At 43.8% G+C, this 72089-nt stretch overlaps 2 protein-coding genes across 2 annotated transcripts; one reads left to right on the top strand and one right to left on the bottom strand.

Annotated features, from left to right (window-relative positions):
• Positions 1-21682: 21682 nt before the first annotated feature.
• Positions 21683-23411, top strand: CAVIN3 (caveolae associated protein 3). Its single transcript, XM_045557349.1, has 2 exons — positions 21683-22219; positions 22777-23411. The coding sequence occupies exons 1-2, from the start codon at positions 21836-21838 to the stop codon at positions 23188-23190; spliced, it is 798 nt and encodes a 265-aa protein (XP_045413305.1). The 5' UTR covers positions 21683-21835; the 3' UTR covers positions 23191-23411.
• A 36114-nt stretch (positions 23412-59525) lies between these two features.
• CCKBR (cholecystokinin B receptor) lies at positions 59526-70662 on the bottom strand. Its single transcript, XM_045557348.1, is given in 5 exon segments — positions 59526-60239; positions 60241-60445; positions 60744-60993; positions 61170-61421; positions 70512-70662. Coding segments are annotated over 5 exon segments (1572 nt in total).
• Between the last annotated feature and the right edge of the window lie 1427 nt (positions 70663-72089).

Below are 72089 nucleotides of genomic sequence, written 5' to 3'. Positions count from 1 at the left end.
ACCAGCTATTTGTACCAGCTAGATTTTTTTTATTTTTTCAGATATGCTCTATATTACACAAGTGGCAGAGATTTGTCTTCATAGGGATAGACAGTTATTCTGGATTTGGCTACTTTTTCTCTGTTTCTTTTTTAAATAAAATTTTTTTTTCATAAATGTCTTCTTTACACTGTCTCAGAGTAGAACTTAAAAGACCTTTTTATTTAGAGAGAGGGTCTTGCTCTGTCGCCCAGGCTGGAGTACAGTGGCATGATCGCAGCTCACTATAGCCTTGAACTTCTGGGCTCAAATGATCCTCCTGCATCAGCCTCCGTATAGTCATGTGCCACCATGCCTGGCTAATTTTTTAAAAATATATTTTGTAGAGATAGGGTCTGGCTATGTTGCCCAGGCTGGTCTTGAACTCCTGGCCTCTGGTGATCCTCCCACCTCAGCCTTTCAGAGTGCTGGGATTACAGATGTGAGCCACTGTGTCTGGCCTTTCTTCTGTATTTGTCTTGCTTCTGACAGCAGATATCTGTGAACTTACTAAAAGCCTTATGTATTGTCATGAATCACATACACTGTTACCTCTTGTTATCAATTATCTAATGCTATGTAACAAACCATCCCAACACTTAGTGGCTTAAAACAGCAACCGTATGTTTTTTGCCCATGAATCTATGGGTCAACTGGTTGGTCAGCTGGAGATTGACTGGTTTATGTTGGTCTCATTCACACGTGTCTCGAAGTTGGCTGGCTGATAGCTGGGGTGACATGGGAGACTGGGCCACATGTCACACATGTGTCATGCTTGCCTGGCAGTTGGCTGGCTGATAGCTGGGGTGATATGGGAGACTGGGTCATGTGTCTCTAATCAAGCATCAGACTAGCCTGGCCTTGTTTACATGGCAGGGTCAGGGTCCCAAAAGAGAGACCAGAATGTTGAAGCTTAGGTTCAGAACTGGCACAATGCCATTTCTGCTGCATTCTATTGGCCAAAGCAAGCCTTATTCATCAGGTGAGGAAATAGACTCTACTTCTTGATGGGAAGGACTGAAAAGTCATATTTCAAAGGGTATGAATATGGGAAGGGGGGAAATATAGGGTCCACTTTTGTAACTAATATATCACAGCTCTATCAAGAAATTTATTTCATAGAAAAAGACGTAAGACAATGGACCAGTGTCCATGCCATTCACTGATTTCATTATGGGACCTACAGTGGGTTAAACTGTGTCTCTCAAAAAGATACATTGAAATCCTAACCCTGGTAACTGTGAAGGTGCCCTTATTTAGAAATAGGGTCTTTGCAGATGCAGTCAGGTTAAGATAAAAGGTCATACTGGATTAGGGAGGACCCTAAAATCCAATGATTAGTGTCTTTATAAGGAGACAGGAATGTGGAGACACACATACTGAGGGAAGAAGGGCATGTGATGATGGAGGCAGAAGATGGAGTGATACAGCTATAAGGCAAGGAATTCCAAGGATTGCTGGAAGCCACCAGAGGCAAAGAGGAATCTTTTCCAGAGCTTCCAGAGAGAGTACCCTGCTGAGACCTTAATTTTGGGCTTCTAGCCTCCAGACCTATGAGAGGATAAATGAATAAACTTCTGTTTTTTTAAGCCATCAACTTTGTGGCACTTTGTTACTACAGCCCTACGAAGCTAATATAGACCCCATGCAGCACAAGTTGCTAGCATTGTAGAGAAATGGGTGTTCAGCTTTGACACTAGCTGGGGGACAATTTCTCCTGAGTTTGACACTTTGTCTTGCTGCTGATGATTTATTTTCTCTGCTAGATTAATATATCTGTGTCTCCAGTGTTCTTTCCTATCGGGGGTTCGTGACGCCCCCATTATATCCGGGTCCCCAGGGAGTGTGTGCTGCAAGAGATGGGAGAGACAAAGACACGAGCACAAAAAGTAAGGTGACAGGGTGCAGGGAAGATCAGGGGACCACCAGCATTTCCGTGAGCCAGGTGGCACTGACTGAAATCTAACACCCGTTTTTTAATCTCTTTTTCATGCTATAGATTACAATGATTTCACGTGAAAAGCTCGTGGGTTACAATGTGTAGAAGTTTCAAGTCTCCCCTAATAGTCACAAGATGTCTTAGCTAGTTACTCTTTTATCTATAGAAGCAGGAACACATAGCTCATTACTAAGCACAACTACGCCTATACAGATAGTATCTCTGAACTCAGCAGCTGTGGCCCATTCGATTGAGGAACAAAGAGATTAGTACTTCTTATTGGGAGGTTAGCTCCCCATTAACTGAGGCATTCTACTGAGAAAGGGGAAGGAAGGAACTCAACCTGGTGTTTTTAAGAATTGGAGCCTGGGTCCCTTCTCCCTGGATGACATTTTGCAATCTTCCTTTACAGCCATAGGTGGCTTTCATGTCAAGCCGCTGGGCAGGCTTTTTAGGCATGAGGCCCCTCAGGCTTTAAGGTGGGAGTCTGCTTTGCTGTACTCCCAGATCACTGGAATGTCCCCCAAGTAGGCAGTTAACTTCTGCCCTTGTCTCTGGCTCCTGCTCAGGCATTCCTTCACCTCCTCTCCTCCCACGGCCTCGGAAATGGGGTCCCTAAGCCCAGTGGTCTTATTCCCATCACTTTCCCAAAGTCGGAATACTTAGGCCCACAGATAAAGAGGTGGAGATGGGAGTATCACCACTCATAATTATACTTGAGTAATCATTCTTAAAATGTTGGCTTTCTGACACCAAGACTCTTTTACTTCCCCACTCAAGAACATTTCCACTAGAGGACTGTAATAATGATTTCACTATATTGGAATCTGGAAACTGGTCATTTCACATTTCCCGTGATGCACAGCAGAAACGGAAAAAATGTGTCCTAATGTTGTCTAGAATGATTTAATTATCAATTGATAAATACAAATTGTATAGATTTTCAGTGTACAACATGATATTTTGATACATGACTACACTGTGGAATGGTTAAATCAAGCTAATTAACATATTCATTACCTCACATACTTATACTTTTTTTGTGGTGAGAAAATTTATAATCTACTCTTTTAGCAATTTTCAAGTATACATTGTTATTAACTATAGTTACTATATTGCACAAGAAATCTCCTGAACTTATTCCTCTTGTCTAATTGGAGGAAATTTTATATCTTTTGACCATCATCTCCCCAATCTCCTGGCTCTGCTGGCTGCCCCCACCCTGACCCCAGCCCCTGGTAAGCTCCATTCTACTCTATGCTTCTATGAGTTTGCCTTTTAAAAATTCTATATATAAGTGAAATCATGTGGTATTTGCCTTTTCTGTGCCTGGCTTTTTTTTACTAGACATAATTTCCTCCATGTTGTCACAAAAGACAGGATTTCCTTCTTTACAAAGGCTGAATATATATCACATTTTCTTTATCCATTAGAGTGATTAATCTTGACTACTATTGGAGAAAAGTGCTTTTCTCCCACTCTAAATGGTTTATTTCGTGTTGAGGGAGCTCCTCTAGTGTACCAATACTGGCCTCTCTCCCCAGAAGAGAAGTCGATGACTTAGTTGAATGATGAATTTGGGAAGAACAAACTGAGCATATTGGTTCAGCTTCTCCAATTATCTCTTTGGGAGCCAAGCTGACCAGAGAGGCATGCATTACGTGGGATGCTGTAAAGGGTTTGCCCCAGTGGGGAGACTTCAGTTTTCTAGGATGATCTATGACTGGGTAGTTTACCTCTCTCTATTTCTGGAATTCACTATGAGAAAGTTCACTTATCCAATAATATAAGCCACCTTTTCCAATATTAACTTTATTAGTAATAAAAGTACTATATTGGTTTCTAACTTTTAATTGGTTTTGAACTCAGGAGAGGGAAAGATGTGCTATTTATTGAGGTCCACAGAACTTAAAACCTCTGAGTCATTGGACCAGGAGCCATAAGAAATAAATAGGGAGTAGAATTTGGGGACCCAATTAACATGGGAAGAGGTTTTTGGTGAGGTCAAGGTCCAAGGCTTTTGGTTTGAACTTTAGTAAGCATGCGTTTGAGATTGCAGTGGCTTTGTGAAAGCTTGCATTAAGCCATGAGGCTGGCTTCTTTAACGGATGTAGTTGGTTTTTATCAGTTGTAACTGAACAGGAAGCTTTTTCATTGTCAGTCATGTGGGATTTTCACCTTGGTGAGTCCCCCCAACTCTCAGACTGTACCACAGGTGCAGATCTGTTTTATAGAGGCAGGGTTGTGGGTTGACCTTAGGGAAACCATAGGTGGGTCTTGCCTGCTTTTAGCCAAAATGCCTCTGTCAAGATGCTTGTGGGTGGCCTTATTATTCATAAGGGCAGGTCTTAGCCAGACACCACCCTGGGAGGAAGGGTAGGGGGATCACTCAGCTGACACTCGCCTCAGCAGATGTCTGCTACACAGGGTCTAGCAAGCATTGCCAGCCATACTAGTCTCAGCAAAGAGCACTGGGTGTAATGTGCTGCAGATTATCTTTGAACTGCACAGGCATGAGAGTTAGCATATGTGCACGGGCCACATGAGGGCCTTGGAAATGCTGGTGAGCTGCAGTACCTTAGTACAGGGGCAGGTGAAACAGGGCTTTTGTCAGAGAAAAGAGAGTCCTTTTGTGTTTGAGTCTTTTAGACATTGGGGGTACAGAACAACTGTTTATTAGTTGTAGTATTCAGCAGTGTAGATAGGCTGCTCCAAATCTGATCCGCTAAAATGTTTTGAAATGACTTAATCCGAGAAACCACAGAGAGACTAACCTTGAATTATTGACCTCATCTCAGGCTCAAGTGCTATCTCTTATTACAAGTTGAGAACACAAAGATGAGAATACAAGAATTAAAACAGAAAAAGGAGATGCAACTAGATTTAATTGCTCTCAAAGAGGATATCAGAAAAAGATGAGCTGCCTGAGTTATTATTAGCTCAGAAACAGTGATTAGGTCTTAAATAAATCTAAGGAGATGAAAAAGCCTAGATTTCAGAGCTGGCTGGAATGACTCCTTCAAAAGGCATCCAGATCTAGAAATCTATTAAGATGCAGCATCGCAAAATGAAAGAGAGACAGGGAGAGAGAGAGAATAGTTGGAGCAAATAGGGACTCACCCCTTCAAGATGGGGACAGAGACACCCACTGATTATAGAAAAACTAAATGGAGTTGAGAGGAAGACCAGGAAGATCATAGTAAAGTACTCAAAGCATCATTAGGAGTTTCCAGATAATATACTTTATTGTATGTGGAGGTTTTCTCCCTGTATCCTGAGAGAACACACCTGAAATATTTATGAATTGGGGCTCTAAGAGACAGCATAGCAGAGATGTGACATGTTAATATGGAAGTAGGGGCCGGGCGCGGTGGCTCACGCTTGTAATCCTAGCACTCTGGGAGGCCAAGGCGGGTGGATTGCTCGAGGTCAGGAGTTCGAGACCAGCCTGAGCAAGAGCGACACCCCGTCTCTACTAAAAATAGAAAGAAATTATCTGGCCAACTAAAAATATATATAGAAAAAATTAGCCAGGTGTGGTGGCACATGCCTGTAGTCACAGCTACTCGGGAGGCTGAGGCAGTAGGATCGCTTAAGCTGAGGAGTCTGAGGTTGCTGTGAGCTAGGCTGACGCCACGGCACTCACTCTAGCCCGGGCAACAAAGTGAGACTCTGTCTCAAAAAAAAAAAAAAAAAAAAAATATGGAAGTAGAAGGAAAAATGATGAATTAGGTCTAGGTTTGGGTTGGCTGCTGGTCTGTTGTGAGAATACCTCCTGGATGGGATTACCCAACTCTGGATGGGAACTTCTGAAGAGTGAGTCCTGGTTTTGGCAAAACTAGAATTTATTGATTTCATATCTTAATTATTAGCCACAAAATAAAACCTAGAGGAATAGGTTAGAAAAACAAATTTCCATGTGGTGGGAAGAGCTGCCATTCAAGGCCTAGACTGTTCAAAAGTCAAGAAAAGACAGTGTCTTAAGGGAGCCCATGGCTGAGTTATTGATTGGTGTTTATTAGGCCTGAGTGTGCCAATTTGAATTAGGGTTCTCAGGACTTTAGTCCTGATGATGCCTATTGCCACCCAAGTCTTGCAGAATTGTGTGTGAAGGGGTGGGGTGAGGGTGGAAAAGGAAGAAGAGACTCTAGGTTTGCAATTAGTTGTGGATTTAGATCTCCCTGGTCATATTTCCTTTTCAATATTCCTACATGTGTGAACAGGAATCATGTCAGTTCATTTGATTAATAGAATTGTTATATTAGTGCATGCACTCCTCTCAGGAACAGACATTAATTTTTAGAGAGTACAATCTAAACTTATATTGAAAAAGGATATATTTCCTCAATTAGAAGAGTGTCTTGCCTTTTCCCCAGAGTAAGTGGGCCGTATTATTATGTAGAAAAGAGGTCTGGTTTATTTCCTGCTCTGCCTGGGAAGCTATTGAAATAATAAATAAGCCATATTATCCTTTAATGGCTTCTCCTTTTTGTTATTCAGGAAGGGCTCCAGACTCAATAAATTGTTTCAACAGTCTACATTGGGGGCTGGGGTGGCCACCAATTATTTTACAATAAACCTACCTTCACTTGAATTACCCAAGATAGTTTCTGTTTCATGCAATTGACCTGATCTCTGTCTAGAAGACAAATGGGTTCTGACAAGTAGGTTTGCAAGCAATAGAGCCTCAAAAGAATGTGGTTACTGTCCCCAGCATCTTGGCATGGTCCCGAGTGGTAAAGATTCTCTCATCCTGGGAAGAGTAGTTTGATGAGGCTGGAACTATGGGAACAGCCCAAACTGGGACTACTCTCTTGATAACAAAATGTCAAGTTACCTTGGTATAACAGAGCCCCAAACTGCAAGTCATGTAGCCCACGCATGTGCAATAGAAAAAGCTTTGATCTCTAACAACACCCAGAATCAATAAATCCTCCCCCGGGAACCAAGAAGACTGGACATGACCAGAACCTGAACACTGGAACTCTTTTAGAAGCGTGATCCGTTGGCCCAGAAGATCTGGGGCAAAAATCCACCTCAACATATCTTTCCCTAAATGGTCCAATTTAAAGCCCTCCAATCAGACCCTGGCAAATCAACATCCCTAAATCTTCTCCCTTGCTCTCCCAGCCCAAAAATTTACCCCAGACCCCAAACTGGGGAGACAGATTTGAGACCGTTCCTGTCTCCTGGCTGACCAGTTGTGCCATAAAAGCCTTTCTTTTCTCAAAAGCTGGTGCCACATAGTATTGGTTCCTAGATGCATCAGGCAGTGAGTGCATTTGCTTAATAATAAGGCCTCACTGGCTTAAGTAGACTTCTGTTCATTGCAAAAAAGTGATGCCTGACTAGGATCTGTGATGATGGAAGCCTGGAGGAATATGAGCAGAATGTGAGAGAGTCCCTGGTATGACTTTTTATACTGCCATGTCTGGTGGTAAACATTAATTAAAACACTAAAGTAATTCTAGGCTAATTCACCAAGGATTCAGTCTCCTCAGGTATGAAGATTTGAGTCAGTTCACCCACCCAGTAAAGAAACACTAGCCAGTGTAGATACTGGTTAAAAGCATGAGAAACGTGAAACAGATTAAGGAGGACAGACAAAATAAAGACCAGTCGGCTGGGCGGGGTGGCTCACGCCTGTAATCCTAGCACTCTGGGAAGACAAGGGAGGAGGATTGCTTGAGCTCACTTAGGAGTTCAAGACCAGCCTGAGCAAGAGTGAGACCGCATCTATACTAAAAATAGAAAAAAATTAGCTGGACGTAATGGTGCACACCTGTAGTCCCAGCTACTCAGGAGGCTGAGGCAGGAGGATGGCTTGAGCCCAGGAGTTTGAGGTTGCTGTGAGCTAGGCTGATGCCACAGCACTCTACCCATGGCAACAGAGCAAGACTCTGTCTCAAAAAGAAAAGAAAAAAAAAATAAAGACCAGCTTTACTTCTTAGATACATCTACTTCTTATCTAATTGGTATCAGACTTTTACTTGACTTTAAATTTAGCTTATTTTTACTGTGTTATTTTATATATGTGTTGTTATACAAGGGCTGTCCAGAAAGTATCCAGCCATCTAATATGAAAAATAGAGACGTTTATTGAAGAAGTTACAAGTTACAAGAAACATTGTACATAGGGCAATGATGTCTCACTCCACTTCAAAGTAGGCACCTTGGGACCTCATACAGCTCTCCCAAAGTCTGTTAACCTAACCCATACACATTCAACACTCTCAGGTGTTCTGCTTGTGTCAGGCCTTCTAGAATGTGGATCACTTTCAAAAGATTCTCGACCATCTTTGAAGTGTTTGTGCTACACTTTTATTTGCACTGCATTCATTGCATAGTCCCTGAAAGCCTTCTGAATCATCTGAATAGTTTCCAGGGAGGATTGTTCAAGCTTAACACAAAATTTGGTGCAGATTTGTTGTTCTACTGACTCAGTCATTTTGAATGCAGTGGCCACACAGTCCACATGCTCACTGAATGGCGTCTAGCGGCCCACTGACTAGTACAGTGAAGCCATCACTGTTCATGCATTTGCATTACAATCCACTCTCCTTGGCTGCCAGTTTACATCAATGCTGAGCAAACTGTTCTCGTTATATTAACAATGGCTTGATATTTTCCAGACAGCCCTTTTGTGTGTATGTTTGTGTGTGTGTGTGTGTGTGTGTGTGTGTGTGTGTGTGTATTTAACCCAATCTGTTTTCTGAGATTTTAATTCATCTTAACCTACTTCTTTCCCTCTCTTTCTCTCTTTTCTCTTTTAACAATATCTGGCATTTAAAATCTTGTTTCTTCCCCCGCCCCCATTCTAATGGCCCTAGATTGATTAAAAGAATGAGAGAGGGAGTCCTTGACTCGGAGAACACAAAATTCAGTCAAGGACTAAGCAGCACAGGTTATTTCCTGAGAGGACGACCACATGAAAGAGTCCGGAGTTCTTTCTGCTCAGCCCCTCCACAAATCCTGGTCCAGCAAGGTTCGTGTATGATATAGGGAAGTGCAGTCTCTCCTGTCGTATTTGCTTTCAGTTTCAACCAAGAAACTAATGCTTTGGCTTCTTGGGGGAACCCTACAGAGGCTTCAGTCTCAGGACTAGCCTGGGATTGAAGCAGGGATAAATATTTCAGCTGTAGAAAAGCTTATTGTTGCCTCCTCCCTAACTTATTTGAATAAATAAAACAAATTAAGATCTCTGAGGAGCCTAGAGCAGACGGCTGGTTATTTCCAGAAGATGAAATAGACACACACCAAAGCAGTGCATTAATTCTTCTCATTTCTCAACCTTTGTTGCCAGAATATCCCCATGGTGTGAAGACTCTTGTTCGGGCGAGGGAGGGGTATGTCTGCAATGAATGTGACTGAAGACTTTCCTTGGACTGGTTGTTGCTTGTGTCCTTTCAAGGGTGATAGTTTCAGTAAAAGCCAAGGAACAGCAATTAAACAAGCAGAATCTATTCCAAACACTGCAGCCCTGCCCTGTGACCAGGCTCAGTATGTTTACTGTGTTTTCCTCACTCCAGTCATGGATGCTCACTGGTCTAGCTCTCTCAATGTTGTTACATCACAAGCAGAGGCTTAACTCTTATTAACATGTTTATGCTAAGGATCGTTGCAAGCAGGATTCACTTCTTATTAGTGATTTACCTTGCCTAGCAAAGTAAACGTTATTTTTTTCAATCAATAAATTTATATCGGCCCTTTTACAGTCTAGGATCTTTTGTGCTGGTCACTTGTTATCAAAACAAAGAATTAAAATATCTGTGGCAACCAGCTGCAGATAAGTGCAAGGTTACATTCACTTTTTTTCATGCAAAATTGCATGCTCCAAACTAAACATACTCGTTTTTTTTCATTACCCTCACGTCCCTTTTCCAGGGTGAGGCAGGATTACAGTGAACATTCTGAGCATTTTTACTATATAGACAGGAATCTTGTTACTTTGCCAGACACAGTTTTTGTTATACTTCTTCAAAAGGATAAAATCAATAACAATAATACCTCCATAATCAAGGTAATCCACATTGGAGGGTATATATATTTGAGAGTGCTGATCTAGGTTCTAAAGCCTGGGACCATTTCAGAAATTGCTGTCCTATATCATTTTCTACCAATTTTTAAATGGTCCCAAATGCTGATGGAAAAAAAAATCACTTCTCCATTAATTGTTCTGTAATTTCATTCTTATTGATCATCTCTGGTCAAGACATGGGTTTTAGGCTAAATGGAAGATTTCTTTGTTTCTTTATCTCAGAAACAGAAGCCCATGGTGTTATTATTGGAAACTTGGAAGTATGGGGCCGCATACTCACCCCATGGGGTTGTATTAATGAGAGGGATGAAGTCCAATATGGTAGCCACTTGCCACATGTGGCTGTTAAGCACTTGAAGTGTGGGTAGCATGACTGAGAACTGAGTTTTACATTTTATTTAATTTTAATTAATTAAAATTTAAAATGAAACAGCCACATGCGGCTAGTAGCTATCATACTAGACAGTGCAGGGCTTGAGAAACCCTTGGATGAATTTAGGAAAATGGGTTTTGGGTCACACTGCTTGTTTCAGGCAGCTGGATTGTGTTTGTCAATGTGCTTATGAAATATCTGCAAGCTTGTCTGAGGGGCTGTGGATGAACCCTGGGCAGGGAGCTCATCCCTCTCAAGCTTATACTCTCCTCTTGCTCTTTCTGAATCTCAGAAAGGTACTGCAGCTGAGCTGAGGCTAGAAGAAGACATCATCTCAGTAAAAGGCTGTGGGGCATCCTGACCAGATAGGGACAGTTTTGAGAAATATTTTCAGCTGCTACTCAGAGAATTCCAGTGATCCCCCACCTTTCAGGTTTCTCTCCTCTTTGAAGTTCCATTTCTCCACTACCTAGTCATGACACCTGCTCATCCTTTGGCAGCATTTTGCAAAGTTCTCTCTCACCCATCATCTCTTTGGGGTGGGGGGATATGAGGAATGGTCTGAAGAGCAGAGAGGGTAAGTGATATGGCTTGTTGAATCCATCTAGTTCCTCCTTGCTGTCAATCATGTACAATCACTGAAAATACCCAGCATTCAGAAAACATTAAAAAATTATTTAAAAAAATTCATGCCATTCTTGCAAGGGTATAATGCTTACTCTAGATCAGTATCAAAAAGAACAGAATTCAACAGAGAGAGAACATACAGATGGGAAGCAGAAATGTATTGAAAATTCATTATGTGCTATCAGTGTGATCAGTATCACTATCAACTCAGTTTTATAAATGTAGCAAGATTTAGATTAAGTGACCGATCCAGGGTACACTACCAGGTAGTGCACAGCTAAGATTTGAACCCAGGTTTCCTGACGGAAGCCCTCACATTCTGCAGAACAGGGTGGGGGCCGTTTTGCCCCTTCCCCAAGGTTATTGTGGGTATCAGGACTTACCAAGTACCCACAGGTCAGCCTCTGCTGGATCCTCAAATTCACAGAGCACTCTTCCCAGCTCACCTTGTGTTTCACTCATCTCCTTAATTCTCCTTTTGCTTTTCTACAGTGTCTGCCTAGGTCATGGGTTGGGTTGACAGAATATAAGATGCCCAGCTAAAACTGAATTTCACATAAACAATGAACAACTTTTTAAAGTTTATTGCATGGGATTTACTACTACAAAAAAAATTCATTGTTTATTTGAAACTCAAATATTCTTTGCTAGATCTGGCAGCCCGAACCACCTGCAAATCCTCTGTCATCAGCATTAATGCAGTCAAGGTTCCGGGCTCCCTCTAGTCATCTGAGGAGTTGAGTAGCATCTAATCATTCAGTACAGAGGCAGGACATACATGTTTAACATCAACTTCATGCAGAGCACTGTGCTGGACCCTCTGGAGGGACTGTAACTTGCTTAGCTCTTCCTGGCCTGGGTTTCTTCCTATGGGAAATGGAGAGGAAATTTAATCTGGACTGGGCCCAAACCCTGACGCTGCCACTTACAGCTGTGGCCTTTGGGCATGTCCCTTCGCCTCTCTGATCCTTATGACTCCCTCACTGGGCGGCAAGTGAGAAGAGAGAAACTGAGAGTGTACATGAAGCTATATGCAGAGTCATGTGGTGGTTAGTATTTCTTTTTCAACAAATCTAATTTTATTGGACTTTAGACTGCTTCTCTAGCTGCTGTGATATTTTTGGTAGCAAGTTTATTTGTCTAAGGAGCAGATGTCTGGGACGGATCCCAGCTCCGCTATTTATCAGTAGTGTGATCTTGGCAAGTAATCTAACCTCTGTGTTTCCCCATCTCCTCACTGTGAAATGGCACAGTAATATTGTGTATCTCAGAGGGTTATTGTGAAGATTAATTGAATTAATACACACAAAAGGCTTAAAACTGTGCCTAACAAAAATCAATTGTTAGAAGTCGCTAGAGTAGCTACCTTCCAGGGCTGGGGTGGGAAGGAGGTAGAAGGCAGTTGATTTTTCATTTAAATAGAGCTTGGGAATTAGCAAATATTTCTGAGAGAACTTTAAGCTTTCAAAGACTGTGGAATGGGTAGGGTCCAAGCTGAGATTTCCAAGGGACAATGGGGGCCCCAGCTAATACCTGGGTTATAAGTGGACTATCCAGAAAAGAGCACTAATATTTGATACATATATAATATATATTAATATATAGTTATATGGTTATATACACACATATATAACTCTCTCTCTATACATATATATAACTATATGTGTATATATAGCCAATTCTCATTATTTGCTGCAGTTATGACCTGTGAAGTTTCTGTGAACACTGAATTAGTGAGTATTGAACCATTGCTTCTAGGGGAAATACAGAGTTAGGTTCCTGCAAGCCTTTGATCATAATATTTTCATTAACTGATCAATACATGAATCTTATTTTATGTGTATTTCTGCTTAAAAACACCTTATTTAATAAATATTGTTCATTCTTTAACATTGAACTCATGGCTGACAGCACCATAACTCATGCCTGAACAAAGCTTATGTAACCCATGGCATTTTCTCTGTAAGGCACAGCACAGCCAGATAGTATTTCAGCACTATGCTTGGGGGCCACTGTAAACAGTGAAATCACTAATAAAAAGCACAAAAATGTGAAAAATGTGGCACTAAACAGACCATGAGAAGGACACTTGTTTACAGTACTAGAGCTGAAACAAGAAGGCAAAGCTTGCCTTGTTGGATCTCAGTTGGGAACATGCCCTATTAGGCAACTCAAATTTTTGGCCACTTTGTGTGTGTCTGCAAGTGACTACGAAAGCACTTGAGTATTGATTTTGGGATTAAAAATAAATTTTAGCAAGTAGATGAATTTGCACATACTGAATCCACAAATAATGAGGAGGGACTGTATGTATAAAAGGATAGAATCAGCAAATAGGAGGCCCATAGGAGGGTGGAAGGATCTAGAAGCATGGAGCAATCGGTCAGCTGGGTTGGGGAGGACCTGGGGTTCACCTTTTGTCTCCCCTGCAACCTTCAAGAACTAGTGACTGGTCCAAAGCTCTGTAGTGTGAGCCTGTAACTCTAGACTAGAGAGCATATTCTTGGTGCCCAGTTGCCTGAGTCAGCAGTGTGCTCAACTGATGAAGCACTGTTTTTTTCTAAGGAAATTTAGAACCTTGGGACATCGATTCCATCATTTATTTCCTGTGTAGGATTGGGCTCCTCATTTGTCACTCTACAGTCTATAATATATAGGAGTCAATTTTTACCAAAATTGAGAAAAATAAGAACATCAATCATATAAGGGAACCTTAGGCCCAGTCCCCTGCAGAGATTGACTCTTGATTTTCCTTTCTCTTCCCATGTAATTTAATTTTAATTAATTTAAATTTAAAAACAAATACTTGATTCAGTTATTGAAAACTTTTCAGTATATTTGGAACAACTTGGGTATGTAAATCTACTTTTTCAACTACAAATTTTATGAAGTCTAAATATAGACCAATTCTTTCCAATGAAAATTTAGTATCCAAATAGAGATGTTCTGTGAGTATAAGTATACACCAGATATCAAAGACTGAAAAGAATGTAAAATATCAAATTAATGCTTTTAAAATATGATTACATGTTGAAATGGCAGTATGTTGGATACATTGAGTTAAATAACATATTTTATTAAAATTAATTTTACTTGTTTCTTTTTATTTTTTTAATGTGATTGGAAATTTTAAATTATATACATTATATTTATATTGGATAGTACTGAACTGAAATCCTTATTTTCTCCTTCTCACATTTTTTTTGTGATTACGGCACCAGTAGAAACACAGAATGACTCCTCACAAGTTACATACCTGACCTATCAAGAATCCACAGGCCTTCTCTGGTGGTCTTGGCCATAGAACACGGCCCATCTTTTTCCTGGATCCCAATTCATCCTTCTAACCTTGCAGGGATTCAAGTTTGCTTTTCTTGGTAGGTCTTCCAGGCTTCACCAAATGGCACTCTAATCTGATTTCCCAAGGAAACTCCAAATCCTAACACGTGCAAAGAGCAGTTTTCATTTTTCCTTTGAGGAATCACATTTCAATTTCACAACTTTCATAAGTACAATACCATTGGAACATTACATTTTTCTGTCTCCATAAATGTCCCTATTCTAGATGGAGCCTTGTAGGTATAAAGCCTTCTCCGTATCTTTTACAAATTTTAGTGTGGAAGTATATATGAGTAAACAGGCAAGTTGAACAGCAGGCAGTACATTGATTTTGCACAGTGTATTACCTCCTGGACTCAGTGGGTTACTGTGATGCCATTATACTTAACTAGATGAGGTCTTGATGCCAAGAAGCTGAGGTATCATTCTCAAGGACCATTCTACCAGTCTCAAGGATCATTATTGCTTTTGGATTAAATGAGTAAGCTTTTAGGTCTAGTAAAACATTTTAACTCTTTTCAAAGCCTCTCAACTGCCATCTGTGGCTGGCTTACTGGATACATTATTGTACTTCTGGTCTGGTTCTGAGCAGCTTTCTGTCCCACTTCTCTTAATAAAATCCACTGAATCCTAATAAGATAAGAAATACTCAGTTGGGTACTTTGTGTTGTGCAATATTGCTAAACCATGTCAACTGCCCTAAAGTGGGATGGAGTGGAAGAGTCAATGTTGTTCTTTGCCCTGGGTGGGATCATTTCTCCCACTTCCTTCATTGAATTGATTAGCAACTATCTCTTCTTTAGACACCAAACAAATGATAGTTATTTTTCAAACAAAATATCATAACTATACACCATCCAACTACTGTAGTGCTAAATCTTAAGTCAGATTATTTCCCAGTTATGGAAGATACTGGGTGGCTCATAATGACTTCTCCTTCCTTGGGCCCAGCCTCAGATACTCAGGGGCATGTTTGTGCTAAGATAAAAGTAGTTGTAAGACTACAGCTGTATACAATCTTCTATAAGTCACCACTCATCTGGAATTTCTGCCCATGGCATGGGTAGGCCCCTCTTCAGTGGTCCATTCTATCTCTCAGTCTAGAAGGCTGCCTATGCAAAGTAGGGCACAACATTCCCCAGTGACCTGCCCCACCCTTTACCATGAGGGTAGTAAAATATATTCCTGGATGAGAGGCTGTAGTTGAGAAATGCCATATTAGCTCAAAGTGGAGGGCTGTAGTCCCTTGGGGCTGATGGCAGCTTCTCAGTGATTTGTCTAAGAATGCAAGCTCAAACCCAGGTGAGCCCTCCCTGTTGTCAGAGCCCACTGAATTCCTCAGATTTCTGAAAGAGGTTCAATAGAGTCTATTAGTAACTGCTTCCAGGCTTTTTGCCTTTTGGAATGTGCCAGGGCATTTTTGTGGGAGGAGCCCTGACAATTGGCTCTAAGCAACAATTATAGCCTCACAATTCTGGGCTTCTGCCAACCTTGGTTTCATCTCAGGTACATGGTGCTCTGCTGCATCCAGTGTGCCTTGGCCAAAACATACCACCACAACATATTGATTGATTTACTTGTTGTTAAATTGTTTTTTCTGCTCTTAATCTGTTTGGTAGGTGTCTATATGTGTACTAGTTTCCTAGGTCTGCCGTAACAAATTGCCACAAATTTAGCAGTTTAAAAAAACAGAAATGTATTCCTTCAAGGTTCAGGAGCGTGGAAATACAACATCAGTGCCGGCAGAGCCAAGCAACTTTAGAATGCTCTCAGGGAGAGTCCACTCTATACCTCTTTCAGCTTCTGGTGGATATTAATTCTTGCATTCCTTGGCTTGTGGCTGCCTTCTAACCTCTGCCTTTATCACTGTCTTTTCTGTGTTTCTGTAGCTTCTCCTCTACTTATAAGGGTACCAGTCATTGGATTTAGGGTATACGCTAAATTTAGAATGATCTCATTTCATGATTCCTAAACTAATTATATCTGCAAAGACCCTATTTTCAAATAAGATTACATTCACAGGACTAGAGGTTAAAACTTAACATATCTTTTGGGTGGATACTATTTGCTATGGTTTTAATGTGTTCCCCAAATTTCATGTGTTAGAAACCTAATCATATGTTAATGGGAGGTGGGCCTTTGGGAGGTACTTAAGATTAGATAAGGTCATCAGGGTGGGGTTCCCATGATAGGATTGGTGGCTTTATAAGAAGAGGAAGAGAAATCTCTGACACACATGCTCTTGCCCTCTCACCATGTGATGTCCTTCGCCACATGAAGATGCAACAGAAAGGCCCTCACCAGATGCTGGCACCATGCTCTTGGATTTCCCACTTTCCAGAACCATGAGCTAAACAAACCTCTATTAATTATAAACTCCCCAGTCTGTGGTATTCAGGTATAGCAACAGAAAATGGACTAAGACACTGTTCAACCCACTAAAATATGAAATATAAAAATAGTCATTTGAGTGAATAATATGCCTGATTCTTGCCATAAAAAATATCCCCAAACCTATTGGTTATAATATACCTTTCCAGATCTTCCATCCATTATGGATATTTTGATTTCTGGAGTCAATACAAATTCACTTCCTGCTGCCTCAAACTTATAGCTTTGTTAATTGCCAGTGACACAGAGCTCCCTCATTGTGTGGAACGGCTTACCCCTTCCGTAGGCAGGATGTCTATGACAAAGGGTGGAAGGTGATGCGTGTCTACTGAGGCTCATTCCCTGTTAAATGGGTGGCTCTGTTTGTGCCTCACATTGTTATTTATTTATTTTTATTAGACAGGGTCATGTTGCCTGGGCTAGAGAGTACTAGCATCATCATAGCTCCCTGAAACCTCAAACTCTCAGGCTCGTGCAATCCTCCTGCCTCAGCCTCCTGAGTAGATGGTACTATAGGTACACACCATCATGTCCAGCTAATTTTTCTATTTTTTGTAGAAACAGGGTCTCACAATTTTGCTCAGACTGGTCTCAAACTCCTGGCCTCAAGTGATTCTCCTGCCTTGGCCTTCCAAAGTGCTGGGATTATAGGTGTGAGTCATTGCTCCCCACCAACAGTGTTACTTTTGAGTCAAAGGTTAAGTCCCTGGAGGATGTCCAGTTTGTCTCAGCAGCTAAAAGTAGGCTCAGGGTCAGGGATATTTCTTGTATAATGAACTCACATAGATATCTCTCATCCCTTCTTAGATTTCAGTTTTTCTCTTTAATAATCAAAGACTGTTAGAATATATTGCTTTGTGAGACATAGGGTTCCAATACATAAAACCATCCAGCAACCTCTGGTGAATCTCTCCACTAGCATCCAGTAATAAGGCAGCAATTGTTTTTCAAAAGCTGTTAAAGCATTACCTTAGTCCGAAATCCTAAATACTTCTGCTAAATTTCCCCTTATAGGATCTGCTCTCCTTTTCTACTCCCAAACCATCTTGGTGGGAGAGGCAGAAATCACAGAGCCTCAGGTCTCATCTTTCTGACTTATTGGGTCCAAAGGGTAGAACTGACCGGACTGTAACTTGTAACTTGCCAGGGTCAGCCACTGAGGCTCGTCTTGATCCTACTGAAAGTATATACCCTTTTGGATGACTTGAGATATATAGTGTGTAAAAATTCCAAGGTTGACCATGTGCTGACTCCAAAATCCAAACATCCATTAACTGTTGTTCTTTGTTTCAGTGGGAGGTATCACACGTGTTTCACCAATCTGTCTCTTTCAGTGGTTTCCTTAAAGTAAAAGAAGACCCTACCTGTTCTTAACAGAGGTAGAGACAGAGGGCCACCTTGAGCAGGTCTCTGTTAGGCAGATAAATTCCAGGCAGGCCCAGCCCTGATGAAAGGTGTAGTGGACTTTTTTTCTTAATAGAAGCAACTCTTCCTCATAGTATGCTGTGCTCTGGAGAGGAGATGGACCAGTATATAAAAGGAACTCTTGACAAGCAGGGTGGGAAATACCTTTGTTTTGATTTTTTAAAGCATCAACTACCATAACATGCCACCAATTTTTGCAAGACTCATTCTACCTGTGCAACTATTAGTTTAACTGTCTATGTTCTACTGGTAGTCTTCAGGTTCTATTAACTTTTCTTACAGAGAATTTCATACTTCTGGAGAATTAACTGGAGAGGCCTTTTAGGGGGGATATCCTGGGTAAAGGGATACTGTGACACTGATTGTGATTAATCAGTGGGTATATTAGTTTCCCAGAGATACTAAAACAAAAATTATGATAAACTAGGTGGCTAAAAACAACAGATATTTATTCTCTCACAGTACTGGTTGCTCGAAGTCTGAAATCAAGGTGTGGGCAGGGCCATGTTCCTTCCAAAGCTTCCAGGGGAGAATCCTTCCTTGCCTCTTTCAGTTTCTGGTTGCTCCCAGGTGTTCCTTGGTTTGTGGCAGCATAACTCCAATCTCTGCCTGTGTTGTCACATGGTGTTCTCCCTATATGTCTCTTTCCCTCTTATAAGGACACTAGTCGTGGTGGATGAAAGGCCCATCCTATTCCATTATGACCTTATCTTAACTTGATTACATTGCAAAGACTATTTGTGAATAAGGTTATATTCATAGGTACCAGGGATTAAGACTTGAACGTATCTTTTTGGAGACAAAATAAACCGACAACAACAGGTTTCCATGTTTCACATCCGTATTAAGGGGTTTGAGGGAGTGGATTCTAGCCACAACTTTGGTTCAGAGGATAGAAATCTTTAAACTATGATCACTGCCTTAGGGGTGTTAAATTTTTTTTTCAACTGGGAGGCCATCAGGCTGAGACAGCTCCAGCACTTTGGGTTTCTACATAAGCAAACCAAAGCCCAATGTAAACAGTAAAGCAAAACTAGAGACTTTACCAATCAAAAACCACCACCTAACCTCTAACTAGGGACTTTCCACTCTAATGAATCAAATATATTTTGTCTTACTTCCATGTTTAGCCTATAAAAATTCACTGCCCACGCTATTGCAGCAGAGTTCTCTGAACCTGTTTTGGTTTTGAGCACTGCCCCGTTTATGAAAAAAACGCAAAAGCTCAAATAAACTTTTTAAAATTTTAATGTGCCTAAATTTTTCTTTTAACAGAGCATACTGCATCCTTGTTTTCTTTCTTCTTTTCCCACATTTATTGGAAACTGCAATATTATTTTTCCTTGGATACTCCTGGATGATCAAGGTCACTGTACTACAATTTCTGTCAATCTGGGCTTTGTTGACTCAGCATTCTTCTGGGTTGCCCCATGTTATTTTTATACACCTTGCATGGGCTTCCATTTCCCAATATCAGCCAGTTCCTACGGCGTTTATACTTGAAGTTTCGGGGAGGCTGGCAGAATCATCATTAGCTCTATTCCTAGGTTTTAAGGTCTTACCTATCTAGAGAGAGATTTAGCAGGTCTTTAAAAAAGATCTATCCATTCAATGGTAGGCTGTCTTGTGAAAAGACAAAAACCTATCTATCTAAGTAGTTCTTGCTTCCAAATGCACCAGACTCCCTTAGCTCCCCTCCTCAAGGCTGGTGATTCTTTCATAGGCTTTCTGAAGCAGGTATTTATGATTGACTACCCATTCCTAGCAGTATCCAATTCTTGTACAGATATCCTCTTTTCTTCCCATACCACTTATACGCTTCTGGGGAAGCTGAACCTACCCTGCTCTAGAAGTGGAGCTAATTTGTCAAAAGGTAACTATTAGCTCTCTTGTCAGTGATCAGTTCAGGAACTCAGGCCTAAGCCCATCAATGTATGACACTTTCGTAGCCACAGAATTTGGAATGACCATGTATCCCAGTGGAAGGCAAGTAGAAAAATTAGAGGGGGCTTTTGGGAAATAAGTGTTCTAAATTTTAAGATGGTCTTCTCTTTCTTTTAGATCTTGTGCAGAGTTGTGAGGCCTGGAGCAGCCGTGGCTACCTTACTTCCGATCTGAGAATGAAGCTGAAACCTGTGTGTCGGGGTGTGTGTGGGGGTGGGGGATGCGGCTCAGGGTTGAGCAGTTGAGAGAACTGTAAAGAACCAGCTTTGGAGCTATGAGTGACTCAAACTTAATCATCACTCTACTAATGGTCTTTTCCAATTATGCTTGGATTAGGTTTCCTGTTACTAAGAACTGTTTGAATTGGGTTTTTGTCCCCTCAATCTGAAAGCGTTTTAACTGGCACATCCTTGATGGATTTCTCTGGGCAAATGTAGTTTTACTGGAAGACATGGTGATTCCATTTTCTCTTCTGCTAAGCAGAGAGACCAGGCTCCTTGACCTTGTATGTGCAGAAGTCAGGCACCAACTTAGCATCACCAGATTTCTGGTATGAGTTGCCCACTGTCTGCTGTACTTTTGACCTTGGGTCCTTTGAGGCCCACATAACTATTTCCTGAGTGACACAAATTTCTTCCACAGTTGTTATCAAGTGATCCTCATGGGTTGGGTGAGGAGAGGAAGAGGAAGAGAGGTATCAGGATCAAGAGATTGCTTGAACTTCTGAGACTACAAACGGCTTGCAAAGTATAGCCAAAGACAAGGCATGGGGTTTCCTCAACTGATGACATTACAAATTCATGATCCACATCATTAACTGGACATTCCATGCTCATCCTTCTCTATAGCAGCAACTTCAAACTTTTAGCAAATATTATCACCTATTTCCAGAGAGAATCAAAAACGAGAAACAAAAGACATTAGATAGGAGCTGCAACCAACCTCCATCAAAACAAAGACATACCAGTACCTACCCTAACCCTTTTAAGGGTTTCAAAGGAAGAGGTGTCCTGCCTGTCACCCAAGCTTGGGTGCAGGAGCTAGGTGTTGCTGAGCTTACCCTTAAACCTAAAGAAAGAGAGGGCAGAGAACTAGAGAAAGACAACAGGATGTTACCCAAGAAAAGAAATAGAGAAGCAGTTAACGAAGCCTGCAGCCTGCAGCTAAACCTTGGCAATGACTGTTATGAAAATACCAGAGGATGCCCCGCCCGCCAGCCCACATTGTGCAGCCAGCTCAGTCACAAAGCCGGGCCTCCTAGATCAGTAGCGGAACATTCCAGGGCCTCCGTGTCTGTCGTGCCCAAAGCTACATTCGTCAGCAGTGTGGGAGGCCAAGGGTGGGCGGCAGCAGAAGCCCCTCTGGTTATCTCTTTCCAGCCCTTTCTGTGCCCATTCGATACATGAAATAAAATTTTCCGTGACTCGCCCTTTGCGGGTAGGGAGTGTACAGAAAGAGGCACACTGGAGAGGAGGAGGGGGACTCAAACTCACAGCGAGAGGGTTTGTGGGGGGCGGACTGGGGTCTCCTTGCTTCCCAGCAGGTCCCGGGGCTGGGGGGCAGAAGGGGGAGTGCCTCCGCAGGACCCCGCTGCCCACATCCCACCAACGGCCCCCGCCCCCGCCGGCCAACTCCGCCTGCCTGAGTCACGGCTGGAGCTGGGGAGGAGCCCGGGGAAGGCGGCCCCAGCCCACAGTGTAGCCAGCGGCTGCAGGCTGGGCGGGCGAGGCGGTCAGGGATCATGGGGGAGAGCGCGCTGGAGCCGGGGCCTGTGCCCGAGGTGCCCGTGGGGGGCCCCGTGCACGCCGTGACGGTGGTGACCCTGCTGGAGAAGCTGGCCACCATGCTGGAGACGCTGCGGGAGCGGCAGGGCGGCCTGGCTCAGAGGCAGGGCGGCCTGGCGGGCTCCGTGCACCGCATCCAGAGCAGCCTGGGCGCGCTGAGTCGCAGCCACGACACCACCAGCAACACCCTGGCGCAGCTGCTGGCCAAGGCCGAGCGCGTGGGCTCGCACGCCGACGCCGCGCAGGAGCGCGCGGTGCGCCGCGCAGCCCAGGTGCGGCGGCTGGAGGCCAACCACGGGCTGCTGGTGGCGCGCGGGAAGCTCCACGTTCTGCTCTTCAAGGTCAGTGACCTCCAGCGTCCCCCCCAATCCGGGGCCTGTCCAAGCCTCGGGGCCACCGTGTCGGGGATCCCTCTTTCCATCCGCCCACCACACGCACGTTCCTGGCCCCACCCGCCCTCGGTTGCCGTGGAAACAGACGTCAGGAGCCGCACCCACTTCCCACACCCCGGCCCCATCCCTCCCGCGCACGCCGGAGCCCGGCCTGGCCAACCCACGCCCGCCCGGCTCTAGCTCAGGCCACGTCCGCACAGTTCGGTCTAAGTCCCAGCGTGTCCCCAGAGGAACGGTGGTGCAAGCACATTCCATGACTGCGGCCACCGTCGTCGTCTCGCGGCCCTGACCAGGTCTCACCCACTTCACAGATTTCTGCAGTTCGCCCGCAGCTCGCCCTCCCTCCCTTCTCCCCCGCCCCTACCTTTCCAGGCCCGCCTTTTCTTTCCCTCTCCAGTTGGGGAGTAGAGGGTGGGGCGGGTTCCCCTTGTGTAATCAACGAGTGAGTCTCAGGCTGCTCTGGGCTAAGGGGCCGCCAGGCTCAGTGCCTTGTCCGTCACATGCAGGAGGAGGCTGAAATCCCAGCAAGAGCCTTCCAGAAAGCACCAGAGCCCTTGGGCCCGGGAGACCAGTCCGAGCTGGGCCCAGAGCAGCCAGAGGCCGAAGTTGAAGAGAGCTCGGACGAGGAGCCGGTGGAGTCCCGGGCTCGGCGGCTGCGGCGCACCGGGTTGCAGAAGGTACAGAGCCTGCGAAGAGCTCTTTCGGGCCGGAAAGGCCCTGCGGCGCCACCGCCCACGCCAGTCAAGCCGCCTCGCCTCGGGCCTGGCCGGAGCGCTGAAGGCCAGCCGGAAGCCCAGCCTGCAGCCCAGCCTGCGCTGGAATCCCCGCTGGAGCCAGAGCCTTCGCAGGACACCGAGGAAGATCCCGGGAGACCTGGGGCTGCCAAAGAGGCTCTGCAACAAATAGAGAGTGCAGCCTGATGGCTGGTGCGGCCCGCCTCCTCTGTGCCTGTGCCTTGTCCCAAAATAAATCCTTTGAGAATGTAGCGCTCGCGCCCTAATAAGGAGCGAGTCCTGCATCTGCAGCCCCTCTCTGGCTCTCCCTTCCCAGTTCCTTAAGCTCAGTACCCTGTGTCCTCTAAAAGAGGTGCCGCCACTCACACCTGCTTGCACTCACCATCAATAAAAGTAATTTCACCTTATCCAGACTCCATGTGAGGGGGTGGGGGAGCTGGGGGACTAAGGCAAATGTTGGAACCTGGACTGTGGTTTGAATGTCAAACCCCACCCCATTCCACTAGACCATGGCTCCCTTGCATTAAGGGACTCTTGTATTCATTTCTGTTTTTTCCACTCCAAATACTGTGCCTGGCACACAGCAGACCCTTGTGAGGGGCTGGGGATTGTTCCTACCAGCAGTAAAGCAAGAACATCACAGAAGAAGAAAAGTGAGAAGGGAGAGAGGGGTGGCTAAGGATGGGGGAGCATGATCACCTGCCCTTCAGTCACTGTCATATAAAAACATTTTTGAGTACCTACTGTGTTCCAGGTCCTATGCTAGGGCTTGTGAACACCAAGATGGGACCATCTCTGCCGTCAGGGAGCTCAGAGTTATGTGGGAGATACAGACACCAACAATTTTAATGAATGACACACAGGCAGCAAAAGTTATGTGTAGGTTATTTTGAGAGCACACAGGGAAGGAGCATGACCCAACCCGAAGGAGGGTAAGTGGAGGATGTTTAGGAAGTGTTTTTGGAAACGATCAATAGTGAGATGGAAAACAGGAATGGTGAGGGACAGTAGAGGTTAGTGGTCATTAGTTTGGGTTCTCAGTTCCTTTATCTATAAAATGGGATAATAATAGCCCCTATGGGGCTATTGCAAAGATTAAGTGACGTGAGTCAAACTGCCTGACTGTGTGGAGCACATTTTCTGCTCCACAAATTTCAGGTACACAATTCATTTGTCCACTCATTCAACAAACATTTACTGAACTCAGTGTATAAAAGGCACTATTTTATTTTTTAAAAACATTTCTTTTAATTTTAATTTTTTATTTTTTTGAGATGGGGTCTTGCTCTGTTGCCCAGGCTAGAGTACAGTGGTTGTGATTATGGCTCACTGTAACCTCCAACTCCTGGGCTCAAGCTATCCTCCTGTCTCATCCTCCCAAGTAGCTAGGACTACAGACATGCACCATGCCTAATTTTTAAATTTTTTTGTAGAGGTGGAGTCTTGCTATGTTACCCAGGCTGGTCTTGAACTCCTGGCCTCAAGTGATCCTCTCGCCTCGGCCTCCCAAAGTGCTTGGATTACAGGTGTGAGCCACCATCCCAACTCTAGGCACTAGTTTAAAACCTTAGGTTACAGTGGCACATAAGAAAGACAAGATCCCTGCCTTCATAGAGTTAAATTTTAGCAGGAGGAGACAGATAATAAACAAGTAATCATATGAACCAGAAAGGCCTCTGAAGAAAAGAAAACAGATTAAGAATACAGATAATGACTGGGAGGAGTATAGTTTAGATAACGACATTGGGAATTAAAATTGGGACTGGAGTTACATGAATCAATTACTCCTCAACACTTGAGTTCAAGTAGTGTCACATTTTTAGTTTCGTTAATTCAATAAGAAGAGCTTAACCCCCTACCTGCCACAATTGGTGGGAAGTTTGTTATCAGTTATTTTAGTTATCCTCCCGTTTCCTATATTGTACAGTCTATACCAAGGGCTTCACATCATCTCTAAGCTTTTGCATCTCTCTGCTGCTCTTGCTCCTTTTGACCACACGATGTCACTGTTGGGGAGCCAGTGTGCTGGTTGATGCCTCATCTAACTACCGCAAGGTAGAGGGGATGTTGGGGAAATGGGTCTGCAATAGCTCCATATGGGAAAATTCGGGATCCTCCTGTAGTGCTGAGAATGCACCAGCTTCCCAGCAGCCACCCCTTTCAAGGCTCTGCCGTCTCAGAGGGGGTGGTATGAACAGGCTCAGTTCTCTATCCTCAAGGAAAAATAAATTCTTGTTTTTCCAAATCCCTGGCAATCTACCTGATTTTCCCATTTCAACCACCAAACAAAATTAAGAACTTAACTGTACATTCCCCATATAAAATATCTTGACCCCTAGAAGCCCAAAGGCTTGGCTAATTTTGGGAGGAAGAGGAATGGTACATTTTATTGTCTACAGTAGCAAATAATAAAATCAAATTAAAACAAAATTAGTTCAATTTCTTAATAGCTCATTTTGTTACATTATGTTCCTCATTGTCGCTGCTAGTTATTATTGCTAATATTATTATAAATTGAAGGGAGTTAAGACACTGACACAGAGTACCTACTTGTTATCCAGCATGTGTAGCATTTAGGAAGCTGCTTTAAGCAAGTGAAGGGCACGCTGGTGGATTATTAAAATTCAGAGTTTGGTTCTCAGCTTATCGGGCCAGAAGTACAAATTTATTATGCAATCCAGCATGATCAGGCTGATCTGCAATAACCAAACTCAGAAAACACTTACTAACTTGAGTGCTGGATTCATTAATTTCCCTTAGAAATCTAACTGCCAAGTGGCTAGAATAGTCTAGCTAGGATAGTCAGAACATTTTTCATCCTGCAACAAAGTCTACATGGGAAGCCATAGTAAGATCTTAAAGTATAAGGAAATAGCGTAGCGGAAACTGGGTAAAGATAATGGGGCAGGATTTATTTAACATAGTATGCCCATTTTCTGCTGTGATATTCCTCTAACATGGGTAAAAATATATACATTCCTGGTAGGAAATTTCTTCCTTAGTTAAATGCTGGAGATCCTTTTGACTTTCCTTTGTTGCAAGTGGAGGAATAATATAACTTCAGCATTGAAGAGAACTCAAAAGCCCAGGCTAGAGTACTAGTCCACTAGCATTGCCAGCACTAAAGTGTCCTCTACCATCTTGCTGTCTATCTGTAACTGACCAAGACTTGAAAAATTCCAGTGACAAGGAACTCACTATATCTCAGGCAACTCTGTTTTGGGACAACTTTGACTGATAGAAACCTTTTCTTTATACTGAGAGCAAACTCTATCTCTATGATTTCCAGTATGTGGTCCTCCTTCAGCAACATCTCTAAAATAAGAGTCCTTTATTTCTTTTTTTTGAGACGGAGTCTCACTCTCTTGCCCAGGCTAGAGTGCCTCAAACTACCGGGCTCAAGCAATCCTCCTGCCTCAGCCTCCCAAGTAGCTGGGACTACAGGCATGTGCCACCATGCCCGGCTAATTTTATGTATATATATATTTTTTAGCTGTCCATATAACTTCTTTCTACTTTTAGTAGAGACAGGGTCTCACGCTTGCTCAGGCTGGTCTCGAACTCCTGACCTCGAGCGTTCCTCCCACCTCGGCCTCCCAGAGTGCTAGGATTACAGGCGTGAGCCACTGCGCCTGACCTATTTCTATGTGTATATATCCTTAGAGTCTAACTCCAGCCAGGCACACAAGACAGACTCATCTAGCATTTTTCCCACAATCTCTTTTCAGTCCAGACATTGCTGGTTTATACAGTTATTCCTCACGGTATGTTCCTGTTCCTTCAAGTCTTGGCCATCCTTTTTTTTTTTTTGAATTGTTTTGGTTTACCTGTGTTTGTTTTTGTTTTTTGGTTATGATCATTTGATGCCTAAATTCAGTCATGCAGGAAACCAGCTCTTACCACAGACATTTTCATTTATGTGAGCTAAAAAATATGCCTTTTGCTTAACCCCAATTTTAGTCTTTTTAGTATTTGTTTTTTCTTTGCAACTGAGAGTCCTAATAGACACAGCCCCCTTGACACTGGAAACAATTTGAAGGCAAGGGCAGCATCTTACTTATCTTTGTATTTCCAGCACCTAGAGCAGTGCCTGGCACAGAGTAGGTGCTCACTGAATAGTTGGAGAATATGTGTTTATTCTAGAGAGGTGCTAGGGGTACAAGGATGAACAAGAGCCCTGAAGGAGCCCCTCACATTTTAGCACTATTTGTTGTTCTTCTTCGAAGCTCTGTTGCTTTCTCTCAGGGCTGACCTGGTAGGCATAGTGCCTAGGGTCCACAATACTATGGGCTCAGGAAACTGTTTTAAGTTTTTTTAAGTCAGAAGAAAAAAAAATGAACTTTTTTGTAAAAGAAAATGTGTTAATATATTATATCAATATAATATACATATCATATATTAATATAATATTAATACATACTGTTAATTAATATTATATATTAATATATTATAACATATATTATATATTAGTATATAATATATAATAATATAATATACATATTAATGTATTATCTTTATACAACACAATTATAAAATATAATTTTTGTTTTTAATGGAGGATGGAGCCCATGAGGGCCAAAATGCACAGGGTTTCCTCTGCCTGTCCTCTGTCTTCGTCCTCCATGGAGTTTTCATGTTTTCTTCCTCTTACACTCATCCTCACATATCTGGTCCCTGAATTTGATTCTATAATAATTTTCTCCTTGGTCTAACACTTATTATTTCTATGTTTTTTTTGGCTATTATTAAGAGTTAATCTTAAATATTTCTATTAAAAATGCACAGGGCCCATTTTATGTCCTTCCTTGATCCACAGAGCCCTCCCCTCCCCTGCCCTTGGTCACTAGCCCTACTTCCTGGCTCATGAGTGGGTTAATGCTGCTATGAAAAGGGCTTGTAGGAGTGGGTTCACCCCTTTCTACCTTCCACTGTGGGAGGGGGCAGCAAGAAGGCCCTCACCAAATACCAGCACCTTGATCTTGGACTTCTCAGCTTCCAGAAGTATAAGAAATAAATTTATGTTCTTTATAAATTACCCAGTCCTGGGCTGTTATAGGAGCACAAAACCATTTCTAGAGGAATGGCAAAGAAAAGACTGGAAGCAAGCTAAAACATGGAAATTGTAAGTATTTATGCCTGTGCTGGTTGTAAATTACTTTTACAAACAGGAAAAAAATTTTAAAAACATTAAGCAACACTAAAAAATAGACCCAAGTAAATAAAAGCCGTCAGAAGTGAGAATGAAATTTATGAGCATAAAGTAGAGGAAGGAATATTGAGGCAATTTGGTGCTGACGTGGAGAATTCAGAGAAGAGTTGGAGAGACTCAAGTTAGTAAGAGTGTCTCATTTGATTTATAGAGAATGATATCTTGAGACTGTAAGTTTTATTTTTCTGACATCCATGTCAGGTACTCTCAGACTGTGCTGAAAAGACAAAACAAATGCAGAGCCTGAGTTGCTGCAGTCAGTCATTCCTCCCTAACAGAGCTTTAATAACGGAGCACTCCTACATTGCAGCTGAGCAGGGTTGTCCCTATCATACAGGAAAATCACCTGGCACATATAGGAAAATAAAACTGCAGGCATCTGGGTTACTCATAGGGAACGAAACCCAAATAAAGAGGTGACAGAGTGGAGGCAGTGGTGATGGCATGAATCCTAAGCAGTGGCTTTCAAGGTATAAATACTTAGTTTCTCAGAGTATCTTTAAACCAGGGGTACAACTGTGAATAGACAGAATCAAAAGACAGGAGTTTTCACTGGGGGAAAATAAGACAAGAAGGCAAAACCCTATATAATCACCAACTTCTTGTATACTCAGTGTACCATCTCATATAATCACCAACTTTTTGTATATTCAGCATACTGTATTTAAAGCATGATCTCAAAAAGTAAGCTTTCCAGCTTCTACCCTATTTCCTTTTTCTTCCTTACTTCTGTTAGCCTACCTTCATTGTCCCAATTCCCAATGCTCGAACGCTTTGTCTCCTCCCTCTCAATCATCTCCCATAGGCAATTAGTCAACACATCTTGCAGAAGCTAGCTATGCAGCATTTCACAAATCTATTCCTTCATTTCTGTTTCATTGCCACTATCCTAGTACAGAATCTCATTGCCTCTCACATGGGCTCCTAAAATCATCTCTTAAATGTTTGTACTTGAATGTATTTTGTATACTGTTCGTCAGAACACTATTCTTGATTTTCTCAAAAACTTGTGACCTTTTCTTCCTCTTAGTCAAAGTAGCATTCTTGTATGACATTTGTGATATCCTGTTTGTGTAAGTGTTCCACTCCTCACTCTCCTGTAAGCTCCCTGAGGGAAAGGATATATTGAATTTATCTTTCAGAACTTCACGATGCTACATGTCTATTTAGAAGTCATAAAATGCTTGTTCCGTTTCATAGTGGGCCCTTGGTATGTAATTATTAACTTAGCTTCTCTCTTCTCTTCCCCAAGTGCTAAAAGGCTCCTTCCAAAATCATACCTTAGGTAAGAGAAATGGAGCTGATGTGTACTCCCTGAATCATAAAATCTACCATCTGAGCACTTTTTTCCCCCAAATCACCAGTCAATGATGGAAATATATTAATGCCCAGCTCAACCAAAATAGGCTGAGGTTATCATCCCTTTTTCAAAATTGTCTGTTTGCTGGTAGGTGTTAGCACCTCCATTTTTGTTGGGGACTGACGCACATGAAGTTCTTTCTACTAGGCACAAGTAGATGCAGCTGCTGTACTTTGATAGATAACAGTTCTTGACTGCACCCAACTCTGGAATGACTGCTGTTACACTGTCACCACCACACAGGATGCTCTGCTTACATTCCTGGAAGCTATTTGCTCTCACTAGGAATCTCTGTTCCTCAAGCTCTCTTCCACTCTACCACTGCCAGTACTCCAATATTCTGCTGTAGAGTTGAACCCCCTTGCCCTTTCTCCAACCAGGGTTGGGGTTGAATGATTTCCAAGGGAAATCTTACTTATCTCACTATGTCCCTGGAAGCCCAGCTCATTCGAGCATTCTTGTTTCAAAAGGAAGTTCCACGTTATGGGTTTCTCTCCTGCCCTACTAAAAACTCAGCTTGCAACCTTTCTCTCAAGGGAAGGGCTGGAATCTTGGTCTTTTCTCCAGGTCATTGGGTTGGAGGATCTGAGACAATACCTTACCCAGACTCATGGTCCTTTTATTTTAAGCATATTGCCCAGCCAGACCATTAAATACACTGAACCTTATGATAGTGGGGGGGTTTTGTGCCTCTAAGCCTTTGTTATTAGTTACTAACATAGCCCCAGACTTCCAATGTTTATAAGAAAATAAGCATCAAATATTTGGTCATGATGACCCCTACCTTTTTTTTCCCTGAAAGATAGACACAATAAGACTCATAAATTTTGCCTAGTAGCTTTCAGGTTATACTAATGAGACAGAATTGAATAGAAAAAACAGAGTTCTGATTTAGATTAAACAAAAATCAAATTAAGGCTTATTTGAAGATAGTTGACTACTGAAACTATAAGGATAATATGCATACCTAAAAACAGAAGAAAAACCTCAAAAACAAGACAAGAGATTTAAATAACTACATATAAAAATAAAAAAAATACAATAAATTAAAAAGTTTAACGGAATGTCTTAGTCTATTTAGGCTGCTATAACAAAATACCATAGCTCACTTCTCACCGTTCTGGAAACTGGGTAGTCCAAAATCAAGGTGCTGGCAGATTTGGTGTCTGGTGAGAGTTTGCTCTCTGGTTCACAGATGGTGCCTTTTCTCTGTGTCTTCACATGGTAGAAGGGATGAGAGGTCTCTCTCAGGCCTCTTTTATAAGGGCACTAATCCTATTCATGACTGTTCCATTTTTATGAATTTATCACCTCCCAAGGGCTCCATCTCCTATTACTATCGCCTTGGCTGTTAAGATTTCAACATAAGAGTTTTAGGGAGACACAAACATTCTGACCATAGCACAGCTTCAGCAAAGAGCAAAGCTACAAAAGCCAAACTCTAGAGGAAATCTCTTCAATGTGGTAGACACTTAGTGGATTGACTTTTCAGCACCTCTTAAAGTAGCTGTCACATAGATTTGGCTCGAGTTATGTTGTAATTTACTGGTATTTTTTTCTTGGTCACAGCTGACTGGCCCAGGACTATGCACTCCATTCAAGCTGGGTCTATCGTAGGCCTTTCTCTAAACACGTTGTTCCAACTGTAGGCAACTTCTTCCTCCATGAGACATTTGGCAATGTTTGGAGACACTTTTGAGTGTCACAACTGACATCTAGTAGGTAGAGTCAGGAATGCTGTTGAACATCTTACAATGCACTGGACATTCCCTCACAACAAATAATTAGCCTGTCCCAAATGTCAGTAGTGCAGAGGTTGGTAAATCTCACATTTGATTGATCCCTGGTATGAGCCTTACACCATCTATTTCTTATTTAAGTATCTGTTGATATAATTAAGAATTGGGTGAAAAATATTCTGCTGGCATGTGATGAAGAGTAAGAAGGGGGAGGTTTAAGTTTTACTTGTTCTTTAAGTCAGAAGACATTGCCTAGAATTCATAAAAACACTGCAGTGCGAAGGTTGTAATTCAGATAAATTGGTGAAGTGGGGTTTATTTTTTTTCTTAGCTAGTAATAAAATTATCCTACACCTCTTTTTCCACAGTACTCAATATGGACTGTTAAAGCATTAATTTAACAATATTTATTATCAGTCAAGATGAATCCCTCTCTCAATCTGGCATCTTGTAATAGAGAAAAGGCTATCTCAGCTGTGAAGACTCTACAATGTATGCTTCTGCTTGTGGTGCATAATGGAAAAAGATGTAGAATTAACTTGGGGTGACCCTTCTACCCTGCCAATGATATTACACCAGAAAAATCCCAGGAATGTGAGAAAATATTTTCATAGGGATGTGGGGCAATTTTGTTCTTTGTTTTATTTTCAGAAATACCTGCGCCCATTATGAGGACACCTGTGTATGTCTGTAGGGTAATAGAGCAAGGTTCTGGAGTGTTCCCACAAAAAGATACCAATGAACCCACAATATCAGAGCCACCAGCAAAGCAAAACAAAAGGGAGTGAAAACATATAAGATTATTTAAAGAAGTAATTTTTAGGGCAAGATACAAAAGGATAGGTAGATGTATATATGTGTGTATTTTTAAAATTTAGTTTTAAATATTATTTTCTGATTATAATTTGGGTGTGATTACACAGAAAGGGGGAAGAGACATAATGTGGATCCAGTATAGACACGTGTCATCACATCGCCAGAGCAGGAAGTTACAAAGGGGCTTAATGGTGTAGAGAAGGGCATTCAGGCCAGTGTTTGCTGACCAGGCTTGTCAGCAGTTTGTCTGAAAGTAACAAGTAAATTACAGCCTCATGCCTGCAAATCAGGGATCTTACAAACATTGTTATTGTGAAAAGGCCGCCTGCACAGCCTGTCATGGCAGCTGCATCGCTGTCCATGGTGCCTGGTGTGGTGGATTGTCCAACCTGGCCAGGCCCCTGTGGAGGGAGCAGAGAGGGCTTCTGAGATGGGAAAATGCTGATATGCTTAGGGGAAGCTGGATGGTACCTGGGGCCCTTAAGAATCATGTTGGGAGGTAGATAATATATTTCTGGAAAACATCAAGTACTAGAAAAGGCTCATGGATCATACTGAAGTTGCTAAATATTTTCTTAAATTTTGTTTCTGCTTAATTTAACATCCTAGAAGGTGGCCAAGAGGGGTATCCAGAGATTTCTGAATAAAACCCAGAAGTAAATAAGTGCTGAATATTGCATTCAGCTCCCATAAATTGGAGAGGGTCAAACAAATCATTGTTCTCGTGGTGTGAATGGCAGTTGAGTTATATGTAGGAACTGTCCCGGTGCACATTTCAAACATATGACAGTAATTTGGAACTTGTTGCCGACATGTTGTCCAAATTAACAGTGACTATTAGAAAGAAAAGGGGTGAACAGAGGACAGAGAAAGCATTTTTCGTCAGGTAATGTGCACCAACACATCCTGTGAACTATAATTATCTGGGGTGGAAGGTGAGGGGCGGTTAATGTGATCTATGGTGGGAAGCTGTTGAACACACGGGCAAGACCTTAAGCAGCTACTTTATGGACTCTTTAATCTTCCCTGAAGCTTATGGAAGCCAAGGCCTTTCTGGAGAATAAGGGAGAACTTCTCACATCTTTTAATATGGCTCTGAGTCACCTTTATGTGTGTCCTGAGCCAACTCTCAAAATGACAGCCCTGGGCAGATGAGGAGAATAAAACATAAGACACTGACTCCTTTCAGTATGTTATTCTGCTGTCCATTCTCATGGCCCTATATACGCCGTAATTCTTACCAGAAAATTTAAAAACTGCCTCTATCACCCCCTCATGGCTCCTCCTCTTCATCCAAAGACTGTGTCATTTGGCCCACAGTTGAGGGGCTATCTAGCAGGCCGGGCTGCCAAAGAGGGAAGGGTCTGTCAGGAGCTACTTTGGCTTTCCAGGATGGATTTGCAATGACCAGAGGAACCAGGGCTGCCTTTGAATTCAATGGTTGTTCTCTCTGACCCTCCCATTGCTGTAAGAGACCACAACTCTGCAAAACAAATCACCTTAAAGCAACATTACAACAGAATGTAGGTCAGATCTTGTCATGTGGACAGCCTTAGGTTTCTGGTATATTGTTCATTTTGGTGGCACAGTTACATACAGGAACAAAAATGATCAGGAAGGGACATCCCCTGGTTGAGGTCTTTTATAGGTGTGCCATTTACCCATCACCTCTGGAACCACAAGAAGCAACACATGGTAAGCATTGTGGCTGTTGTGGGGATGGTTTTACAAGTAATTCCAGTTTACTCTGCTATAGTGCTTGACAGCAGCATCTTGGAGGATCACACTCCTTCCTTCATGTTCCCCTGAGTGTTTGAGTGTGCACAGCCTGCCAAGCAGGTGTGTGAGACTGATTCTTGAGCAGTACTTGTCATCATAGGGACTTTTTAAATCTACCAAGAGAATACCTTGAAGGGGCTCTTAGTGGTATTCTTCTTCCAGAAAGAAAGATGATGGAATGAGACAGTCTTGCTCTGTCACCCTGGCTAGAGGGCAGTGGTGTCTTCTTAGCTCACAGCAACCTCAAACTCCTGGGCTCAAGCAATCCTCCTGTCTCAGCCTCCTGTGTAGCTGGGACTACAGGCATGCCACTGCACTTGGCTGATCTTTCTATTTTTAGTAAAGACAGGGTCTCATTCTTTCTCACGCTGCTCTTGTTTGAACTCCTGAGTTCAAACAATCCTCCAGCTTTGACCTCCCGGACTGCTAGGATTACAGGCATGAGCCGCCACACCCAGCCTAGTTGTGGTAGGTTTTTCTTTTGTTTTTTTTTTTTTTTTTTTTTTTGTGAAACAGAGTCTTACTCTGTTGCCCAGGGTAGAATGCCGTGGCATCAGCTTAACTCACAGCAACCTCAAACTCCTAGGCTCAAGCAATCCTTCTGTCTCAGCCTCCCAAGTAGCTGGGACTACAGGCATGCGCCACCATGCTGGGCTAATTTTTTCTATATATGTTTTTAGTTGTCCATATAATTTCTTTCTATTTTTAGTAGAGACAGGGTCTCGCTCTTGCTCAGGCTGGTCTCGAACTCCTGAGCTCAAACCATCCGCCCGCCTCGGCTTGCCAGAGTGTTAGGATTACAGGTGTGAGCCTCTGCGCCCGGTTGTGGTAGTTTTTTAAACAAGAGTTAGGTATTTAGAATTCACATTTATGGTGTTGTTTCTCTTGCCCTGGCAGGATATATTCTGAATGACATGAGGGATTCTGAAACTCTGAACATTCTGGACATGGAAAAGCATCATTCAATTACACTCTCAACATGGTCTCTGTCCATTGTATACCCACAGTCACCATGGCCACAGTATCTATAGCAATTGGCTTTCCACATGATTTTCCATGGCTATTTTCTAATTTGGACATCATGTAAATGATATTGCAACTCTCTATACAATGACTGCCAGAAGATAAATCTCCCAGGCAATTTTATAAAGAAACTTTGATAATAAGTATATGGATGTTAGATGACCCAGTAAATAGCATCTCTTTTCCCTGCCTGACTTCTGAAGGGGTAAGGCAGACACAAGTGAAAACCCATTTTTATTAATAAAACTTAGGTAGAAGTACATTGCTATGGTATGTGGCGACAGTAGGCTTCCCAATCCTGAACTCCTTCAGTATCAGGCACTTTTACCTAGTTATAGTCTGACCTAAAAAACCACAGGGTCTAGCAGCCATCAAGGCTCCTGCTCTCTGCAAATAGGAAAATTCCTAGAGTGAAAGAGGAGAGCAGGAGGGCAGGGCTGGGCCCTGTGTTCGCAGTTCCCCTACCAAACTCAGGTAACTCACTTGAGAGGAGGAGTAAGACCCAGGGTTAGAGGGTTAGGGGAAAAAATCCTTCTAATGAAAACCATAGGCACTAGAAAGGAGACTTCCCCTACTAACAGTATCTTTTCTCAATTTTCTAGAAGTTTCTTTTTCCCAGTACAAAATAGCTTTGTCCCAAATTAGATGATTCCAAAACAAGGGACTCAGTCCTGATAGGTTGTATATGACAGGCTTGTGGCACAACTCCTTGCTTTACTTTCTTTCTTTCTCTCCTTTTTTTTTTTTTTTAACTTACTGTGACTCACCTGTCACAGAAGCTTTCTGCTAAACTGAGATTCTTGTGGGTGTTTTGTCCCTGAGCGACAATTAAACAAAGTTTTTCAAATTGTCAAAATTATTCTGGCATTCTGGGTAATGCCCTTAATCTTGATAACGGACTTGCTATCTGCTGACTTGGGGCTTTATGACTCAGAGCTCCCAAGGAAGCGTTATCTTCCGGGTTTGCTTAGTATTCTCCTAAGGGATGGTCCCAGAGGGTCCTACTCTCTGCTGTTAGGAATTCACATTTTGGTAATGGTAGTGGTCCTATACATGTTCAAGCAAGTCGTAAAGGCCCAGAAGGGCATATGTGATGGTGAAAGATGCAGGTGGTCTTCTGAGCTAGGCAGGCATCCTCAGCATTCTTTCAGCAAGCCATTATCACCTAGGCATTGACAACGGGATATATTAGCCATCTTTAAAGCTGGGTCCATTATCTCAGGGGTTACTAACGACAGCCTTCTAAAAATTTCTATTTTGTTGATGGAGTTCCTGGGACTACTTCTTTTCACATTGTATTGGCGACTGGTCAAAAGACTTGTGACCTAGGCTGCAGCCAAACTCAGCAAGGCCCCCAAGAAACTCTGCTTTGCTTAGTTGCCTCTTGATTGTACAGGCAACTGTCTTATTTTCCAGATTTCTTTTTTAAAAATCAACTCTTGCTTTCTTTATAAAATGCTAGACTGGTGTGTCAAAAGAGAAATACATAGTTCCCTTTGGTCAGGTGACCTCCCTTACCACTTCTCATCAAAAACTACTAAAGAGTATGTTGGCCGTCCTTGAGGAAAACATGACCACTCCTCCGATCTGCCATCTGGACACAAGCATGAAGCCTTGCATGGGCTTGATTTAAATAAGCTCATAAAACTCTACGTGGCAGTGCTTCAGCATTATATCAAGCTTGTCTGTGAGAGTTTATAAGAACACGAGGCTCTTAAATTTGTATTTTTACTCTGAAGTATACTTTTGGTGTATACTTTAAGTACACTAAAGTATAAAGCATACTTTAAGAGGAACTGAATGACAGGACAATGTCTGCCAAGAAATGTCAGGCCACCTCAATCAGTAGAACAGAAAAAACCACTAAGTGGCTTCTGAACAGGACTGCCACCATAAAGGTTCTAGAAAGTTCCTGTACTAGGTTGCTGGTAAGGTCACCAAACTGGGCTGCCTTAAAAGTCTTTGACACTGTTGTTTTAAAGCCTTTAGGCCCTCTGTGGCTAGGCAAAGACAGGGCACACCCAATAAGCCGTTAAATGATGGTTTAGTTCCAAGTAGGCATTAAAAGATAATTTTTGGGAACAGGTAAAACCAGGACACTTAAACAGATTAGAATAAACATGAGTTAAAGACTTTATTTAACTAATTCATGAAGAAACTAGTGAAGTGTTACAACCAAGTCAAAGGGAAATCCCAAGAACATACACATTTATAGATCAGGACTATATAAATAGAGCCAGAATTGGTTTTTTTGGTTGCTTCTCCACTGGACAGAATTCATTTGCATGTCTGTGGGCAAGAACGATTTAGCATTGCTGTCAGTTATCTGCAATTTACAGAGCTCTAAAGCAGCTCCCACAGAATCAGAATCAGACAACACAAGTGTGCTCTGGGATGACAACACAGAATTGTCCATTTAAGCACAAATTTTTCCTTTCAGTCTCCCCACTTTTGATTTAAAAGAACATCAAAAAGATTCTTGATCACAAAATGAGTATGGCCCCTCTAATGGCCTGGTTATTTACATATGTACAACAATAATGTTAATTTACCTTCTTCAAGTTTGTTTTGCTAGTGGTTTCTATAAGGAATCTCAGCTTGGACTTCTAAAAGCCTCTCTTAATTTACTGTTCTGAAGCTAGGAAGCTAAGGCCAAGGAACTTCCTCTGTAAGATTTCATCTGCAGTACCTATGCATTTTGGGCAAATTCTCTCTTCCTGAAGTTTTCAAAACGTCCCAAGGATCTTGGCTGGCTGTGGAAGTGACCTCCCTTACCACCTCTAAGTGTGGACTCTGTAAGCCAGGTACCAGGCCAGTTTTCCTTGCAGGACTTTGCCAGCACTGGCTCCAAAAAGTCAACCATAGTTCCCTAAAGTGACTGGTTAGGCACCGCCTACAGAGTCCTCAGGCAGGCTAGGAGTCCCTTCTCCACTGCTTGGGCCCCATGGGAGCCTGCAGAGAGGACTGGGGAGGGTGGGGGGAGGGAGCGTGGCTTCTCCCACCTTAATGTGAGCTCTCACAACTATGTTGGAGGTGAGCTGTGGCCAGAGCACCCACCACCTGTCCCTGGTTGTCTGAAATCTTTTCCAAAAAGGACGAAAGGAACTCAGATCAGGTATCCCTAGTGCTCCTGACTGGAAATTATTTGGTAAAGTCCTGGCCTGAGAGAATCTTCAGAAAACTTCTAAAAATCATTCAACAGGAAAAATGAAGCACAAACAGGCAGGACGTGTGCATCACCACTTCAGTGTTCAAGACAGAAGCATTTTGAATTTGAGCCATTTTCTACCACTGTTCTGATTCTTAAGTGTGGGCCATCATATGATTAATTATTGCTTTTGTGTCCTGCTTAAGAAATCTTTGCCCACTCCTAGGCAATCTTCCTGCCAAATCTGTAGAAGACGCTTTAAGTCACCAACAAGAATGTGAGACGGTGACTAAGTCTCAGATTGAGAAATTAAAGCAGTCCATAAAGAAAAAAGAAAGAAAAAAGGTAATTTAAGCAGGAAGAAAATATTGCCAGCTGCAATGGTCACTTGGACCAGTGAAATACTGCCCAACTGGAAAATAATGTGTAGTAAGAGAAAAGGGGAATTGTGGTATAGGGGTTGTCCTCTCATGTTCCTTGGTGAATCTGGAGTCTAGCTGTAGGAAATGAATGAAATATCATTCCTGACCTTTATGAAATATTCCTCTCAAGAGGAAAGAAATGATGAAAAATCTTTGGTGAAATCAGTTCTCTCTGAACATATCATTCTGTTTGATACAGAAGGTCTGTCTGTTGGTGACCCAGGTACCAGTCTGGAATTAAGCTGGACAGATCCTGTGTATACTCATCTCTCTACATCTTTCAGAAGGGCGGCCCATAGCATGATGTTTTACATTGTATCTTAGGGGCACATTTATGTTACACGCCTGATGTTGGTTAGGTCCCAGGGATGTCCTTCATTGTGGTAGTAGGCTCATTCTCAATTTAAAACAGGCAAATGCTTTCATTGCATTTGCCAAAAATCTCATAAATAAGCCATGCCAGTTGGCCTTTTTCTGTGTGGATCACAGCAAGATGTTGAGATATTTTGTAACCGTTGACGTATTCTTTGAAGACAATCTCTCCAAACTGTTTCTTCATGTCAAGTCTTATGGTCTTACACCAGACACACACTTGACAGACTGGATCTTCACACTGTGCCGGAAATCACCGCTCTGCTTGATCGGGCCTGTCAAGTCTGGGATGTGTTTTGCAAAGATGGGGAGGAATTTTTATTTAGAACTGGACTAGCAATCCTTCAACTGTATGAAGATATTTTCCTACAGATGGGCTTTATTCATATAGCACAGTTTCTAGCCAAACTGGCAGAGGATATCATGTCAGAAAAGCTGTTCAGCTGTACTACAGCCACTCGGATGCGGGGGAGCACCAAGAAACAGACTTAGGTCTTTGTGTCTCTGAGGAAGGATATTAACGAAGGAGACAAAAATATCTTTTAAATGTAGCACATTTAAAATATTAGAAATTCAATTACACTATTTTCTAGGAAGCTTAGGAATATTATAAGTGCATATTTATCTCTGTCATGCAATCAGAAAAGAGCTTCTTTAACAAGAGATTATAATCTAATTTATTAATATTACACCATCTAGAGGTAGGAAAATTTTACATACTCATACAGTGAGAGGTAAAGGCCTTTCTAAACTATAGACACACAAACATACAGAGACAAAGAGAGCTTATAGCTTCAATTTAAAATTTTAGTCGTGGGTTAAGAGTAAATACAGAAACCCAAAAACTCACCAGTCTTGGTATGACACTTCCCAAGGTGCTCAGGATTCTTAACTGATTTGGGTTCGAAACAGATACATAAACAACGACTAATAATCCAGATTCTTCATTATCTCTCACACAACAGAAAATAGAGCTCTATAAATCATTAATCCATTGATAGTATTAACAGAAAAAAAAACCCCAAACTCCGTAAAATAATTTAAACAAGTTTATTCTGGGCCAAATGTGTGTGATCGGCCGGAGCACATGGCCTTAAGAGGTCCTGAGAAAATGTGCGTGCGGTAGCTGGGTTACAGTCTGGTTTTACACATTCATGGAGACAGGAATTACATGTAAGACCCTAAGTCACTATGCGGAGGGCATAGATTGGTTTGGCCCAAAAAAGAGGGGTCTTGTAGGACATAGGTGCATTTAAAGATTCTTTGATTTGAAATTGGTTAAGGAAATGGAGCTTTGTCTAAAGGCTTATCGTGTTTTAAATTAGAATAAGGAAGTTTGTTTATCAAAGATAAGCCACTGGACACATACAGGACATATGCCCAGACTTAAGTGATCTGTTGAGTAAACTGATGACCTGAACATGTATGTGGTTTAAGCTTTGTCTTGCATAGCCTTAAGGCCACTAATGAGCTGCAAAGGACATCTCCAAGAAAGGAGAGGGGAATGACGAGGCATGTCTGACCTCCCTTCTCATGGCCAGCAACTCAGCTTTAGGGTATTTCTGGGGTCCTCATGGCCAAGACGAAGTCCATTCAGTCAGCTGGGGGGCTTAACATTTTATTGTACTTCACAACAGAGATCACCAAATGGTCAGACCATAAAAGTAAATTCTCAGTCATTGCTGCCACTAATGATTATTGCCTATAAATGAACCAAAACCAAAACACAAAATTAGTAGAGAGAAAAATGAAAATTAGAAAAATAGCAAAGACACATGTATAAATTGAGCCCAAACTGTTTTGGGGGGAGAAGGGAGAGGGGAGGGAGAATGCTGTTTTGCATTTTTTTTTGTCTTGTAAAAGAGCTCCCATAGAATCAGAGTCAGATCCTGGGAAGGGCTGGGCTACCAACAATTGCATCATTTTATCGAAATTTTCTCTACATAAGGTTATCATTAAGGTTGAGATGCTGATGCCACTTCTGATGTTAGAAAAATACGGTCCTACTGGACCTGCCTGCAATCCAGTCACCCCAGGACCCACCTCATTACTCCAGGATTGTGCTTGCCACCCTTCCCCAGCTCTGCCCAGCCCCACAGCCTTCAGCCAGTCAGGCCAGGCAGTCCCACTGGCACCCACAGTGTCACCAGTCAGAACACACAATGGAAAAAAAAATCAGTCCTCCTCTCATGTTCTTGAGATCTCTATGTGAAAAGCTAAAAATGATTTTTTTAAAACTAGAATTTGTTTAAAATCTCCCTAACTTCAGTTTCCAATGCAAAAAGAAAACACCCACAGATCTAAAAGCATTTTCCTTAAACTGCTTTCAACAAGAAAAACAGCAGGCTTCTCCTACTTCTCTTAAGCCCCTGTGTAAAAATTCTTTTTGACTCAGAGTCACAGTGAATTATCCAATCTCATTTCTCAATGGTTAAACAAAGAAAAAGAGAAATCGTCACAAAATATACTGTAATAGACTGTTAATAAGGACAGAAAGAAAAAAAGAAGGCAGTGTACCAGTCACATGTCTAAAACGGTGCTCAGAAAAGGTAGAGATACTCCTTTTTCTTTTGAGGGCTTTAAAATGGAACTTTATGGATGCATTGTGGAGCTTGAAAGCACGCCATAGTGTTAAAATAGGCTCTCTCTGTCTTCTATGTAGCTGAAGCCCAGAAGCAAAGGAAAAAAAGGTAGGTAGGTGGCGAGTCCCCTTACTTCACGGTGGGGTGCTAGACCACCTATGTAGGACCAGCAAAGGTTTTGTGAACTTCAGATGAACACCCACCTCTCAGTGCCTTGTGGTTTCAGGTTGAAGAACTTAAGAAAAGAGACTCTGGGAAAAACGGTTGAGGCACTGTGGCATTTTTTTCTCCCACCTCCTCACTCTGGGGTGGAGTTGGGAGACGGTGAGTTCTTCCTCACCCCAATCAGCTGGAAAACAGTCTCCCTCAGGATTGAGAGGGCCTAAGCAACAGGAATTTGACCCATGTGGGAGAAGATTAAAGGCAAAGGCTGTGCCTGGGGCCTGGTGGTGGAATGGAGAGGAAGGTCTACACTATTAAAAGCAGAACAAGCATGAAGGTTGTTTTGGAGGAGCCCCCACCTAAGTGGGCTTCCTGCTAGTGGCTACTAGGCAGCAGGTGGTTGGAATCAATGCAGAAGCCAGTGGAGTGAGTGGCCAGCAGGGGGCCTGTTACAAGCCCATGCGTTCAGTGGAGCCATCTCCAAGGACCCCACACGAGAGGAGTCCATATTGAATGTCCACCAAGATCATGGAGCACCACCACCAAGCACTGCAGTTCCCCTAAGTAAGGCCTTTCCCCTCTTTCTTTCTCTCCGTCTTTCCTTCTCCCATCTCCACTCCAAACCGCATAGGATACACATCCTAGAGAGAGTGGAAGAGAATAAGTGAAGCATTAGGTAGGAAAACAAAGGAACCAGCTGTGCCAACCCCTATTCCCTTGCCCCCCTGACCTCATATTCCTCACTTCCAGCTTCCAGCCTGAACCAACCTGGCCTGGGGAAGGAGAGAAAGAGAAATATTTGCCTGAGATAAAATTCAGAGTGTTGACTATTGTATGGGACTGGACATTTCAACTACGCAAGTGAGACTCTTTTATGACTAAAAATGAGGGGAAGACTTTTACATTTTTCTGAGTGTCTGGAAAAGCTATGGGAACAAAACCTGAGATTTCACTAAGGGGCAGAGAAGAAACTAGCCCCCAAGAGGGAGCAGGGAAAGTACTAAAGTTGCTTTATGGTTATACCCTATCAATATCACCTGTCTTAGTCTGTTTTGTGCTGCTACAACAGAATACCATGGACTTGGTTCTTTTTAATGAACAGAAATGTATTGGCTCACTTTTCTGGAGGCTGGGAAGTTCAAGATCAAGGGGCTGGCATCCAGTGAAGGCCTTCCTGCTGTGCCATCCCCTGGCAGAAGGGCAAAGAGAGAGCGTGAGCACAACAGAGAACATGAGGGGGCAAACTTGTCCTTTTATAAGGAACCCACTCCTGTGATAACAAAATAACTCCCACAATAATGACTGTATCTATTCACAAAGGCAGAACCCTCATGGCCTAATCACCCTGTAAAGATCCCACCTCTTAACACTGTTACAATGGTGATTAAGTTTCAAACACATGCTTTTTGGGGGCCACATTCAAACCACAGCATCACACTTTTACCATAATGGCTATACAAGTTTGCTCCAAAGAAGACAACCTCTCTTTCCCCACCTGTGGTAAGCCAACCACTATGTCCCTAAAATAGTTCTACAGAACTTCAGAAAGTCCCATTGACAATAGCCTAACCACGAAAAGCCCCTGCAGGCTCTGAGAAACTTGTCAACCACAAAGGACGCAGCAGTCAAGCTAGAAAATAACTTTATGACTTTTTTTTTAAAGGAGGGTCATGTAACATTGGCTTCAAATTTTGAATATTCCATAGGATTCATAAGACAGAAAGTTCTATAGATCTGTGCTTGTCAGAGGAGAAAAAAAAAAAAACAACAAAACTAGTGTTGGCTTATCCAACTAGTCAAAACTATGGAGAAATCAAGTTGGACAGAAGATGCAAGGAATTCTAAAATATTAAAAGGCAGATCTTTTTATTTAGTGAGGCTGACATTGCAGGAAGCATGCCAAAGAACTTCTGAGAGAAATCTAGAGGCTCTGCACCTGAGAGTGGCAGATGAGCACCAGCTAGAGCCATTTTCCACCTCTCTGCCGAGAGCAGTAATGTCCTTAAACCAATCTTTGATACATGTTACAAGCTGAGGAGAGAATTGTCTTCAAGGACCACGTGCATGTACAATTTCTATGTAAGCTGTGCTGTTTATTTCTAAGCACAGTGAATATTTGTGCACATTTGCTGACAAAGTAGGTACATTATAATCATTCTCCCCTCTACAATACATTGAAATATCTTAAAACATACCTGAAGAAGATGATACATGGAGTTACTGGCGCAGATGATGTCAACATTCCTTCAAAGTGAACAGATGTGAGGCTGCTTAAATGGAATCCCTGTAGAACTACGGTGGCAGACCCCATGGGCCCACCAGCTCAGCAGCCAAGGAGTCCTTGTTGACAATAAAGAACACAGGCAAAAGGGGGAGATGGAGCTGTGGGGGCTAAACATGAGCTTGAATATGAATAACTAGGGTGGGAGAATCTCAAAGTCCTGTCCTATATATCAGTACTTCTCAAACTGTAATGTGCATAGGAATCACCTAAGGATCTTGTTAAAGTGCAGGTTCTGATTTAGAATGTTTGGGATGGGCCTGAGATTCTTCATTTCTGACAACCTCCCCGAGGACCCACCCTGCTGGATCATACTTTTAAGAAGGGACTAAATTGAACAAAAGATAGAAAAGGAAGGAAAAATTGAATGAAGGTGGAATGGAGGATTATAAGCCCCAGTGCTCTCCCAGGGCCATGATGTAGGACCACTTCCAGGGGAGAACCTTTATATTCCTCAGCACCTGAATCATCTAGAGCAGTCTGTTGCAGAATCCCCTCATGGGAACTGCACCACCTTACTTATCTTGAATCTCTGTGGTACAGAGTCAGGGAGGAAACCATGATGGCTCCAGAATAGTGAAAACCTGGTGGCAATGACGGTAGTGTCCCAGGGTAGTGGAAGTACTACAAGGAGTGGAACAAAGAAAACAATGGCAAAAGCTGCTAGGGAGCTCATGGAGAATGCACATAGGATGTCACTAGGGATTCCTAGGAATAAATTTCTGGTAGGGACGATTTTAACGGGCATGATAAAAATTGGAGAAATACGTGATCTCCAAAGAACCACACATGTGCTACCGAAGAGTCAGCATCTGGACACCTGCCTCACAGGGCCATCGAGCCAGTCTGTGTTAGTCAGAGAAGCAGTAACAGAGAAGGGAGCATAGCATTACCTGGCTATGGAGGAAGGGGACACTGGCCTTTTTGCTTTTCTTTCTTCTGTGACACTAGTGGGAGGAATTGTAAGAGGGAAGTTACGGGAATATCTAGGAGCCAGACTATGTCCCTCTCTCTCCTTCTTTCTCCTCTGATGGTATATAGTAAACATTATAGAACATATTTCTTTCTGTGAATTTGCACATTTTTAATATTTGCCCATTTTTCTATTGTGCTTGTATTTTCTTATTGATTTATACGAACTCGTTATATATATTAATAAAATGAGGATTTTCTTGTGGAGAAAAAGCCCAAGAGCTTGAATCTTAGAGATCATCAGTTATTAATAACAATAATAATGGCAGCTAATCTATATCAGTCACTATTTTCTAGGTACTCTATTAGAAGTTTTACATGGATTCTCCCATCCTCCTAACAACCCTATGAGGTAGGAACTGTTATCGTTTCAGTTTTACAGGAAAAGGAAACAGATTTAAGCAGTATAGACAGTTCATCCAGTGCAACACAGCTGGTGGAGAGTGGTGTAGCACAGCTAGTGCACCAGGATTTGAACCCAGGCACACTCTCTGAAGGAGGAGACAGACAGGAAAGGCAGGAGGGTCTTGAGAATTCAGAGCATCCTGGAGAAGGAGTGTGCCAAGCCCATGGTTAGCATCCCTTCCTCCTCTTTTTCTGTGTTTTATTTTTCTTTTCTTTTTTTTTAATTGACACACAATAATTGTACATATTTATGGGGTATACAGTGATATTTTGATACATGTAATATATAGTATTCAGATCAGGGTAATTAGTACATCCATCATCTCAAACATTTGTCATTTCTTTGTGTTGGGAACATTCAAAATCCTCCTTCTACCTATTTGAATTTCTCTTTTTTAAACAAACATTAATAGTGAGAGCAAGCTCTGGGCTACATACCGGGTAAAGAGTGGAGAGGGACCACAGGTCACAGAGCTTACTGTGTGAAGGGAGAGAGCCATAAACAAAAATAAGTATGTAGTCTTACATATTTGTACATGCTATGAAGAAAAATTAAAAGGGTATATAAAAGATAATGAGTGGAGTACAATTTAGACTAAAGGAATAGAAAAGGCTTCTATGAAAAATATTTAAACATCTGGATATCTGTATCTGTGAAGTGCCATTTGTTAATTGTGTTGTCTGCTTTTTCGATATTGATTTGCAGTTTTTAATATATACTAAATACATATTCTTTGTTGGATGTAATTATAGTAAATCTCTTCTCCCACCCTCTAAATTTTCTTAAAATTTTTCAAGAAGAAAATTTTAAATTCTCTTAATTGTGTCTTTTGAAGGAGAGATTCTCCTAGTTTTAATACAATCTACCTCATTGATCTATATACAATTATGATTTTTGTATTTCTTCTATTAGGATATTATACTTGCATAAAAAATAAAAAGTATTGTTATTTTTTTAAAAAAACCAAATATTTAAACAGAGACCTGACAGATGAGTATGATAAGTTAGTCCAATGAAGAGGAGGGAGAAACATTTTGGGCAGAGGAAACTGCTGATAAAAAAATAAAACAAGATGCTGGGTCAGTAGGCAGGGAGGGATTAGAGCAGGCAGGGAAGTGTTCAAAGTCTCAGGAGGGGAATCACAGGGTTTCTACCTCTTACTGGGGTGGATTAGCAGAAGATTTTGGCATTTTTGGGAAAAGTCTCACAATTTGCTGATCGGTTATGGAGTCAGAAAGTGACCCTTGAAAGTGTGGGTATGAGGCATCCTGAGGCAAGAACTAACCCTGGGCTTTCTCTGCCTCAGGGGCTCCTGGTCTCATAGGAGATTTTTCAGGTTTCTGTTCCCTCTTCTCACCCGTTCTCTCCCCTAATTTGATCAGACCTCTGAACTGGGTTTTCAAACTGTCCACTCTTCTCACCCGTTCTCTCCCCTAATTTGATCAGACCTCTGAACTGGGTTTTCAAACTGTCCACTCGTTTCCACCTGGACCTTTTCTACCTCTCTACCTTCTTAGCACAGCATTTTCCCTGTGGGTATGGAAGAAATAGCTCAATTTTCTCACTTTTACTCAAACCAACTCTGGCATTTTCTTTTTTCTTTCTTTCTCCCCCAGCCCCCACAAATCAATAGGTCTTTTATTGCATCATCAAAATTACAACTCTGGCATTTTGTACCTTTCTTCCTTTATTCAAAACTACTTTTCATTCTTGGAATTCCACTTTCTTTTCGTAATGCACCTGAAAAGAATTCTAGAGCTCTACAAGAGAGCAGTCTAGCTCAGAGATTACTTCCTTCACAAAGCTTTCTCAGACCCCCACAATGAAAAACTGTGTTTTGCTTATTATTGCCCATTCAAGGCCAACATAGTCTGCCTGCCTTAAAATATTTGATGTACATCTGTGTCTTCTTCCAAAAGTGAGTGAGCCTGTCTAGGCATGGGCCACGTTACATCCACTTTCACAGATCTAGCCCCTTCCCTGAAGTTTCTTCTCTCCTTTCCTGTAATGGGAAATATTTGTTTACTTAAATTGATCAGTGGCTTGGCCAACTTTGTAATCCTCACCTCCTAATATTCTCAATATTCCATGAAGGTAAGAGTTACCTGGATGTTTGCTAAAATGTCAGATTCCTGGGTTTTGCTCTATACCTAAAGAATCAGATTATCCAGGGGAAGAGAAACAAAAAGTAACTTGTTATTACTAATAAGTGCCCCAGTTAATTCTTATCAAGACAAAAATTTTGAAAATACTGCTAAGTACATTTTAGGTCAGGGAATTATCAAGTGCACCCTAAGCTAGATGTTTATTCACTGACCTTTTTTTCCACCTGTGGCTGAGCAGGTGTTATTGCAATAGGACTGCTTTTTCTGGAGCTTCCTGCCTTTTATATTGGAAGCAAATATATTTTAGATATAGAAGTATTTCAAGATGGATATTTGGAGCTGAGAAGAAAGCCCGGGCTGGAGACCTAAATTAAAGAGTAAATTTGCATAGAACAGACCAGAAACCCAAGTTTGGAAGAGAATCTGCATAAATCAAGACCACCTAAGATGTACTAGGAATTGTTAGGTGTTTTAGGTATAACACAATACAAATTTAATCCTCACAATTTTCCTTATAAAGTAGGTTTTGTTATCTGCATTTTGCAGATTAGGAGATTGACTTTCAAAGAGGTCAAGTGACACAAGTCATAGGGCGAGTAAGCAGAAAAGTTCCCAAATGCAGTGATTATTTGTTCATTTAACAAATATTTATTGAGCACTCCCACGTACCATGTACTTTCTTTAAAACATTATCCACCTTTTTCTCTAGCAGTTTGTAAGCTTTTCTTCTTGGTTTTCTACAGTTTCACTCTGATGGCTCTAGCTGTGTATTTCTTTGTATTTGCAGAGATTCATAGGGTTTATTGAATCTGTACCTTTAATCTCTTGCTAGAAGCTGCCCTAAGTTCCTTGCCATGTGCGCTTCTCCAGCACGGTCACTTACTTTATGACAGTTTGCTTCTTCAAAGCCGTCAGTGGGAAGAGACTATGTCTCTTAACAAGACCGACTCTTTTACAACATAACCATCCTCCGACTCTTTTACAACATAACCATCCTCCGACTCTTTTACAACATAACCATCCTCCGACTCTTTTACAACATAACCATCCTGGGAGTGATGTTCCATCACTTTGCCATACTCTCTTGGTTAGATGAAACTCTCTGGTCCCTTCCCCCACATCTAGAGTAGGGGACCTTAGAGCCTGTCCACCATGGTCTCTTATTAGATTAATTACTTTGCCATGAGATCCCTGGTGCTGTTAAAACAAAGATTAGAATAGGGGGAATATGCAAGTAAGTGCCTTCAGGGAAAAAGCGGCTGCCATGCCTTCTTTACCCTCTAAGTTTTCCCTCCAATTTTTGGCATAATTCCTTAATGTTTTGTCATCTTTTCATTGATTTTAAGAAAATGTTTCTTAGCTTTGTCCGGTTTTTCTTTTTGAAGTTGTTTTCAGCAGGAGGATTGATCCAAATAACCAAGTCCACCATTACTGGAAAAAAGAAGTCCTGATTTTAGGACTCTAGATGTTCTAAAACTTGTTTAGAAGTTTTCAGAAGATTCACTCAGGTGCTTTTTGGGGAACAGCCTGTGAGGATGTAAGCATGGAAGCAGAAAGACAAGTTAGTTATCGCAATAATCCAGGTGAGAGATGATGGTGGCTTTGTCCAAGGTGGCAACAGAACAGAAACACCAGACAGAAAGGGTAAATAATTTGAAAATAGGCCCTTTAAAAACAAACATCATTTTCATCATTTTCTCTCAAGTTTCGAGTTCAGGCTAGGGTTGTATACAAACTTATAAAGACTCTGAAATCTATAGTGTGGTTTTACCTTCCAGTATTTTTTTTTTGCCCTTCAGGACTTTATCCTCCATTGTACCATATCTACCATCAAAGCATCTGTTAAAAACCTATATATATTCTAGCTATAAATTTTTAGGTGACAAATCCTAAGCTAGTGAGTAATATAATTCCATGTACTGGAATTATATTAAAAATATAATAAAAGGTTTCCCATTTTTTTTATGTAGAGGACAATGGGGAGGTACATCTCCATCATCAGAGGAATCCTCTAGAGCTGTGGTCCCCAACTCCCAAGCTGTGGACTGGTACCCTCGATGGCCTGTTGGGAACTGGGCCACACAGCAGGAGGTTTATGGCGAGAGCAAGGGAAGTTTCTTCTGTATTTATAGCCACTCTTCGTCACTTGCATCACCGTCTTAGCTCCACCTCCTGTCAGACCAGTCACTGTCTCCCATCACCCCCAGATGGGACAGCCTAGTTGCAGGAAAACAAGCTCAGGGCTCCCACTGATTCTGCAGTATGGTGAGTTGTATAATTATTTCTTTGTATGTTACAATGTAATAATAATAGAAATACAGTGCACAATAAATGTAATGCCCTGAATCATCCTGAAACCATCCCCCCCCCACACCCTCGGTCCTTGGAAAAATTGTCTTCTGTGTCACCAGTCCCTGGTGCCAAAAAGGCTGGGGACTGCTGCTCTAGAGTAAAGTCACTTAAGACAGTTTGCAGCTTTGAATTGGGTTTGCGTCTCAAATATCCTCTCAAACCACCCCCGTTTTCTGCATTTGAGAAGTTGGTTTGGCTTTTAATAAAGTTCTTTAGGCCACTTGCTCTCGGTGTTGCAAGCTGGTAGTCTTTGCATTCCCTCCCCACCACCCCACGTCATCTCCACTAGCCTTCCTCATCTAGGCAGCTCAGCCAGGTTGAAATGGATTTCCTCAGTCTCACCTCCTCTGCTGTCTGCAGTATTAAATTGAGGACTCCAAAGGGGACATTGCCATCTCTTCCAGCAGCCTGCCCCTGCCTGGATTTCACATCCTAGCCTGCAAGACCCCTGTGGTTGAACCCTGCCTTCCTCTCTGACTTCTTATCATGCACTTTCCCTCTGCTCATTGTGTCCCAGCCTTACGGGACCTTTGTTTCCTGAACTTGCCAAGATCATTCCTGTCCTAGAACTTTTCCATCCCTATTCCATCTGCCTGGAAAACTCTTCCCCAAGACCTTCAGGTAGCTTGTTCCTACCCTCCAATGCAAAGTCCCAAAATCTTCCCTGGGGGTCAGCGTTAATAGATTAAACGACCACCTAAGTTATATACGTTTTGCACACCAGTCAAAAGAAACGATTAACCACAGTCTAACACAATAGGGCGGGCAGGCAAGCCAGTCTGTGAGATGAGATAGAGGGCTGTAACCCTGCCTCACTCCCAAAGAACAAAGCAGTGATAATTTCACCTGAGCATATCTGACACCACCTAAGCAGTAAGTGAGGATTTTAGGGCCCCCAATTACTAAACTGATAATTGTTTTCAGTAATGGCATAACTGATACAGGGCTCCACACTGAGGACTCTCACTGATGCTGTAGAACAGCAGCGGTTCCCAAACTTTTTGGCACCAGGGCCAGGTTTCATGGAAGACAATTTTTCCATGGACTGGGGCCAGGGGTTGGGTGGGGTGTCGTTGGAGTGGGTGGTACAGAGCTCAGGTGGTGATGCATGGCCCGTTTCCTAAAAAGCCACAGACTGGTACCAGGCCATGGCCCGGGCGGTTGGAGACCACAGCAGAGGGACCTGGAGACCTGAGGCCCAGGGTGAGGAGCACCTGCCTTCCTGGACTTTGTGGATGAGGAAGGAATGATTTTTGAGTGTGGGGACATTTTTTTGTGGGCTCAGCCAGTCATCACCTCTGTGGTACCTCTTATCAAGTCATATCCTGCTATAATCATTTTTACTCCAGAGGGGCCAATATTGGTTTTAAACAACCAACCTCTTGTTTCTAATCAGTCATTTACTTGATCTACGACTCTGGGCGAGTCATTTCACCTGAGTCTTAACTTCTTCCCCTGTAAAATGGGGATATTAGGACCATCTCATCATGTTACCAGTATTGCAGGGACCAGATTAGAACAAGGGAAAGCACTTTGAAAGGGTTAAGTATTGTTGATGAGGAGGCAGGATTGTTACAGTTATTTGCATTTGCCAGATCACAGGCAACCGGACAGTTACAGCAGTGACTGCGGGTCCTGCGGAGTGAGAGCCCTGCTGGGTCCACAAAACATTAGAATCAAGGCGTACACAGGCAGTGACTTCCTTCGGGGCTTCACAGCAACACTTGTCTTTCCTGTCCCTGGTGGGGGCCCTCCCTGCTGCAGTAAGTGAGCACACCGGCTTTCCTCCAAAGTTCTCTCTTTTCCCCAAGATAAATTTCCATCCTTTATTTCATTTTCCTCTTTCTCCTCCTTGCCCAGCTATTCCGCTCTCCCTAGATCCTGTCACTCAAACCACACCTCCCGCTCAGCCTGGCCCTGCTTCCTCTCATTGCCCTGCCTTTGTCCCATTCACCGGGCCAGCTTCTCCCCAGCCCTTCCTCCTCCTAGCCCGGACACTCTTCTTCCCACATCCTCCTCCTCTCTCTCCCTCCTGCCTGTCTGGAATGCCCATTTCAGCCTGCGGCACTACTGTGCTGGCAGCCTCTTTTCCTCCTCAGAGGGTGCTGGCCTCAGCGGTTTCTGTGTGTCTGGATTCTCAGCATCAGGCCTTGGAAGAGCACAGCTGTCAGCATCTCCCGGCTTCAGCGCCGTGGGTGGGGGACTCAGGAACAGCGACCGTGAGGTGAGGGCCGGGCCACAGCCCCTGTGAAGCAGCACACCCAGCTTTCCCTGGGGCTTGCCAAGGAAAGGCCACCTATCCTTGCACCTTTGCATCTGCTGACCGGCCTGGGTCCCTCCTCAGGCCCTGCCCTTAAGACGACTTACTGGGAGGCAGCCTGACAAGGCAAGGACCTGGCCGGCAAGACCCCGTACCCATCTGCAGGGTCATTCTTTGTTGTACAAAGGTGGCGATTTTGTCCCTGCTCTTTATATAAAATGACTGTTTTTATAATTGTTAAATTGTAATTGTTATAATTAGAAGGGTTATGCACTGAATGCACTGAATTGCTGATAGTGAAATTGTACCACATGAGCACCCCACAAGCTCCCTTAAGGGCCTAAACTTTAACTTCCAAAGCAGCCCACTCAGCGCTCTATAATTCAACAGAAAACTAAGCAGAGGCCCGGGGTACTTCCCAGTAAAGTTTGCACTTTGAACACAGGCATAAAATTTTGCTCTCTTCTTAAACTCTGCTAAAACCACAGTACAGGGATTTTTTCCCCCTTCTTAATGCATTTATTTGCAATACGGGTGAAAGTGAAAGGAAATTGGGGAACAGAATTTCCTCATCTATCCTAGGCCAAAATATATTACATGTTCCCTTTTCCATGCTCTGTTCCCCCTCTGACACCATACTGAAGATTTCTCTGATCCCCTAACTGGGTTTAAAAGGATCCTGTTTTTAGAGGTATAAATCCTCAGAGACGGTAAGAAAAAGAGGAGATGTACACAATTTTAGAAACTGAGAAATAGAAGGACAGGTGGCTACTGACTTAGGCAGAATCCTAATACCATAGGATAAGCAAAGAACCACCATGATTAAATAATAGAACCCTGAAGGGGCTAGGAATTGGTGGGTCAAGGTATCTCTGGAAGAGGGCATGGAGGGCAAAATAAAAGAGTGGTTGAAAGCTGTTGAGAAGGTAGATTCTAGAACCCCTTCCTAACTCTCTACTGTTCCTCTCAACAGACAGAAGACTAGTGATCTCCTGTCTGGAGAAGTTAAAACAGCCTTCAGGCATAGCTGAAAGCAGGGATACCATAAACCAACTGGAAGCTTACCTGTCCATAAGTACATTAAATGCTTGGCCAGCCGGCCCCACTCTTCAGTCTGCTTTGCCTACTGGCTCCCCAAAGGCTGGAACCAAGGCATTTATTCTCTACACAGGAAATTGGAAACGTTTTCTCTAGGAGCTCTAACCAGCCCACGAGGAAAGACCTAAAGGTCTTGACATCTGGCGTTCCCCAAGAAACAGCCTAACCAGGCACCCTATAATGAAGCTCCAAGCTGACAAGCTCCATTCACTGCTCAGAATTTTCAATCAGCTTTTAGTCTTCCACTGTTAAACTAGTCCATCCCATTTTGAATAGGGCTGGCCTATATAACCAACAAAATTTCAAAATTGACAATGAGAGCATACTGGTCATTAAGTAAAGCATAGGCTCAGAAGTCAAATGCTTCTGGATCTCACAAGAACAACATCTTCAAAATATTGAGAAAAAATTCCAACATAGAATTCTATACCCAGCCAAACTACGAATTCAGTGTGAGGGTAGAATTAGACATATTTAGACATGCAAGTTTTTAAAAACTTATCTTCCATGCACCCTTTCTCAAGAAGCTGCTAGAATTTGTTAGCTTTGGGACAAAAGTAAATTGAGTCAGATGCTTGCCTTGGGTGTACAATTTAATGGACATTAAAAAAGTCAGTAATCAAGATAAAGAATATTTTAATGAACATCTTAAAAAATCAAAATTAATGTAAGCAATCTATGATAAACAAAATATCACAACATTAAAGACAGGATGTAACAGGGCTGGGATTAAAGTGAGGTGAGTGAGGCCAAGTCGTGCAAGTATAGAGTTGGATCCCGTCTTTCTTAAACATTTGGATATTTAGTTGGTTATACTGGTGAGCCCTATTTAAAGCGGGATGTAGTTACATGGGAGCATGAATACAAGGAGGCGAGAGAGAGTGATTGCTGGCCATCTTGGAGCCCAGTTATCACATAAAAAAAGTTATAATTATATTGGGATAAAAGTGAGAATAGTGATGTGTGTCTGGTGGGCTGGTGGGACAAATGAAAGTTAAACCGTCATCTTCTATCTTCTGTGATGGGTAGTCAATAGATGATGCTGCCAAACAGAAAAACCAAGAAGTAATATTCACATGTTGTACCAAGATGTGGAGATAAATACCAAAACAACAACAACAACAACAAAAAAAAACAAACAAAAAAACCCAGAAAAACAGGATAAAAGATTTGAAAGTGGTTCCTTCTGGGGGAGGGGAATTGAGAAAGTGCAAGGCAGGGGGCTGTCTTAATGTTGTAGAACTAGCTGGCTTTTTAAACTATATACATATATGACTAGTAAACTTAAAATAAGCAAGTCAATGCTTGATATTTCAAAAAAATACTCTGAAGTACTTATGATGGGAAAGGAGAAAGTTTATTGAACTTCATTACCTGAATATTGGGCTTTAGTATCATTTTTACTTTGGATTACATATGGGGGTGGGTGCCAGGGCTGTCTCAATGCTGGGGTCTCTAACAATTTTACTGAGCTTATACATTTTCCAGAGGAGATAGCTCTTCTATCTCACGTAACCCTCACAACTATTAATACATAGCAAGCCATGAAGTATCTGCAGGTGAGAGACACTGATAGATGAAGGAAGCTAAAGGGAAGAAAGGAAAAGAAACCAGTCAGAACTTGTTTTTCCATAGTTAGTAACTGGTGTTAAAGAGGAGTGAATACCAGATCCTTCTGCCAGCCAGACCAGTGTTCACACCAGGGCACTGCTTCTAGCTCCTTATACTGTAGCTGCACATTTGTCTTCTCTGGCCAGACTTCTACTTTTGCTGTCTATTGATTCTGATTTGACCTGCATCACCATTCCAAGTTGGTGGGTGCAGCTGTTCCCTGACATGTATGAGGGCTGTCCCTGTCTCTGGCTGCAGTAACTAAAAATCCCATGCTTAAAGTCAGACTTTTGCTGCCTCAACCACCTCTTTGCTCTTGACCTGGCCTTTTCTGGGCTGAACTACAGGTCCACACATCGAAGCAGCACGGGGGGCTGACCTTCAAATGCCCTGAGGTACCACCCCATTATTTCATGGAGAGCCTATGCTGCTAAATTTAGAAGGATCAGGGAGTCATCCCTGGTTTGAGCAAGAAAGGGATTTCTTTCCCCTGCCCACGAGCTGAGTTCCAGCTGGAGGGCTCTGCCCCTGTCCAGGTGGGGCCTTTACACCTGCCCTTCCATCCCACATTCAATGGTATAGCCCTGTTTCTTGAATCTTAGTTGGGATCATATATCCCAGTAGGGAATGTCTCAGGTTTCTGTCTCTCCCGCAATGCTGAAAGCCTGCTTGTTTCACCCTGGGAACTTGGACAGCCTTATCACTCAAACCAGCCTTATCATTCAACATTCTTCAAGAGCCCTCCATGTCTTATCTCTTACTACTTATATGCCTAGTTAGGGTTCTGACGCCCAAACCTGTTTGATTAAGACAAAGTGCTACTTCACTGGGCCTAATTGGTTAACTATTTCCTGCCCAAGATGTGACAACATGGCTGGGTCAGACATCTGTTTCCAAAAGACTGGGCCCCATCCAGAGGGAGGTGCTAATCTTTGTGCATGTTGCTATGATGAGCTAAGAGTCTGGCTAACCAAGGGCTTCCTGAGGTTGGGAGGCAGTGAATGAGGCTCAGAGCAGGAAGCAGCCAAAGGACCATGTCTAGAATCTGCAATGAGGGCTACAGTTTCCAGGAGGGCCCCAGCTCTAGGCACTGTGTCTCAGTAACAAAGCTTAGACCACATATGGGAACTGCTTTCTTCCCTACCTCTTCTACTTTCTTTGTTTCCCTCCCGTCTACCCTGTCTTGTAGATAACCAGAAGGAACAGTTTTTCCAGAAAGTGTCCCTTGCTTCCCACTAGTCAGATCTGACTAACCGGAGTGCCTGGTCCTCCAAGACCCTGGCTGGAGATGTCTGTGAGAGGAGCCAACTTCTGGCCTAAGGTCCACCCTGTGTCTGTTCACTGTGACACCTCCCTTTCTCTTGTTTGCCCTCATTTCACCCCGGAGTTTCTGAGACTTAGTCATGAAACCTGCTTTCTTGGAAGGCTTGAGGACGTGAGATTTCCAGGACAGCTGTTCCCTGTCTTGTTTCATGGAGGTCAATCTCCAGGGGCTTCCCTGCAGGAATGGGAACACTACAACTAGGGCTTGCTGAGGGGTCCAAGACTGCAGAGCTGTAGACTTAACATCGATTTTTCTACTCTGAGCCCTGGCAAGAGTCTTGACTGAGTCCAAATTGCTCCCAACCACTTCATTCCTCTCAAGCCCTGAATGATCCCTCTGGAAGAGCAGAGTAAGGATATGTACTGAAAAGAGAGCATGGGCTTTGGGATCAGGCAGACCTGAGTTCCAATGCTGACTTTGCCACTTTCTAATGTCATCTTATAACAGGCCCTGAGCCTCCCCTTGAACCCAGAGTTCTGTCCCTGTTAGTTATGGGTGGCTGTTTATCAGCAGAGGGTCTTCTTTCTTGGTGTCATTGCAACCTCAAGTTGAACCCTTTACATGCCTGGTACAATGGTAAGCACTTTTTGAGCCTGGCTTTACTTAATTTTCAAAATGGCAGTATGAGGTTAATATAATTATTCCTATTTTACAGCCAAGACTGAAACTCACTAACTTACACAAAATCACTCAACTTTTTAAAGGCAGAACCAGGACTCGAAAGGTCTTCAAGACTTGAAAGAAGGCAACCCAGTATAATGGAAAGAGAAAAAGCTTTCGAGCCAGATCCCTCAGCTCAGATCTTGGCTGTATTCTGGCTGTTGGACCTCCTATAACTCCCTTTCAGCTTTCTTAGCTTCACTCTCCTCATTTGTTGAATGAGGGGAAATGGTCTGTAGACATGTTCTGAGAATGAAATGAATCAGTGTATATAAAATGCCTGTCACAGAGCACCAAGAAGCGTTAGATTTCACCACCACCTCCTCCATCACCCAACCAGGCTCAAATCACACCAATTCCAGCCAGATAGGAGACATCAGGCAGGAACAAAAATGAGTCTGATAGAACAGAGAAAGCAGTGAGTACAGCATGAGAATACAAGCTTTGCTAGAGTGATCAAGGAGGACTTCATGGGGACAGTGACATTACATCTGGACCTGTTTTGTCAGGATTCAAGAAATGGAAAATAGATGGGAGGAGCCCAAGATTCCACATCTGGAAACTGGGTAGAGTACAGTGGCAGGTGATGGAGGCACATTTTTTTCTGTAGACTAAAGGGCTGCAGTGTGTGAAGTGGGCCATGCCTGTGTGCTAGGTTGTGGGCCAGGGCCAGGCCACAGCATGCAGGTGCACGCTCCAGGCTCAGAGGCCAGACCCAGCCCTCCCCCCCGCCCCCTGCACAAGCCTTGCTGCCTCCTGGTGGTCAACAGTGGCCCAGTCCCTAGCTGGAGGGGCTAACAGTGGGGCAGCCTTTGTCATCCCTTCAGAAGGGACTGTCAGCTGTGCTGGGGAGCTTAAGGGCAAGCCTACTCCCACCCTGCAGAAATGTTGGCATGAGAGAGAAAGGCCCAATGTCTGCCTTCAGCTGCTCAGACCAGCTGGGATTCTATTTTTAACCAGCGCTGTCGTAGGTTGACAGCTTGGAACGCCTTCTCCCTCCTTTTCTTCCTTCCTCCTGCCTCTTGCAGCCCAGAATCCTGTAGAAACGATGGATGGGAGCAACCCTAGCCCTGGTAAACAGAAGACCCATGCTCCCTTCTCACTGGCATCTGTCCATCCAGCCTTTCTCCTGGGTAATTAGTGGGTGGATTTCAGAGGCACATTGGCTGTAATGTTAATGAGGCTTAAATTTCAGGGCTTCTCACTTGCATAAGCCTCTTCCAAGGCTCTGGTCAGGGTCCTAGCAATTTTGTATCTGTAAATTTGTATATTTTTTTTTTTTTTTTTTAAAGGGCATCCAATTTTATAAACCTTAGGTCCCACAACAGTTGGATTTGCCCCTCATGGGTGTGGCTTCTTCCTCATCTCCAGCTCAGTGTCTAACTCAGTATGATTATTTCTGTCTAGCTCTAACTTATTGTATGACCTTGGGCAACTTTCTTTTCAGCTCTGGGTCTCAGTTTCTCCTGTCTGTTACAAGATGAAGTATCAAAACATCCCTCTTCCAACATGCGATGCCTCTGATTATCCATGTGTGTCCCCTTGGTGAGGTCACCAGTTCTTGCTCATCCTCATCTGTTTGTCGTTGTGTGGAGAGGTGATGTTGCTGGTCTCTGCCTCTCTCTGGGTCTAGATCAGTCTTATAGTCAAAAAGGAGGCTGAGTTCTCAGACTCTCACTCAGATCCAGCCTGCACCCCCCATTCCCATCCCCAGCCCCAGGCTTCTTTGTTGTTGTGGTTCATAAGGGTGCTTCCATTTGGCAGAATCTTGGCTAGGTTCTGACACAGGGGATGAGTGAGTACGCAAGAAAAAGGCCCTACTCTTTAATTAACTTCTATACACCTGTCATGGTCTGGTCCCTGATGTTTCAACACACATTGAATTGTCTTATTATACAGTGCTTCCTCTTTTACCTTTTCATCAGAATTTTAATAAGCATCCATTAATATAGTACCTTACCAATGGCACTGCTTTGGGAGAGTGTGATCAGGAATCATGACGTGTCATGTACATACCACTTCCCAACCCTACTTCCAGTTACTATGACACTGAAGTGTACATAGGTCCAGGATGACAACCCAGAGAGAATACACATCAAGCCTGAGACTGTGGGCTTTTTGCAAAGGAGTTGTGCACACACAAGAGTGGCCAGCTGTCAGAGAGACTTGAGAGGGAGGGCACCACAAAATTCTTTACCTCCTCACCTGCCCCCCAAAAGTACAGACAGAAACAAATTCCAGGAGGAAGCTAAGTTATTTATTATTTCTTGAAGAATTTGGGTGAGGAAGAAGGGGCAGAGCCATAGTCCTTAACTGGAAAGGGATGAAGGGATTTTTCAGTGCAAAATAGCCTGTTGGTCAGGGAGGTGTGAGATTAGGCCTGATGGTATTTTCAGTGCTGGTTGAAGAAGGGCATTGTGAGGACAAACTGGGGACAGCCTGGAGCATCCCAGGAGTCAGTCCTGTGCCAGGCTCCATAACCCCTAAAAGAGTCAGTGCCATTATTCTATGTTTGTTAGGGGCAGGTCAGCTCTTGGCAGAGTTCCCACTGTGTAGAAATAGTTCATTGCTAGGAATGTGGTACCTGTATCTGTCCAAGGTCACTGCCACGTTTCTATCGGCTGGGCTCAGTCCCATATCAGGAGTGTACCTCCTTTTCTGTACAGGGTTCCATTCTTGTTTCTTCTGTGTCAGGTAAACTACCTTTTCCTGTGCATTGTGGTTAGTCCATGCTATTGGGTGTCAGTTTCTTGTGTCAATTGTGGTCAGTGTGTTTTGTGTGTCTAGATGGGTCAGTGCTTTCATCTGCCCTGCCTCAGCCCCCACAGCCCCTCTACCCCTCAGCCAGGCCCCAGCGTACTGATAGTGGTGTAGCTCAGCCTGGACAGGGAAGCGATGGAGGGGGTGGGAGGGTCCTCATCTGGAAGAGGCCTGGGGCGAGCTCGTGGAGGCCGGGGACAACAGCGGGAGCATGTGTCCAGGCAGGCCTGGCGAAAGCGACGGTGCATGAAGCAGTAGACCAGGGGGTTGACACAGGCCGAGGCATAGCTCAGCAAGTGGATGAAGGAGATTGGAGCACCTGAGAGCGCTCGGTGTGCACCCGGGCCATCGAAGGCGCGCCACGTGTTGGCACTGTACACTGGCAACCAACACAGGAAAAAGAGCACAACGATCACCAGCAACATTCGCACCACGCGCTTCTTAGCCAGCAGCTTGGCCTGGGTGGGCCGGGGGCCGGGTCCTGACCCGGGAGTGGGTGCCGTCAGCGCTGACAACTCCAGCGCAGGCCGAGAACGCGGAAGTTGCACATAGCAGCCGTCGCTGTCCTCGCCAGCCGGGCCAGTCTCAGGCCGGCAGCGCCCGTTCTGGCGGACAGGACCTGAGCACGGAGAGAGGGCAGTCGGAGCAGAAGCCAGAGTCCTCCCGATGTCCAGCTCAATCCCCACCCGGCCCTCTCCACCCTTCCCCCTCCCGCTGCGCGGCCTCAACCCTATTTCCTGCTTTCTTCTCACACCCCTTTCGGCCCCACCCACTCCAGTAGGCCCCACCCCCTTTCCAAAGCTCCGCCTCTCCTGGATTTCACCCACCTGGTCCAGCCCCACCCGGCAGTCCTCCTTGACTTCGGACCCGGCTTTGGTTCTCGCTGTCACTGTCACTGTCAAAGCGAAGCCCTAAGTAGAGCTCACGGGAGATAAGGCCATAGGCCACAGCCATAACCACACCCGGGACGAAGAACAAGAGCAGCAGCAGCAGTACCGACCTGGAGACAGAACACAGCCTGGTCACGCGGGTTTCTGTCATCTCTAATCACAGATGGCGAAAGAGCCAAGGGTTGGTGTTTCTAGAGCTGTGGGCAGGTACCTGAGGTAGGAGTAGGATTTAGGGGGGCTGCTGGGAAGGGCTAGAGAACGGGGTAGGGACCCCCAAGGTGGTGGATGCGGAATGGGAATTGGCATGGTAGTTCTTGGAGCAGCTGGAGGAAAGTTCTGGGGAATGGTCGTAAGCATCTGATGAAGACGGAGAAGGGAATTCCTTGGATAGGTTGTGGGGACCCTCACCAGGTCTGGCGGACCCGCGCACTGGGCCAGCGATGCACGCACTGCAGCACCCGAGGCCCCACTGGTTGCACGACGGTATACACAGGGTAGGGCACCATGAGCAGTCCGGACAGCAGCCACGTGGCTACAATCACTCGAGCCGCGTGGGAGCGCGTCTGCCACACGCGCGCCTGTAGTGGTCGGCAGATGGCGCTGTACCGTTCCAGGGCGATGGCTACGAGGCTTAGCGTGGACACACTCACAGACACCCCTAGGCAAGGGAAGAGGAAGGAATCACCTAGGAAACTTGCACTATACTATACACTCACCAGTGTGACTTCCTCCATCCTCCCTCCGCCGCCCCCCGCTGGGAAAGACCCCTACATCCGGCAGGGATGTAAGGAGGAGAGGAGGCAGGGGTGGTGGCAGGGCGGTTGTGTCACTCACCCATGAGGTAGGAAACCGCCTTGCAGATGACTGTGCCAAAGATGAATGTGCCCATGAGATTGGGCAAGAGGGTGAAGGGCATGCAAGCCACAGCCAGCAGGAGGTCGCTGACTGCCAGTGAGAGGAGGAAGGCATTGGTGACAGTCCTCAGGCGGCGGCTCAGTCCCAGGACCACGATGATAAGCACATTTCCCCCAACGCTCATCAGGAAGATCACTGCGTAAAGCGTGACTCTAATGGCCAGTTCCAATTCTGGGCAGTAAAAGGGAGAGGTGGCAGCAGGGGTTAGCCAAAGCCCTATCCCACTTAAACCCAACCCTCACTACCCGGCCAGATCTCTACTCCACGACCTATTCTGTAAACAGTGAATTTGAATCCTTTACCCTTCTAATCCCTTGAGGCTCAGCTAAATTGGCCTAACTCTCCCCTTCCTTAAGAGATCCTATCTCTTCTCAAGGTCTGTTTCAAATCCTTTCTTCTCTTTGCAGCCAATCTTCTTGAAAGGATTATATTTGTGTCTTACCATTCACTCTCAATTCATTATAATCCAATGCTCTGTACCCCATCACTGTTTGGACACCTCTTCCCAAGGACACTAATCTTTAATTGCCAAATCCAAAGGTCCCCTCTTAGCCTATTCTATTTGACTTCCCTGTAGCATTTGACACTGTTGACCACCCACTCACTGCATTTTGAATCACATCAGATCTTGTCCTCGTTCTCTTAAAAAAAAAAACAACACCCAAACCCTTCACTCTCTACTGCCTATGACCCCTTAGTATGTCATCAAGATCCTCTGAGAATGGCCTTCTCCCTCCTCCCACTTCCTCCATGCACTGCACCCACTTAAGCCACTGTATGACTCAGTTTTTTGAATGCATCATGTGCACTCGTGACTTCCTCCCTGCTCAAGTTGGTTTCTCAGCCTGGAATACTTTTCACCAACCCTCCTCCCCACTTCCACCCCCCATTGCAAGCTTATTTTCTGTAGCTGGTGAATTCCTATTCACTCTTTGTCTATCAACACTCAGATTGACTGCCATCTCTTCTCTGATGCCTTTCTGGACACCTCATTTGGTATTAATCTCCTCTTCCTCTGACCTATGTATGTTCCTAACACAACTATTTGGAGTCCTTTTTACTTTCTGCCTTGTATTTTAATTATCTCCAAACATTCATTCTTACTTAACAAAAATTTACAGAGGACTCTCTTTGTGCCAGGCACTGGGGACAAAGAGATGAACATGGCAAACTCTCTGCCATCTGAGAACTCACATGGAGAGGAAAACTCAGATACACAAACAGATAATTGCCACATAGTATGACAAGGAGTGAGGTTGGAGGATGTATGAGGTGCTGTGGGAGCTCACAAAGGGGCACCGGTGTTGCTGGGTGAGGCAGAGGGGCTGGGAGCCTGGCCCCATTTGTTTGTGTCATTGCCTATTGAAAGACGGATTCATCTTTTGACCCCCATACCACAGCCAAGCAGATCTGGACTGAATCACCCATACCCACGGCTTCAGCATGAGGGAGATCGGCACTCAGGGAGAGAGGGCAGAGGGCAAAGCCTCCCAAGTTGGGAGGAGGGAAGGGATCAGAGTTGTAGCCCTCTCTCCCCCAGCCCCATACATGGGCTGACTCTTGTCTTAGCTCCTAAATTGAACTACAATCATGTGCCACATAACGATGTATCAGTTAATGACAGACTGCTTATATCTGTGGTCCCCAACCCCTGGGCCGCAGACCGGTATTGGTCTGTGGCCTGTTAGGTATCAGGCTGCAGAGCCCCATCACCACCCCTCTCACTCCTGTCCATGGAAAAATTGTCTTCCATGAAACTTAAGAATGCAGCAGGGACGCACAGCAGGAGGTAAGCAGTGAGTGAGCTAGTGAAGCTTCATGTATATTTACAGCTGCTCCCCATCACTCGCATCACCACTTGAGCTCCACCCACCCCCCTCACCCCATGAAACCAGTTCCTGGTGCCAAAAACATCAGGAATTGCTGGTTATATGACAATGCTCTCATAAGATTATAACGGAGCTGAAAAAAAAATCGTATTGCCTAGTGTAATGTCAAAGGCAACACATTACTCATTGAGTTTGTGGTGATGCTGGTGTAAACAAACCTACTGCATTGCCAGTCTTATAAAAGTCTGGCACATATAATTAGGTACAGTACATAATACTTGATAGTGATAATAAATGACTATGTTACTGGTTTATGTATTTACTATGCTATTTATCATTATTTTAGAGTGTGCTCCTACTTATTTAAAAAAGTTAGCTACAAAACAGCCTCAGGCAGGTCCTTCAGGAGGTGTTATACGAGAAGGCATTGTTATTATAGGAGACGACAGCCTTAGATATGTTATTGTCCCTGAAGACCTTCCAGTGGGACAAGATATGGAGGTGGTAGACAGTGATATTGATGATCCTGACTCTGTGTACATCTAGGCTAGTGTGTGTGTTTGTGCCTTACTTTTTAACAAAAAGATGGAAAAAGCAAAAAAAAAAAATTTAAAATAGAAAAATGCTTATAGAATAAGGACATAAAGAAAGAAAATATTTTTGTACAGGTGTACAATGTGTTTGTGTTTTAAGCTAAGTGTTATTACAAGAATCAAAAAGTTAAAAAAAGTTTATAAAGTAAAAGTTACATTAAGCTAAGGTTAATTTATAATTGAAGAAAGAAAAATATTTTTAAAAATAAATTTAATGTAGCCTAAATGTACAATGCTTATAAAGTCTACAGTAGCATACAGTAATGTCCTAGGCCTTCACATTCACTCACCACTCACTCATTGATTCACCCAGAACAACTTCCAGTCCTGTAAGCTCCGCTCATGGCAAGTGCCCTATATAGATGTACTATTTTTTTAAAAAAATCTTTTACACTATATTTTTACTGTAACTTTTCTATGTTTAGATACACACATACTTACCACTGTGTTACAATTGCCTACAGTATTCAGTACATTAACATGCTGTACAGGTTTATAGCTTAGGAGCAATAGGCTATAGTCTCGGCGTGTATTAGGCTGCTATACTATCTAGATTTGTGTAAGTGCACCCTATGATGTTCGCACAATGATGAAATTGCCTGACAATGCATTTCTCAGAACATATCCATATGGTTAGGTGATGCATGACTGTATTTTCTCATAACAATAACCAACTTATTTAGAAGTTGTTGTAGCCATCAAAGAAGTGTTATTTATAAGATATTCCCAAACCAAACTCAGCAGTAACATTATTTGCTCAGGACCACACAGCTAGTAAAGGGCTGAATCCGAACAGAAGCCAAGTCTCTGGATCGCTAAAATGCTTTCCCTCCTACTGCTCCCTGGCTGCTCTTTCATTCATCATATGGCCTCCTTCTCTCAATCAAATCTCAATCTATGTGCCTCTTTCTCCCTCCTCCTATACACAATCCTGGCATTTCTCACTGTTTATGTTTAACTCTCTGTCTTCCTCACTAGACTATGAGCCTCTTGAGGGCAGGGGCAAGGTCCGTCTCATTCTCCAGTATATTCCTAGCATTCGGCATAAAGTCCAGCACATAGGAGGCAGTCAACACATGCTTGTTAATGAATCTTGAGTGAATTTGCCTTTCAAGAGAGAAATGCGGCCGGGCGCGGTGGCTCACGCCTGTAATTCTAGCACTCTGGGAGGCTGAGGCGGGTGGATCGGTCAAGGTCAGGAGTTTGAGACCAGCCTGAGCAAGAGCGAGACCCCGTCTCTACTAAAAATAGAAATAAATTAGCTGGCCAACTAAAATCTATATAGAAAAAATTAGCCGGGCATGGTGGCACATGCCTGTAGTCCCAGCTACTGGGGAGGCTGAGGCAGTAGGATCGCTGAAGCCCAGGAGTTTGAGGTTGCTGTGAGCTAGGCTGACGCCACGGCACTCACTCTAGCCCGGGCAACAGAGTGAGACTCTGTCTCAAAAACAAAAAGAGAGAAATGCACCTGCTCCTTCTCTCCTCATCCCTCACCTCTGTGGAGATACTCCGTCATGCTCTCTCTTCTCTGCCTCTGTCTCATTGGAGACACATGTTGGAAGGCCCTCGTAGCCTGTCAGTGACAGGCTACGATTCTGGATGCACAACTTTTACTTTTATAAACAAACTATCTGTGTCTCTTTTGGAAGCTGGGACCTTCTCTGTAGGGAGGGATTAGGGAAGGCTTATATGTGACAAATTTGAGGGGAGTGTGTGTGTGTGTGTGTGTGTGTGTACAGAAAAATAAAGAACCTTTAGGAGGGAGATCTCTGTCAGAGAAGTCCCTGGTCTCAGGAAAAATGAGCTGGTGGTCTCTCTGGCATTCTTGGTGTCTCTTGCAAGTCCATTGTCCTCCTACCCCAACCCCTACCTCTTTAGTCTCTCTAGTTCCATCATCTCTTCCACATCCTCCTCTGAGTGTTTCTCTTCAACTGATTCTTTTTTTTTTTTTTTTTGAGACAGAGTCTCACTCTGTTGCCCAGGCTAGAGTGCCGTGGCGTCAGCCTAGCTCACAGCAACCTCAAACTCCTGGGCTCAAGCGATTCTTCTGCCTCAGCCTCTTGAGTAGCCAGGATTACAGGCATGCACCACCATGCCCGGCTAATTTTTTGCATATATATTTTTAGTTGGCCAGATAATTTCTTTCTATTTTTAGTAGAGACGGGATCTCGCTCTTGCTCAGGCTGGTCTTGAACTCCTGACCTTGAGCGATCCTCCCGCCTCGGCCTCCCAGAGTGCTAGGATTACAGGCGTGAGCCACTGTGCCTGGCCTTCAACTGATTCTTGATGCAGTTGCCACATCTCAGGTTGGTACAGCACTCTGAAGTGTGAAAAGTACATTTCTCATTCATCCATCCAGCTGATGTGCCCCATGTGTGTGCCCTTGAACTTATTAATAGCTAACTGTGGGGACCATAAAGATGAAGCTAAATCTTATCCTTATGAAGTTTCCAATCTGCTTGGGGACTCCTGAAAATTAGAGGACAAAGTCCCAGTAAAAATGACCAAAAATCGTACAGTGCTTTGCTGTTTTACTGAATATTCCTAGCTATTATCTTATTCCCAGTCACCACAATGTTTCCAGCTCTTTACTGTTGAACAGTTAGGAGACATGAAAAATTCTAATTAAAAGCAATCTTAGAGCCTGAGGTTTAGGGAGAAAGAAGGACGGATGAATAGGTAAAGTGCAGGGGATTTTTAGGGCAGTAAAACTATTCTGTATGCTACTGTAATGATGGATACATGTCATTATACATTTGTCAAAACCTACAGAACTGCACAATACAAAAAGTGAACCCTAATGTAAACTACAGAATTTAATTAATAATGTATCAATATTGACTTATCAATTGTAACAAATGTGCTACACTAATGCGAAAATATTAATAGGGTAAAATAGTGTGTGTGTGTGTCTGAGGGTATATGGGAACTCTCTGTAATTTCTGTTCAATTTTTCTGTAAACCCCAAACTGCTCTAAAACCAGTTTATTAGTTTTAAAAAGTCACATGCACACAAAGTAAATCATAATTAATGTGTGTCTATGTACATCCATGTGTATTTGTGTGTCTGAATATGAGTGATTGCAGTGGCTTCAGTGACTGGGAACCTAGGGCAGGGGTGGAAGGATGGGAGATAGGACGTCCTGGGGTACAGCCACTTGTGCCTTGATAGTCTACCTGTGGGTATCATCTTCCTGGGGATGTTCTTGTTCTATCCAGATGATGGCAGAGAAATATGAGCACAACAATCCGGACAACATGGCATAAAATGAAAACCAGGCTTTTCTAAGAAAGGATTCTACAGAACACTGAAGCTGCTGATGCCTTGAATTCTGCCTTCCACTAGCATGTTGGATCTGGTCACCCACATACGGAGACATCAAAGTAAGACCTAACTCTGTAGTAAGCAGGGATTGTATCCAACTGGCTGCGTGCAATAACTGGGTGAACAGGGGACATCCAAGTGTCAGTGGGTACCAACTAAGGGAGCAAAAGCAATCTGCAAGGGTATGTAGAGTGAGCATTGGGTAATACTTTACTGTTTGAGATAATACACAGGTGGGCAAAAGTAACACTTCTGTGGGCAATATCTGGAGAAGGCTAACATCTACATGTCTTTATGCAATATCTGATAGAGTGTGGGTTACATTTAAGTTTAGGTAATATCTGAGTAAGTGTTGTAACATTTGAAAGAGTAAGGGTAATATCCAACTTAGTAGATAACATCTCATTTTATAGGTATCATCTTCAGGAAGTATGGGTTACATTAAGAGGTCTTTATGTGAATGGAGGAATAGCCAAGTGATGACAGTAATAGCTGAGTAAGCAGATATAATATCTAAGTATGCACGGGCAGTATTTAAGTGAGTATGAATGTGAGACGTTAGCATGTCAAGATGTTAGTCTAACTGAGTAAAATAAGCATCTGAGTGAATGTAGGTAATAGTTGAGCCTTTATGGGTACTATCTGAGTATGTAAGAGTAATGTCTGTGATTTTAAGGGTAATATCTAGAGAAGGGCTACTTAAGTGGGCATAGGTAATGTCTGATTGTGTGTGGATAATAATAAAATGGAAGTGAGTAGTATTTGATGGATGGGTAACATCTAAGTGACTTTGGGCAATGGTAAAGTGAGGGTGATAACATCTGTCTTTTTGTGGTTAGCATCTGAGTGAACATGGGTAATACTCAAGCCTGCATGGATTATATAGGAATAAAGTGGTAACATCCAAATTTTTATGGTAACATCGGAGTGAGCCTGAGTAACATATGCATCTGTGGGGTTAGTACCTGAATGGGTGTGATGAACAAGGTCTCTTTGTGTAATATCTGACTGCCCAGGTGACATCCACGTGCACATGAGCAACAACATCCAGGCAAGTGAGGCCAATTCTTACACCTGTGCTCTGAATTGCTTCACGTCCTGCTTTCTCAGGGTCCCTTGCTCTATTGACGAGGCACTTTCTCATCTGTACCTTCAAACTTCCTCTCTCTTGACCCATTATCCATCAAAAATTTTAAAGTGCTCTTGTCTCTGTTATACACACACACATCCAAAAGACAAACCTACATTCACATCCCCTTCTTCCTCAATTCCATGCTATTTTTGACACTATTTTTCTGTCTCTCTCCCTTTCCCTACCAAACTTCTTGAAAGTTTTGTCCACACACCTGGTTCACTTCTCTTAACCCATGCCCCCCCACTGGACCAGTCTTCAACCTGTTGTAGTCAGTCCTCAATACCCACAACTCCTCCTAAGAACCTCCTTGTTATTGAATCCGAAGGATGCTGTTCTGATTCTCCTATCCTTATGTGACTTCTGTTGTCAGCATCTGACATCACTTACAAGGGGGGTGAGACCCCCCTTGAAACTCTCTTTTCTCTTGCCTTCTGGCAGGATGTACCTCCTGGCTCTGATGGTTCAGGGACTCTCCTTCCTCTGTCTGGCTTTTAAATATTGGTCTTCTGCAGGGTCTTGTCCCAGGACCTCTACTCTTTTCATTCTACGTAATCTTTTATGATATTATCTGTTTGTATGGCTTCTACCTCCTCTAGGCAAAGACCTTTCAAATCTGTATTTCTACCTCAGACCTCTCCTGTAAGTCCCAGACCCCTGGAATCCATAGTTTACTGGGTAACCTCACCTGGACGTTGCACCAGCATCTAAACTCAGTGGGTTCCAAACTAAATTTATAATCCCGTCTCCCAATCCTGTTTCTGCTCCTTTGTTATCTTTCTCATTATATATAGAAGCGACATCCATTCAATTGTTAGAGTCAGAAACCTGGATGTCATCCCTTGACCTCTTCTGCCCTCTCTACTTCTAATCAATTGCCAAGTTCTATTGATTCCATTTCCAGCAGTGGCTCTCAAATCCATCCACTTCTCTCCATCCCCACTGCCAGTACCTTCATCTAAGCTAGCACCATCTTTCATTCCAACCAGTGTAATATGAGAACCTTCTAACGTGTCCCCCTGCCTTCCATCTCATGTCCCCCAGTCCATCGTCTGCACTACAGAATCAATCCTAGCAATAGTTCATATTGCCCTCAGGATAAAATCCATACTACTTAGCCAGGTCTATCATACTCTCTGAAAACCTGCAATTTCCTACTTATTTGTCTGTCTCCACTAAACTCTGAGCTCCATGAAGTAGGAATCATGTCAATTTTGCTCAATTTACATCCTCACTGCCCAGCACAATCTCTCATTTAACAAATATTTGTTGAATGATAAACATAAGTGAAAGTGCGTAACAACTAGGCTGAGAAAGCATGGATTATTTTGTGGGGTAAATAAATACTTGGATTACAATTTATTCCAACTTTCCCTTCTTGAGCTTAGAAAAATTTCCTTCTGCTTAATATTGTTCCCTTACCTAGAATTACACTCCTTCCTTTTCTGCCCACTGAACTCTAACTTCAAGACCCAGCTTCTAGATTCCATCCTTTGTATAGTTCTCGGACGCCATCTTCTTTGGGTGCCAACAGTTCAGATTCTCTCACGGGACTTCCATGCCTACTATAATCTTTCCATCTGCTTGTTTCTCCTTTGCACTTGACTATGGACTAAAGAGGGGCCAGACTGGGTCTAGTTCAACCCTGTGTTCCCAGTACCTAGCTTAGGGACTACAAGCCTAGGATTTGGGAGAAGGCTTAGAAGGGACTTGGAGACATTACTTGGAAACTGAACAAAAGAAAGCACAGAGTCTTGAGAACTCCAGCTTGGGAGGGGTTTGAGGATGAGTGAAATGGGGACAGGTGGCTCTAAGGAGCATCCCCTATTGTTCAGCCAAATTCAGATTTGAGCATCTTTTTTGGGAAATCTGGAGATTAGGATGGAGGATTTAGGAGATTATAACTCTAACTTCCCATTCAGACCTTTTAGAGTGCTCCTTCCCTCAATCAGCCCCCTTCTTCTCCCAGTCTTGCCTTTTTCTCCCTTCCCTTGCCTGCTGTGGCTCTGTGAACTGAATCTAAAAGGAAAAAAGAGATCTGGAAGGATTGGCAAGAGGAGGTCCTTGCCTCCCAACTGTCTGTGTCTAGGAGGGGGCTATGCGTTGGGGTGTGTGTTGTGTTCTGGGGTGAGCAGGAGCTCTGGGTGTGACCAGGGGACCAGGACGTGAAGGAGTCTAACTAGGTGGTGTGAAGCTGTGATGGAGTTGTAAGAGCTGTGGGGGTGAATATGCGAGGGGGAGCTGTTTGGAGGCTGAGGGAATACTATGAGGGGCATGGGGTAGGGATTTGAGGAGGTAGTGTAGGGGTCACGGGGGCCTCTTGCTAGTGTTATGGGGTGCAGTGATGAGCAGCTTGTGCAGGGGGCTGAGGGAGGCACCCACCTCGTGTCCCGGCTCCGCGGATGCGAGGGGGCTCGCAGCTGAGGTTGCCCGCACTGCTGCTGTTGAGGAGAGGGCCACCTGGGCGGCACAGGGAAGCCCCCGGCCCGGGTCCGGATCCATGCACGCTGCGGTTCAGATTTAGCAGCTCCATGGCCCCCACCGAGCCTGCCGCCTTACTCAGCTCGGCCGGGCTGCCTCCCGCCGCGGCTCCACCTGCTCACGCTGGGATTCCGGCTCAGGCTCCCGCCCACCCCACTCCGCTCCCGGCTCCCCGCCTGGTCCCCGCCCCCAAACCTGGCCCCAGCCCCTTCGCTCCCTCTCCGCTCGCCCCGCCTAGGTTCCCGTCCCTTCTGTGCTCCAGTCTGTCTCAGTCCCCCCAGGTGACTCTCCGCCCCTTCTGCCGCTCCGGAGTTAAGCGCCTCCCTGTGTAACTGTTCACCAGGATCGCCGCCTCCCTAGACCTCTCCTGTCTTCTCTTAGAGATTTCTTTCCTGCCCACCCCTCTTAACCAGCGCTCCCGATGCCTGGGAATTCGTGTGTGTGTGTGTGTGTGTGTGTGTGTGTGTGTGTGTACGCGCGCGCCGGCAGCGTAGGGAGAAGGAGGAGTGTTGTAGGGGTGGGATAGAGAGCGGCTGCTGCGGGGTCCAGCATCTTTCTCTGGTGGGTCAGGGGACGTGGAGGCGGCGTTGGAGACCAGGTCTGCGTCCGTCACCCGCTGCGGCCAAGGTGCCTTAGCCTACGTTTAGCGCCGCGTTTACCGTACCATGCTGCAGTGGCTGCAGTGACCGCGACACTATCACTACAGTAGTTCCCTTCGGCTCCTCGCTGTGGGGCTGGGCTAGCCCCTGCATGTGCCCCCGCACCTTCCACTTCCTATTTGAGGCCCAACACCCAGAATTTCACCTAAGGCTCCCGAGGAACCTTCAGCAGCGGGGCGGGGCCGGGGCGCATGTGTCCCTAGGGAAGCCTGGGCAGGACAGAGGGCTGCTGGAAGAGTCTGCCTTGGGTGTTGAGGGCGGCTGGGGGTGCTGGTGAGAATTGCCTGGGATAAACCCAGGTGAGGTGAGGGTGTGGTGGGGTTCCAACCCCAGCCAGGAGCAGGCAAAAGAGGGGAGGAGGCAGCTGGCTTTCTCAGCGGTCTCCAGGCAGCGCCCACCCCCACGCGACACGCTGACGCTCCCTGTTTGCTCTCAGAGCACATGGAGCCGCCTGTGTAGGGTGTCCGGTTCCCACGAGAGGGGGCTGGAAGGGCACTGGGTCACTGGGGTGCAGCAGGAACAAGGCTGAGAGATGGGTGTGCGGGACTGAAGTGGGCTCAGCTTTTTGGGCTTTCTCTACTATTTCAGCCTTACTCCCTGTCTATTCTCAATTCCAAAGAAACTCCAATACCATGTGAAATTCCAGCTTCTGGTCCCCAGCAGTAGCTGTAGGAGGTAGGGGCATCGGTGGAAGAGCAGATTAGAGGATGGGGTCTGGGTTTATGGCGAATTCAGAGAGCCCTTATCCAATCTTTTGGAGAGGACCTGGTCCAGCCAGCACTAAGTTTATAGAGGCCGAAGCATTGAAGGAGGGTTTACG

This window comes from Lemur catta, chromosome 7, assembly GCF_020740605.2.
Source record: "Lemur catta isolate mLemCat1 chromosome 7, mLemCat1.pri, whole genome shotgun sequence".
In the NCBI taxonomy this organism is placed as follows: Eukaryota; Metazoa; Chordata; class Mammalia; order Primates; family Lemuridae; genus Lemur; species Lemur catta.
This window is presented reverse-complemented; position numbering and strand designations above follow the sequence as displayed.

Coding starts and splice junctions, on each gene's coding strand:
- CAVIN3 (XM_045557349.1), top strand. CDS start 21,836: ATGGGGGAGAGCGCGCTGGAGCCGGGGCCTGTGCCCGAGGTGCCCGTG. Junction 22,220..22,776: donor TCCACGTTCTGCTCTTCAAG/GTCAGTGACCTC, acceptor CGTCACATGCAG/GAGGAGGCTGAAATCCCAGC.